General features: G+C 35.8%; 1 protein-coding gene across 1 annotated transcript; it reads left to right on the top strand.

The window, feature by feature from the left end:
- Window positions 1-12,724: 12,724 nt before the first annotated feature.
- Window positions 12,725-44,811, top strand: LOC133331440 (SRSF protein kinase 2-like). Its single transcript, XM_061539832.1, has 8 exons — window positions 12,725-12,885; window positions 21,784-22,005; window positions 22,076-22,527; window positions 29,331-29,546; window positions 29,622-29,701; window positions 38,957-39,046; window positions 39,115-39,385; window positions 44,612-44,811. Exons 1-8 carry the CDS (start codon window positions 12,728-12,730, stop codon window positions 44,809-44,811), a joined length of 1,689 nt encoding a protein of 562 aa, XP_061395816.1. The 5' UTR covers window positions 12,725-12,727.
- The last annotated feature ends 11,864 nt before the right edge of the window (window positions 44,812-56,675 follow it).

Here is a 56,675-nt window from a genome sequence, read left to right as displayed (position 1 = left end):
TTTGTTTGTTGTCAACTTCTCTAACAATTTTTGTTGTTGTCATTGTTATTATGTGGCTTTGTGGCTGAGTCCTTTTGCAGTTTCTGGAAGTTCCCAGAATGTCAGTGTATGTGTGAGGGTGAGTGAGTGGGTGTGCGAGCGTTAGTGTTAGTCATTTAAAAATGTCGTCTGCAAATTAAAGTTTATTTGTTTTCTAAAGTTCTTTGTTGTCGCCCACAAAACGATGACCATCAAAACAAATTGCAATCTAATTTAGTTTAATTGAGAGAGAGAATATTTATTTAATGACTGAATTCGAAAATGGGATATTGTTTTAGATTGCGAAGTGTTTGCTAGATTATAGTGTTGGGTTGTTCCGGAACAGACTAGTTTAAGGGACATATTGCGGTAAAGGAGCAAATGTTACTAGAATCGGTTCTTTAGTTCTCTTTGTTCCAGCCGTTTTTGCTCTCTTTTATCTAGTTCCTTTTTTATACAATCATTTGTCCATCTCTTCCCGTTCATTGACCGAATTGTACCCATGAGAGATTAAACAAAAAGGGAACTATGGAGCAAATGAATCACCTTTTGCGGAGCGAACCTAAAAACATCGAAGCGCTTCAAGAATGAGACGTGTACTAATGGGCGATTAAACAAAAAAGAAACAATGGAACTAATTGAAAGACTTAGTTTGTTTTGCGGAACGAACCGATTCAGTAATCAGATTGCCCAACTCTATATATGGTAGGTTTAATAGATTCATCCTGGATGGTATAAATAACTTTAAATTTTAAAAATTCCCGAATTGTAATATGGTTTTGAGTGGCTTCAAAAATTTTAAATAAATTCAGATCCCCTTCCCTTTCAAAGTTCTCGATGTTGCATTTTCGATAGAATTCTGTAAACCAGTAAGGAAATAGAAAAAGTCATATGGGACCGATTATATGATACCCTACGTCTCCTTGAATATAACAGATTTACAATTTACTGACCTAGCCAATATACATTTCCATTGGGCGCCATAATATATTTGCATTGGAAAATTTAATATTTCTTAGAATGAATGAAGTCAGCTTGGCCTAGGCAACACTTGGGCGCCATCTGACATTTTGGAAAAAATACAAAATCCAACAAGGCATATGGTCGCATGATTAGAGAAAATCGTCCATTCTCACAACATAACCTGCATCACGATACGTCTAACAATGCCGATGTCCGAGAATAGCTGAAACAACTCATGGTTCATTCGACGGTGATATTCACCGTCAACGCATATCAGTCCATGGGTCTTTCGGAGATTTTTTCTCTCATACACTCCAAGAGCTGCCACATCTGCTTGCGTAAGTACCCATGTTTCCGATCCATATAACAGCATACTTAGACCATAGTAGCATCTGTTGGCCAACACTATCCTTCTCTGAATTTCAAAACTGATGCCATTAGTTTTATTTATGGCGGTACCAAGGTATATAAAATCTTTGACTACCTCGAAGCTGTAGTTCTTAATTACCACAATTGGTTCGAGTCTACTGGACGTCTTGCACGTTGATACCATCAGCTTGATCTTCTCGCCATTTACTGCCAGTCTTACTTTGGCAGACTCCTTCTCTATTTGTTCAAAGGTGGCTGTTACTGCTCGCAATGTTCGACCCATTATGTCGATGTCGTCGACGTGGGAGAGTAACATATGCTGTTTGGTGTATAGGGTGCCATTTCTGTTTACCTTTGCCTCTCGTATGACCTTTTCCAGCAGGCCATTGACCATTTGTTTTAGTCATTCACACAGTACTATGGATAGCACTTTATATGCGATGGGGGCGGAGACTTATTTTTTTGTGCACGGGACACAGGATGCTGAGGTTCCAATCATAGGGTATGCATTCCTCTAGCCAAATTGTACAAATTAGATGGTGCATGCTCCTGACCAGCATCTAACCACCTGTCTTGAATAGTTCGGTTTGTAACCCATCGGCACCTGCTGCTTTTTGTCCTTCAGCCGATTAATTGCTACTATGACCTCATCTTGGCTAGATGGTATACACTCTATACAGTCATCTATTATTGGTTCTGGAGGATGTGTCTGCACCAAAACCTTCAGTTTGGTGTTTTACTTGTTGATAAAATTTCCGGACTTCATTCTGACTCCTGTACATCTCGATTTGCTCACGTTTTTCTTCTTCTTCCTTCTTTTTTTCTGAAAATCGCATTACGTGTTGCTACTGTCTGCAGCGTTGATATCTAAAAAATAAATTGTAATTGTATTTCCGCACCTCCAAATATTGTTCCCATTCATTACCGACGCCACTGCTCTCCTATTGGAATAACATTCCTCTTACCTTTGCTGTTATTCGCATTGCAAGTTTTGCATGGCGACTGTTATATTATGTACAAGTGGGAATTACCATCTACAAACATATTTGCGAGCTAGTTTTTTTTTCAAATTTATGTTTGTGTTAAATGCTTGTTCAATTTATTTCCATTTTTATTTATTTATAAATCTCAACTATTTATAACAAAAAAAAAAAAAAAAACGATTCAACATAATAAAAAACAACACGAAAGCTAGAAAGAAACAAAACGACGTGAAAATGAATGATCTATGAGAGCAGCCAATGTGGCAACATAAAATAGAACAACAACAAGAAAAATAGGTGAAAGGTGATGGACAGTGAATAGAAAAGGAAAAAAATAAATTTATGGGTCGCTATTCCATACATAAGAGGTAGACCATGGATACACTAAGTTCAGAAAAATATTTTTTAAAAAATACATAAAAATCATTAAAAAAAACAATCCAGGAAAAATCTTTGAAAATTATTTTAATTTACTCTGTTGATCTAAAAAAAAATTTAAGTGAAAATGTTCTAGTGGTCGTTAAAAACTATACTTATAACATACACCAAAACCGCGAAATTTTACAGCATAATCCAGAACATATGTATATATTCTAGATTAGCATACAACTCAACGTTGAAATGCTATGGTATTTTGCATTCATCGTTACTACTTTACGGTACTCCCAGTATTTGATATTTTGGACATGTTTCAAATTGGATGTAATTAAATACTATATTTTGAATTCTCATGAGTTAAAAATAATCCTCAAAAAATAAAAAAAAAATTAAATACTATATTTTGAATTCTCATGAGTTAAAAATATTCCTCAAAAAATAAAAAAAAAACTTTCCAAGATTTCGGACATGTCATTCAACCGAATTGTATTCACATTGGTTAGAAACAATCTCAGCCGAAAATCAAAATATTGGCTCAATTTTCGAGGTATTCTCTACGTATTTCGAACAACGGGTTTCAACCAAATTGCCTGTAATTTAATATTTCGGATTCGCATTGGATAGAATATCTCCCTACTAAATATTATAATTATTGGCCCACACTTCAGAGTCGATCCCATATAACATTACACCAGCCATCATTATTGATTATTTTCGGGAAGATTGGGAATTTATTCAAACAAATTGGCCCCAGTATTTTTTTAATAGTAAAGCTAGTAAAAGGAAACATTTCAAGATCTCTCTCAGAGTACAAAATTATTTGAAAAGTTCGAGAATTCAAATCTAGTAAATATACCAAAATTAGATGGCAATACTTCAAAATCAACATGACAGCCAATCAGATGTTTTACTAGTTTTGGGTGTTCAAGAACGGGTTTTGAGCCAAAATTTGCAAAACTTGTAAAACTAGTAGATTCTTTTAGGTTCTGGAACGGAACTATTGTTACCATATTCAAGATTTTGGTTTTTGACCTGATCGACTTTAGATACATGTTTTTAATGTTTACATTCTCTGCAAGGTATGAACACATCGGCCGGTTTTTTCTTTTATGTTTATACTTTTTTTAAATACTTGTGGCTTGGATGGTGCTTATCAAAATATTATTCAAATACTTTTAACTTTGATTTTTATTAAAGAATTATATTTTAAAAAAAAAAATCTTCAAACCCCCTAGAAAAATATTCTTTAAATTCTCTAAATGTCCTTGAAACCATATTTTTCAAATATTTTTTTTTTTGTTTGAATATTCTTCAAATACTTGTAGCTCCCGTGGTCCTTGAGGCTCTGAATGTCCTGAAAAGTTTTTCTTTAAATATTAATGCTCTGAAAATATTTTGCAATACAATCTACACCTTAAAGGGCCTGGAAATAATGTTTTTACAAATTTACGCTTCAATGGTCTTTCAAAAATATTCTTTAAAAATTTATGATGTGAAAAATTATTTTTAAAAATTTACCTTAACCTCTGATAGTCCTTGAAAAAGTATTATTATAAAAATTTAGGCTCTGATATTACTGGAAAATTTTTTTTAATCTGCGCCTTTTTGGTCTTTGAAAAAATATTCGTTTAAAAATCAAAGCACTTCTGTTCCTTGAAAAAAAAATATTCTTTTAAAAATCTACGCTCTGATAGTATGTAAAAATATTACTTTAACTAGTAAGGAAAGTAGTAAAGTCAGACGGGGCCGACTATATGATACCCTTCACCACTATGCGTATATTAAACAGATGGGCCATTCACATGAAATTGGATGAACTAAATGTGAAACTTTTAGATCAATCCATAAACATGCCTTTCGTTTGTTACAATAGGACAATATTATGTAAATCGATTTAAAACAAATATCAATCGGGGACCCGTTGAATATTTGGAGCCCAATTAAGTCGAAGTCGGTCGGAAAACAACACATGTTACTCGCCTACGCCGATGACATCGACATAATGGGTCGAACACTGAGAGCGGTAACAGCTACCTTTGAACAAATCCAGAAGGAGTCTGCCAATGTGGGTCTGGCAGTAAACGACAAGAAGACCAAGCTGATGGTATCAACGCGCAAGACGTCCAGTAGACTCGGACCAACTGTGGAACTTGAGAACTACAGCTTCGAGATAGTCAAAGATTTTATATAACTTGGTACCGCCATAAATAAAACGAATGACATCACTTTTGGAATTCGGAGAAGGATAGTGATGGCCAACCGTTGCTACTATGGTCTGAGCAAACAACTCAAAAGCAAGGCCACCTCCCGTCATACCAAACTCACACTCTACAAGACGCTGATACTACCCGTGCTGTTATACGGATCTGAAGCATGGGTACTTGCGCAAGCAGATGGTGCAGCTCTTGGAGTGTTTGAGAGAAAAATTATCCGAAAGATCTATGGGCCGATCTGCGTTGACGGTGAATATCGCCGTCGAATGAATCATGAGTTGTGCCAGCTATTCTCGGACATCGACATTGTTAGACGTATTGAGCTGCAGCGACTACGTTGGCTAGATCATGTTGTGAGAATGGATGAAGATGCCCCAGCCCAGAAGGCATATAAAGACGAACCAGCTGATGGTTCACGCAGAAAGGGAAGGCCACGAATAAGATGGAAAGACCAAGTGGAAGACAACATTGTCGAATATGGTCTTTCAAATTGGGAAAACTGCGCAAAAGACCGACGCGCGTTTGGTGCACCATTTACTTCAAATCGGATGAAAATAGACATAGAAGCTATATACAAATAGGAACCGATTTCAACAAAGCTTGTCGCCGGTTAGGTTAGACTAATGGACGTATTTTGGTGCACTATTTATTTAAAATCGGACAAAAATATATATGAGAGCTATATCTAAATCTGAACCGATTTCAGCAAAACTTGACACATTTTATGTTATACAAACTTTAGTACGTTGTGCAAAATCGGCCTAACTTTGGGTCTTAAATTCGGACAATTTTCAGGGAACTTTACACACATCATTCTAGACTCAATTCAGTACGCTATGTCAAATTTAGTGCAAAATTAAATCGGAAGAAAATATATGGGAGCTATATCTAAATATGAACAGATTTTTGCCAATTTCAATAGGATTCGTCCTTGGGCCAAATTTCATCCAAATCGGATATAAATGCGACCTGTACTTTGTTTACAATTTAACATCTACAGACGGACAGAAGGACGGACGGACTAACGGACATGTATAAATGGACTCAGAAAGTGATTCTATGCATATTCTCAAAAGGAACCATGTGTTTATCTTGTTTCCTTTTGCCTGTTACAAACATATGCACAAAGTCATAATACCAGCACAGTGCGGTGAAGGGTATAAAAATCTACTCTGATAGTCCTTCAAAAAATATTCTTTTAAAAATCTACGATCTGTTGGTCCTTTAAAAAATTATATTTTTTTTAAATGTACGCTCTGATAGTCTTTGAGAAAATATTATTTTTCACATCTACGTTCTGATAGTCCTTGAAAAAAATATTTGAAAAATCTACGCTCTGATAGTTCTTGAAAAAATATTCTTTAATAAAATCTGTGCGCAGATTATACTTGAAAAATTTTTATTTAAAAAAAACTATTCTTTTAAGAATCTGCACTCTTCTGGTCCTTGAAAAAATATTCTTTTAAAAATTAAAATCCACGATCTGATTGATATTCACAAATTCACCACTGTCAATGGTACTTAAAACGACAGATTAGCTGACTGGTGGAACCACTGTAAAAACATGTAATTCCTTGTCATTATCAGAACGAAATATTTTACACTCTATGCAGCATCACTCAACTAAATCTAGTCTATTTCCTATTGGGAATATTGAAACAAAAAACAAATAATCATTTGTAATAGTTTTTTTTTTCAAATATCGTATATTGGCATAACGTTTTTTATTGTATTTTGCAATGCTTTGTTTGTTTATTTTTAATATAATGCCGATTACGAACGAAAACTACCCGACACACAAAAAATGACGCTGTTGAATTAATGACGAATTAAAAACAAAAATACGTTTTTTGGCAAGGAAGTTGAAATGCTCAATGTTGAGTGTGTTGATGTTGGTGTGTGTGCGTTTGGATTTTGTATTTATTTGCTCTCTCTATCTATCTCAATTTTCGGAGGTTGACAAATAAGACGTTGTGTATATTTTATAGATGAAGAGTTCATAAGAGTAAATAGAGATTTTTTTGTAGAAAAAGAAATATATTATGGGAAATGGTATGCAGGGTTGCTAAATGTACTTTCAAGGAACCACATGAGTGGATTTTTAATGATTTTTTTAAGTATTTTGGACAAGTGGGGATTTTTAAAGAAAACTCACTCATTAATATAATAACGTAGATTTTTTTAAAGAAAACTGTTTAAGGACTATCAGAAAGCAGATTTAATTTTTTTGCGAAGGGCTATCAGATCATACATTTTTTCAAACAATATTTTTGTTTCTTAAAACTATATAACCAACGATTTTTTAAAATAATATTTTGTAAAGAACTATATGTGCGTAGATTTTTTAAAAGAATATTTTTCTAAGGTCTAGTAGATCTTGAATTTTTTATTTGACTATTTTTTTAAAGGAGATTTTTTAAGTATTTTTTTTCTAATGACTACCAGAGTGTTGATGTTTTAAGGAATATTTTTCTAATGTCATTTAGAAGGTCGAATGAAGTTTTTATATATTGACGGTCCAAATCGAATAGCTGACTTGTGACAGAACTTTCGTTACATAAGCTTAGAAAATATTTCCAGGCGTGTCGGTTTTTTGCGCAGTTTTTCCAATTGAAAGACCATTTTCGGCGATGTTGTCCTCGTATTCTTGGCCTTACACTTCTGCGTGAACCATCAGCTGTTTCGCTTTTATATGCCTTCTGGACTGGGTCATCTTCATCCATTCTCACAACATGACCTAGCCAACGTAGTCGCTGCAGCTCAATTCGTCTAACAATGTCAATGTCCGAGAATAGCTGGTACAACTCATGGTTCATTTGAACGATCACCGTCAACGCAGATCGGCCCAAAGATCTTTCGGATAATTTTTCTCTCAGACACTCCAAAAGCTGCCTCATCTGCTTGCGTAAGTACCCATGCTTCAGATCCCTATAACAGCACGGGTAATATCAGCGTCTTGTAGAGTGTAAGTTTGGTCTGGCGGGAAAGTGGTATTGCTTTAGAGTTGTTTGCTCAGACCATAGTAACATCGGTTGGCCATCACTATCCTTCTCCGAATTTCAAAACTGATGTCATTCGTTTTGTTTATTGCAGTACCAAGGTATATAAAATCTTTGACTACCTCGAAGCTGTAGTTCTCAAGTTCCACAGTGGGTCCGAGTATACTGAACGTCTTGCGCGTTGATACCATCGGCTTGGTCTTCTCGCCATTTACTGCCAGGCCCACTTTGGCAGACTCCTCTATGTGTTCATTGGTGTCTGTTACCGCAGGCAATGTTCGACCCATTATGTCGATGCCATCGGCGTAGGCGAGTAACATGTGTTGTTTGGTGTACAGAGTGTCATTTCTGTTCACTTTTGCCTCTTGTATGACCTTTTCCAGCAGGATGTTAAAAAGGTCACACGACAAACTATCACCTTATCTGAATCCTCGTTCCGTATTAAAGGGCTCCGAATCCTCGTTCGGTATTAAAGGGCTCCGAGAGGTCCTTTCCGACTTTAACTGCTGATCTGGTGCCTGTTAAAGTTATCCTGCACAGCCGAATTAATTTTGCAGGAATGCCAAACGCAGACATGGCTTTATACACCTCTGAACGGATAGGACTGTCGAATGCTGCTTTATAGTTTAAGAATAGGTGGAATGTGCCGATGTTTTTTTTGTGTTTTTTTTTAGGATTTCGCGCAGAGTGAAAATCTGGTCAATGGTGGATTTGCCAGGTCTGAAGCCACATTGGTATCGTCCAATAATGTCATTGACCATTGGCTTCTGTCGTTCACACAGCACGCTGGATAGCACTTTATATGCGATGGGGGAAGGAGAATTATTCCTCTATAGTTGACACATATCGTCGTGTCTTCTTTTTTGTGCACCGGATACAGGACGCTGAGGTTCCAATCATTGGGCATGCATTCATCTAGCCAAATTGAACTAATCAGCAGATGCATGCTCCTGACAAGCATCTGGCCACCAGTCTTGAATAGTTCGGCTGGTAACCCATCGGCTCCTGCTGCTTTGTTGTTCTTGAGCCGATTAATTGCTTTTATGACCTCATCTTGGCTAGGTTGTATACATTCTATACCATCATCTTTTATTGGTTCTGGGGTATCTTCTTCAACGCCACTATTTTATACCAGAAGCTTTTCAAAATGCTCCTTCCAGATCCTCAACACGCTGTCTGTATCTGTCATCAGGTTTCCTTCTTCATCTCTACAGGAGGATGAGCCTGCACCAAAACCTTCGGTTTGGTATTTTACTAGTTGGTAAAATTTTCGGACTTCATTCTGAGTCCTGTACATCTCGATTTTCTCACGCACACGATTTCTTGCTTTTTCTTCTTTTTTCTGAAAACACGTTTCTCCTCTCTCCTTTTCTCCCGATAATTCTCCATCACGTTACGTGTTGCTACTGTCTGCAGTGTTGTCCCATACGCTGCGTCGCCTCAGCAGCATTACGGCCACGGGTTGATCGTACCACGGGTTTCTTGATGGTGGTTTTTGGTACCCAAGTGTTGGTTTTGCTGCATTTTGTAGGGAGTGGACAATTCTTTGCCTTTGTGCTTCTATATTATTATCGGGACAAGGGGTGCTTTCGTCAAGCAGGTGGGTAAGTTGAGCGGAGTAGGCCTCGGCTACCTGTTATGTTTGCAGCTTTTCGACGACGAGTTTCCGTGTTGTGTTAGATCGCACCTTTACTGCTACATTAAGACGGGTGCGTACCTTGGCTGCCACAACGTAATGGTCCGAATCGATATTCGCTACTCGTATCGATCGAACGTCTAAAACACTGGACGAATGCGTTTCGTCTATCACAACATGATTAATTTGATTTCACGTTGCTTGATCAGGAGAAATCCAGGTGGCCTTGTGTATATCGAGATGCTCGAATCTAGCCCTGCTAACTACCATATATTTTTACTGCCGCGAAGTCAATCAACCTCATGCCGTTGTCGGATGTTTTTTCATGGAGACTGAATTTTCCGACAGTGGGGCCAAAAATATTTTCCCTTCCGATTTTTGCATTAAAATCTCCTAGCAGAATTTTAATGTCATGGCCAGGGCAGCGGTCATATGCTATTTATAGGCTCTCGTAAAATATGTCTTTGGTCTGCTCAGCTTTGTCTTCGGTCGCAGCATGAGCGCAAATAAGACTGATGTAGAAGAACTTCGCTTTTATACGGTTTATAGCAATACGCTCATCTACATGAGTGAATCTGAGACGAGGTCTTTTATTCTCCTATTAACCATAAATCTGCTGCCAAATTCACGTCTCGTTTTATGTCAGCTATAATACAAGGCGTCATCATCGGATTTACTTACGCCAGTCCCTTTCCATTGCATTTACTTTAAGGCAATAATATCGGCTTTGTACTTCTTGAGTACATCCGCCAAGGCGAAAACTGCGCCTGTTCTGTACAACGTGCGCACATTCCAAGTACAGATTCGCAGATCGTGGTCCTTTATATGTTTGCGGGTTCGTCAACTTTGGGGGGGGGCTTGGTTTTCTTTTTCGTTGCTTTTTCATAGTAAGAGGGGTTTTCCGAGTATGGCGCCCGGCGCCTCAACCCATTTTTTTATAGTTCTTATGGGTGAACTCGCGGCACATATCAGCTCACTATTTCGATGGATGATGAAAATAGCTCCCCAGGTGGCACCGCGGGGAGGCCAGTGACCACAATGAAAGAGGGACCATGATAAGCCTGGGATTCGTCATGTTAAAACCAATCAGAGCTGTTGCTTGGTATCTAACATCCCCTACGTCACCCCTATAAAATTATTGAAAAAAATATTAGAAAAAAAGGGTTTCTCTAAATTATCCGCCCTTATAGTCCTTGGAAAATATATTTAAAAAATTATATATAAAACAATACAACCCAAATATGGAAATTTGTTTAATGGTCTCTCCCGAGACCCTTCCATTGCAGTTATTGCATTTCAATTAAACTAATTTCCCTACACAAATTGGAAACCACTTTCCATTTTCTGTATGACCCTGAACGGAAATGACTCATATAAACGAGTATATGAAAACAAAAGTGGATACAACCGACCCCCGATATGACACAATTTTTGATGACATATTTATATGACGAAGTGATTTTGAACTATTTTTTTTTTGTTTTTTGCCTTCGCCACCCAACCAACGATAATTGTTGTGTATGGTGCGTGTGCCCATTTGAGTGTTGGGTGGTGAAGATGGGTGGCAACAATGTGGAGCAGCAGACAGACAGACAGACAGCCCGGCTGGCTGGTTGGCTGTCATACCAAGGAACTTTTTCTTTGTTTTTCTCGGGGAAATTGTTTAGTAATTGATGGGTGGGGGAGAGAGGGCGGAATGGTGGGGAGTGCAAAGAGAGGGGACATTTGAATTCTCTTCTTTTGATTTTGTTGTGAATTGTTATTGCGGTGAGGAGTGTTCGCATACAACTAGTGCGAGTCTAGTACTTTGCCGATACGCTCATATTCGTTCGTTCGCACAAAGAGTGGCAATTTAACGACACAACACACATCGAAGAAAGCTGCGGAAGAGCAGAATTGTCTTGCCGTCCTTATAGGCCACATTCATATTTTCGTATTTTCATAATTTGTTTCTTCTTCGGTGTTGTTTTTTCGAAACGAATCCGAAAAAGAATGGACGCATAGATTTTCGCTAGAAAACAGAACGGGTTATGTAAGCGGTTTAATGGAATTTCAACTCCTCCAAAAATAACGGTAACGGGGTAAAGCCAAAAAGCCAAGCGGACGAAGGCTTGTTATGAAGATCGAATGTTTGCCGGTTAGAAGTTCGCGCTCGTCAGATTGTCACAGTGTGTGTTCGTGTGTGTGTGCGCCAGTTCTGCATGACTTGTAATGACCGTGAAAAATATTTTTGAAAACGAAACGAAGTGAAAAATAAAAAATAACAACAACAAAATTAAAAAATAAAAATAAATTTCTATAAAAAATTTAAGAAAAAAATCCGAAAATAAAAAAAAAAAATATCGAGAAAAAAAATATTTTGAAACGAAATAACGAAATGTTGTGAAATATTGAAATAAAAAACAAAATAAAATTGAAAATAAATTTTTAAATTCAAGTGTATTGAAATATAAAATAATGGATAAATTGGTCTCTCAAGTACAAAGATTGTGGGAACAGTTTCAAAATCCCAAAAACTCACCAGGATTTTGTGAAATATCCCCGGATTTCAAAACGCTACTAATACCGCCTGATACATGTCCCGCCCCAAGGGTGGGTGGCAATTGGAAATATCTACCTCAGCTATTGGAATATTATCAGCTCACCATACACCATCTTATTCTTCTATGGCATCAAATATTACAACTACAACATACCCTGAGGCAGGGTATCGGAATTTATGGCAAATATGCCAATAAATTACAAACCGATCCGATTTTTATGTTTACCCTAAAACTATGTGGCCTTCTAATATTTCTCTTCATAATGCATTGGATCCGCAGAGAGGTGTACAACAAATCCAAACCCAACGAAGAATCAAAGGCCGCCACCGATATTCCCAAGCATGTCAATGGTCATCGTTTGGCACCCCTACGTAACCCATCCTCCTCCTCCTCCTCGAAGGAAATCCTCACACCTCACGATATCATCTGTGAATTTGAATTTAAAACTCCTGCAGAGATACGTGCTGCCGAGGAGGCCAACCAGGACACTCAACTGGAAATGGAAGAGAAAAAACGCCGCAAACGTATCACGAAGAAAAGGAAATGTGTTTCTGCGGGACCCATACTCATACATGTGCGACGTAAACATAAACACAAACATAAAGCTGTAGTGGAGGATGCGGGTATGGGTGAATTTGCGGTGGCAATGTTACCACCCGCCAAAGATCGTGAAATGTATTTACCGCTGCGTTCAAAGCCATTGGCTGTCGTCGATCATGAGTTGGGCATTATTGTCAATCACATTGAGTTGGATGTCGAGGAAACGGAAATGTTGGCTTACATGTGTGTGTATATATTTTATATTTGTATACGATTTTTAACACATTCTTAAAAAAATTATTAAAGCAGAAATGTAAAAACGACATTCACATTTACTTGTCTTGAATCAGGGAAACCATAGCTATCAGCTTATAAATTTTAGAAACAGCTTCAAGGACCATAAGGGCGATTTTTTTAAGAATTTTTTTTTCGAAAACTAAAGAAAGGGTTCCCTCTTTAGGAACCAAAAAATCATGAAGAAGGACCAAACAAGAGTGTTTTTTAATACTTTTTCAAGAATAAAACCTGTGTGGATTTTTAAATAATATTTTTTTTTTTCGAGGACCATAAGAAGCATGGATAAAATATATTTTCCATTCACCAAAACCAGTTGTTAAGGATTTTTTTTGTGAATTTTTTAAATATTCTTTTAAGTGATTATTTATGCTCTTTCGAGTCGAGCTTGATGATCTAAGTTTTGCAATGAAAAGGAAAGCCAGGAGAAGAACCTACGTACCCACCATTATGCGTCGCGTTTCGCCGTTGATTAAGGAGTTTAGGAATCAGTTTGGAGTTTGAATCGATTTCCAGGGTGGTTATTTAAAAAATATTTGTTTGCAGAACAAAAAATGGGAATTTTCAAAAATTATGCTCATGCCCGCCATTTGTAAAAACACTGCTTCGTGAAAAACGCGTTTGATGCTGATGATAATAATTGATGTTGACATAATGAATCAACTATATCTTCAAAAGCTGTTGAGCAGTTCAAATTTTAAATTAAAAAATAAATTAATTAATTTTTGAAATCGAGAATTTGGTCCCCTTAAGTTCATGTTTCTATATAGCATCCACCCATATAAAGGTCAGCCAAATGTTACGATATGTTCAAGGTCCTAGCTCAATATTCAACATGCGTTTCTAGTTTGATATTTGGTTTTCTTTCTTGTAGCCATTTTTACCATTGCAAAGTCCCAACATAAACATAACGAAGCATTTTAGGGATTTTTAATGTCTTCTCCCCTTCAAAAAAAGCATACTCTGGTTAAGTTTGGGCCATTCGAACTTCTTATTCATGTTATTATAAGATCTCAAATATCTAACAGTGGGGCTACCGTTATATGAGGCTATACTAAAACAGAGTTAAAAATTGATATTTTTGGTATTGAGATTTGGAGTACAAAAAACAATCAAATTTGGAAAAACATGTCAAAAATTCTCAAAATACCGACTTGGGTAAATATTAATAATTATACCCTTCACGACGTTGTGGTACAGGGTATTATTATATTATCTTTGTTTATACGTTTGTAACAGGCAAAAGGAAACGAGATCACTTTCTGAGTCGATTCATGCATGTCCATCCGTCCGTCTGTCTGTCCATGTTAAAATGTAAACAAAGTACAAGTCGCATTTATAATCTGATTTGGATGAAATTTGGCACAGTTCATTTATTTGGTCCCATATATATTTCGGTTTAAGGTAAATGGGGCACCAAGCCTAACGTGTGCCAAGTTTTATTAAAATCGGTTCAGATTTAGATATAGCTCCCATATATACTTTCGTCCGATTTCTAGCAAATCGTGCATAAAAGGTTCAAAGTTATGCCAAATGACACAAAATTTTGTACAACGTAGTGAAGTTAGGACAGCCTAAGTAGTGCCAAGTTTTATTGAAATCGATTCAGATTAAGATATAGCTCCCATATATATTTTGGTCCGGCCTAAATATATATAGGCCGATTAGCACACAATTTTGCGCAACCTACTGAAGTTTGTATAGACTAATGTGTGTCAAGTATATATTCGTTCGATTTTAGATAAATGGTGCACCAAAGACGCGAAGTTGAAACGATTTTTTTTTTCGTACAGAAGTTAATATAGTACAAGCTGTGTCAGGTTTTGGTAAAAATGGTTCAGACTTAGATGTATCTCCCATAGGACCCAAAATATGGCCGATATGAACTAAACGTACTGAAATTAGTATAACCTAACTTGTGACAAGTTTCGTTGAAATCAGTTTATATTTGGATATAGCTTCCATATATATTTTCGTCCGATTTTAAGTAAATGGTCCGCCAAACTCCTCATTTTTGTCAGATTGACATGAAATTTTCCGAAATATATATGAAAATTTCCATATATATTTCGGACCGACCGCAGGAGTCCGATTGATATTTGCTTTAAATCGATTTACATAATTTTGTAACAAACGAATGACATGTTTATGGATTGATCTAAGTCGGTTCACACTTAGATAAAGATCGCATATTTTACATAATTCAATTCCATGTTAATGGTCCTTCTGTTTAATATACCCATAGTGGTGAAAGGTATCATATAGACCCCGTCCGACTTTACTACTTTCCGTACTGGTTTATATTAAAATAGTTATCTTGTTTTTTGTTCCGCATTTTGGGCGTATCTCCATATAGTCGTATTCCACCATAGTAGAGGCCTATTTTGTTCTCGAGAGTGTGGAACTCTAAGACGATTTTGCAATCTGTTGTAATCATTCTACCTTCTCAGGATATCGAATTAGAAACTTGAAGGTCGGCTTCAAGAATGAAATATATCGGCCCGCATTTAGGCCTAGCTCCATATAATGATACCTACCCATTGTCGATATTTTTAATATTTAGCGTGAAAGAAGGTATTTTGATGCAAAAATGTTAGATTCGAAATTGTGGTATATAAGTCCTCAATTAGGCGTAGCACCTCATATAATGATAACTCCAAATGTTCGGTAATTCCTACACCATGTCATCAATATTGGTTCTGCTTTAGGTATAGCCTCCAAGGACCTACACATACACATTTTTTCAGAAATGACAATTTTTTGTTTTTTTTTTCTGGTCGCTCAATTATGACCCGAATATCACGACATTTTACACCAAAAAGGGAATCTGGCCAATGAAAAAGCATGATAGTTTTGATGAAGATCAGCCAATATTTAGCGGGTCAAACGGACTCAGAAACAGTGTGAAAATGACAAAATTTGTATTTTGAGGCGTATATATTTACTCCTGAAGGACATAGACCCGAGACCTACACATTTTCATTTCACATAACTATCAGTATACCTATGGTCTAGGGTATCAAAAACTTTATTTTTGTTTTTTATCCTGTCGCTCTAGAGGCTACAACTATGACCCGAACATCAAAACATTTTACACCAGGAAGGGAATCTGGCCAAAGAATAAACATGAAAATTGGACCCAGACTTTTATATGAAAATGACAAAATTTGTTTTCTGGGCGTATATATTTACTCCTAAAGGCTACAACTATGACCCGAACATCAAAACATTTTACACCAGGAAGGGAATCTGGCCAAAGAATAAACATGAAAATTGGACCCAGACTTTTATATGAAAATGACAAAATTTGTTTTCTGGGCGTATATATTTACTCCTAAAGGACATACATAGACCCGAGAAGTTTATAGTATATCCAAGAGGAGTAGTAGACTTTTGGATTGATACCAAATATACGTGCCTATATGTTATGATGTTTTTAGTATTACTACTACCCAATAGATGGCAGAAATGTCACGCGGTTATGGTCAAGGACGACGTCTATTATTTTCGGTGATATTGAGATGAAATTTAGGTGGTGCGATGAACCGAAAACTTTATTTTTTCCGATTTTCTAGTTGCTTAGAGGCCATTATTATAGGCAGAACATTACATATTTTACACAGTGAAGGGGATCTAACCAAATACTTAGAATGGTTGTTTAGATGATGATCGTCAGGTCAATATTCCGAGGGTCAAATCATCCAAAACCTAAAGTGACCAAATTTGTATTTGATAGCGTAAATATTCACCTTGGGAAAAAAGATTTGGAAAATATGCCAGGGTGAGAAAGTGAATCTGTTGACCTATAATCGGCCAAATACTGCCCAGACTCGCGAAATACTGCCCAGACTCAGAATATAGAACCGCAGAAAGTTAAATGTTCATAGTAGTTGTCTAGAGTATCATATGGTCGGCCCGATAACTGGTTTTATTTTATATTCACGGTCTTAACACATATATGTAAATATTTCCACTCTTCAAATTTATTTCAAATATCCATCAAAAATATAAAATCATACTTTCAGTCTGCATCATACTTTCAGTATTGCATTTTGTTTTCACGTCTATATTTAGAAAATAAATTATTCACGAAGTGACATTTTGTTTTTGTTGTTCAAAGTCAATAGCAATCACGCAAATTAATTTTAGATGTTTTTTTGTGTAGAATATTGATTTTTTTCTAACAAAAAAAAAAAAAAAAACGAAGAAGAAGAAGTAATGAATTAAATTCTATAGAATATCAAATATAAAAAAACAATACAAAAAGAAATAAACAGATTATCAGTGGATAGAAGACTTTTGGTCAAAAAGATCATTATACATAAGTCCGTCATTCAATGGTAGCTGCATATTTTCGAAATTCAATTTAATATTCATTTCATTTTTATACTATTATTTATTTAACAAATTTTAAATTTCATATAATATTCAGAAAATATTCTTTGCATTTTTTACTAAAAAACACTACAATTATGTTCCTTTTTTTGACATTAGTGCAGTGAAAACAATAACAGTTATTTTTTATTCTCCGAAACTTATGAGGTCATCTTATTTACTAGGACTTTTCAAAAAAAAAAAAAAAAAAAAAAAAACAGCAACAACAAAAGTGGTTTAGAAGCATGCATGCATGTTGCAGATGGATGTATCATGCACACGCATTTACAAAGTACAAGCAAATCATTTAAAGGACATTTAGCTGGAATTTTATGGCAGGGTAATGCAATTTACAAAAACACGCACACAATAAAGTGTGTGCGTGTTTTTTTGTGTGTCTCAACAAGTGGCTTTTAGAGGCCTTGAAAAATATTTTGAAAATTCAGACAATATGTATTATAAAATCAGGATATGAGTTTTATGGTAATTGGAACTATAGAAAAATACGCTACCTAGATTGCTGAAAAAGTATTTTTTTTAATACACTAATGGTTGTTGAAAAATATTCTTTAAAAACTCCATGCCTTGTGTTGGTCTCTAAAAATATTATTTCAAAAATCCACAAAATTGCCATAGAAAATGTCTTCTTTAAAAAATCCATGATCTGCCTTTGGTAGTTCATTGAAAAAAGAGAAAATATTCTTTGAAATATCCACGCCTTGTGGTCCTAAAAAAATCCAATGTGAAAGTCCACTTCTTTTGGTACATAAAAATTGTGTGATTTATTTTGAAATTTTAACAAAATCCAGATTGTGGTTCTTGAAAAAAATCTATCCCTTTAAAAATCCACAATATTCATTGGTGTCTCCTGGCACTTGATATGATATAATATTTTAAAAGTAGAAAATATTTTGAAGTGTTTGAAGTTTGAGGAGAGCTGGAGTTTTCTTAATTTGTTTGGGAAGATTTTAAATCAATTATTTCTTCAAATGCAAACGGTACCCTTCAGATGGCGCCCAACGTATTTTCCTTCATTACTGTAATTCATAATATTGTAAAAATATGTCCAAAAATCCATAGGCAACCAACATTGAAGAACCGAATACAATGTCTCCTATCGCCTAACAAAATTGTAAAGGGTTATAAATGTCCTAAATTATTTTATACTTTTTCTTTAACGTTAAAAAATACGTTGTCTATTGTAAATTGTCAAGTGGCGCCCAACGTAACATTCTTCACCACAATAATTCATAGTAACGTATAAATATTTCCATGATATTCCAAGGCAATTACATAGGAAACATCGTAGAACACAAAAAATGGCGCCCAACACAAAAAGTAGAGACGTTTAAATGCCTTTTATTAATTAATATTATATATAAAAATAATTTTTCGTTTGGCAACATGTCTTACAATTTTGTTAAAGTAAAACTAATTTGTCCATACACAAATGGCGCCCAACGTAAAGGGGCAAAAGGAAACGAGATAGACACAGGGTTCCTTTTGAGAATATGCGTAGAATCGTAGAATCCGTCTGTCTGTCGATGTTAAATTGTGAACAAAGTACAGGTGGCATTTATAATTCGATTTGGATGAAATTTGGCAAACGTCACTTTTATGGTCCAAGGACAAACCTTATGGAAATTGAAGAAAATCGGTTCAGATCTACATATAGCTTCCATATATATTCTTGTCCGATTTTAAGTAAATTGTGCACCAAAGAACCAAAATTAGGCCGATGGACACCAAAGTTTGCACAGCGTTCTAAATTTGAGTCAGATTGATGTGTGAGAAGTTTTTGTTGAAATCGGTTCAGATTAAGATATAGCTTCTATATATATTTTCGTCCGTTTTTAAGTAAATGGTGCACCAAAGACCCAAAGTTAAATTTTGCACAACGTACTGAATTTAATGTAGTCTAACTTGTGGCAAGTTTCGTAGAGATCGGTTCAGATTTGGATATAATTTCCATATGTACTTTCGTCCGATTTTAAGTAAATGGTGCACCAAACTTCTCATGTTTATCAGATTGACACGTCTCCCAATTGCCTCCCAATAATCAACGGGTGTCCAATTGAGATTTGCTTTAAATCTATTTTCATAGCTTTATATATGTCCAAATGAAAAATTTAGTATAGATTGCAGAATAATATGTTTATGGATTGATCTATGTTGGTTCACATTTAGATAAATATCACATATTTTAGTTCATCTAATTTCATGTTAATTGTCCTTCAATAATGCGACGTCTGTTAGCATGCATTTGTTGTTTATAACAAAAGTGGTGAAGGGTTTCATATAGTCGGCCCCGCCCGACTTTACTACTTTCCTTACTGAGTTTTCATTGCAAAATACACATTTTCTGACGGATCGTTTCGTTAGAGTCATAGCAGATCAGAATAGAATGGTTTAGGATTCCTTCATTATCAATTGGGGCATTTTAAACAGCGCTCGACGTAAAAAATATATTTTGTAATAGTTCATGTAACATGTATTTGTTGGGAGGCATAGTTGATAAACACACAAATGATGCCAAACATAAAAATATTTTTTCTCTGCAAATATTAGTGACAAATCGATTGGTTACTATTTTATAGAAGGCAGAGCCGTTTACCAATTAATCATCAATCATTTTAGAGAGAGTGAAACCATTTTTTTTGTCATTTCAATTGCGATATTTTAAATGGCGCCCAACGTAAAATATATAGTTAGCAATAGATATTCTTCCATAATATATTAAATAACTCTCATAGTATATTTAATACTTTGACAAGTCCATATACTATTTGTTAGGAGACATAGTAAATCAGCACACAAATGGCGGCCAACATAAAAATAGTTTTTTCACTGCAAATATTTGTGACAAATCGAACGGCTACTATTTTTAGGAGGCAGAACACTTTTACAATTAATGAAATAAAGCCTCCTCCAAATTCAATTGGCATCTTTAAAATGGCGCCCAACGTAAAGATATATTTTCCAATTCAGTTATTCTCTCGTGGATCTCATACCATATTTAGCACATTTTGTTTAAATGGCGCCCAACGTAAAGAAATAATATTAATGTTTCTTAAGTACTATACTGTGTCGTCAAAAACACATCATGATATTTTTTAGGTTTTCAACAAATACACCTAATGTATAAATGGCGCCCAATGTGAAAAACTATCACACATAGACCTATAGACTATTTCTGTTTCCCTATGTGGGCTTCTCAGCTCTCGAATGGGACCATGGGAAGAGTATTTTTTTAATCACAAAACAAAAATTAATGACGCCTAATGTAAAATATTGCATTTTCATTTCAAAGGTACTATAACATCCATATGAGAATATGTTGTACGAATCCATAGTTATTTAGGAGGTATAAAAGCTGAAAAAGAAAAACGGCGCCCGAGGTAAAAAATACTTTTTGTTTTACAAATATTTCATAGAGAGATCCAAAGTCTCTAATGGCCAATCAAATGGTGCCAAACAAAAATGTTGGATTTAAAAATATTGTGAAAGATCAGAACTAGCTGTGGATTTTTTTTATAGAAATATTTTCAAGTGTTCCACAGACTTGGTCACCGACTTGCTTGGCATTCCAATGGCGCCCAAAAGAAGTCAACATAATACAGCGCAGAATGGAGAATAATTTTTAAAGGTTTTAATAGTCCCGCAGATCATCATATAAAGAATTTTTTTAAGGTTTGAATAGTTCCGCCGAAAATCATTTAAATGGCGCCCAATGGCAAATATTTTTTTAGGTTTTGAATACTTCCGCAAAAAATCATTTAAATGACGCCCAATGGCAAATATTTTTTAAGGTATGAATAGTTCCGCAGAAAATCATTTAAATGGCGTCCATAGGAAAATGTTTTTTTAAGGAATATCATTAAAATGGCGTCCAATGGCAAATAATTTTGTTAAAGGTTTGGAGTACCGCAGAAAAAAAACACGTATTTTGTTTTTGCTTAGCATTCAAATTACGCCCAAAAAGAGAAAGTCTAAATAACACAGCATTTATATGGCGCCCGATGGCTAATATTTTTTATGGTTTAAAGTCCCGCTGAAAAATCATTTAAATGCACCCAATGAGAAAATTTTTATAAGTTGTGAATAGTCTCACAGAAAATCACTTAAATGGCGCCCAATGGCAAACATTTTTTGTAAGGTTTGAATTATCTTATAGAAAAAAAAAACTTATAAATGACGCCTAATATTGAAGAAGGTTTCTTAAAAAATCCACGCTTTTTGTTGGTCATTGACAGATTTTCTTTAAAAAATCTACGTCATTTCCTTGGTCCTTGTGGCTATTTGAAAAATTATTCTTTAAAAAAATCTTTAAAGTTTTTTTAATATTCCCTAGATTTTCCCTAGATTATTTTTTTCAATTAGTTTTTTTATATAATTTTTTTCTTATTTAAATTATATTCTTTTCTTTTTAAATATTTTTAAATAATGAGTTTTTTCATTTAAATTCCATTACAGATCTGAACCACGTGGTACTTTAAGCACCACCGATGAAATATTTCCCGATTCACCCGACAGCAGTCTATATGGATCGGATGAGGAGCAGGAAGATGCTGCCCAATATTGCCGCGGTGGCTACCATCCGGTGGTTATCGGTGATATATTTGATAATCGGTTTCGAGTTGTACGCAAACTGGGCTGGGGACACTTTTCCACGGTGTGGCTATGTCGAGATCTCAAGTAAGTTTAAAAAATACGAAATATAAACTTTTCCCATAATAATTTCTCCCTACCTCTTGTCTTGTTACAGAGAAGAAAAATACGTCGCCCTAAAAGTGGTGAAAAGTGCTCCCCACTATATTGAGACTGCAGCTGATGAGATACGCCTCTTGGAGGCTATACGTGATGCTGATCCCTTGGATGTGAAACGTGAACGTATTGTACGTTTGCTCAATCATTTTACGGTGCGCGGTGTTAATGGCGTTCACACATGTTTGGTATTCGAGGCATTGGGTTGTAGCCTTTATAAATTGATTGTTAAGAACAATTATCAGGGTTTGGCTTTAGCCCAGGTGCGAAATATTATCAAGCAGGTGCTGGAGGGTTTGGATTATTTGCACAGTAAATGTAATATCATACATACGGACATAAAGCCGGAAAATATTCTACTGGTCATCGATAATGCGGCAGCTATGAATCAACAAATCGATGATGAAATAACCAGTTTGCGGATAAAAGGTGTCGATTTTCCCGATTCGTATAGTAAGTAGTGGCAAAAATTAATTTTTAATATGTTTTTGAAAACGATATAGTACCTGGAATCAGAATCCACGGCCATGTTGCCGTTAGATTAAAAACATATCGTTTTAAAATGTCCACAAAAAGGAACGAAAATCCGATTTTCGGTCTAACATTGCAAATTTAAACGGAATCCGACTAGATTAGTAGCATACAAGTTGACCGAATTGGCCAATTATCGAACCAAATTGAAAATGTCCAAAACGGCAACACTTATCCAATTTTTTTAGGAAATACACGCCATGGGTCGGCCCTTAAAAAATATTCATAAATATTGTGAAAGAAAGAGCAATGTTTTTGAAAAAAATATTTTAGAGAGATCCATGGATCATTTACTTGCAATCTGCGAGATTACCATTTTTAAGCGCCCTATAGATACTTAAAAAAATATTCCTTACAAACTTCCTCTGACTATCCTTGAAAATTTCCTTCCACAGATGGTCCTTCAAAATATATACTTTAAAAAAAAATCCGTTATCCGAGGATCGTATAAAAAATCTACAATCATATGGACCACATAGCGTATACGTAAGATTTAGTTTGAACAGCACACTCATACGGCCTGGCGATATGAATAAACCTTTAAGGCTCAATCTTTATACCCTTCACCGCACTGTAGTATGTATTTGTGCATATGTTTGTTAAACGTAAAAGGAATCGAGATATGGTTCTATCTTTCCCTTTCCTTCCTTTTGAGAATATGCTTAGAATCACTTTCTGAGTCGATTTATGCATGTCCGTCTATCCGTCCATGTATTTTTGTGACCAATGTATAGGTCGCATTTATGATCCGATTTGAATGAAATTTGGCACATGCCACATAGTTGGCCCAAGGACGAACCCTTTTTAAATTGGAGAATATCGATTCAGATTCAGATACAGCTCCATATATAGTATCGTCCCATTTTATGTAAATGGTGCACCAAACTCCCGATATTGGTCCGATTGAGACAACATTTTACACATAGTACAGAATTAGGTTTAGATTAATATATGTCAAGTTTTGTGGAAATCGGTTCAGATTTAGATATAGCTCTCATATATAGTTTCTTCTGTTTTTATGTAAATGGCGAACCTAGGAGCCTATGTTTGTTTTCACGGAATTCTGCAGCGGGTATGGAATTTAGTATAGAATGCTTTGGTTAAGTTTGAAATCGTTTCAGATTTAAATATAGCTCACATAAATACTTTAGTGGCATTTTATGTAAATGGTCCACCATAGTTCCTGTTCTATTTCCACGATATTTGGTTGTTGAAATTGGTTCAGATGTAGACAGAGCTCCCGCATATATTTATATACTCAGACTTATGGGTAATGAGAGTATATACACTTTGATACGGTAAAAATGTGCCTCATCGACCACATCCGTTTCTGACAATTTGGAGTCGATTTACAAATGTATTGTAATGGATGTATCCGATTTCATCCAAACTTTGCACATCATAATATTTCTACTAAACTTAGTTCAAGTTCGAAGATGGCGAATATCGGCCCACTCCTTCTGGTACCTCCCCCCACCAAAATTATTAAAATAGTGCCAAAGATTAATTTTATAATATCATGTGAACGGACTATCAGATTTGAACCAAATTTTGAACAACCTATTATCGTTACCATGCCTAGTACAAAGATGGGACTCATTAGTCGACTCCTTCTGATACCTCGCCCACAAAGGGACAACATTTTCAATATTTATAAACCTATATCAGGCGAATGGAATCCCCGATTTGAAACAAAATTTGAAAAAAACTATTATCATTATCAAGCCTAGATGAAGTCCGAAGATGAGACCCATTGGTCCACTCCTTCTGGAATCTTCCCCAAAAAGGGTCAAAATTTCCAATATTTATAAATCCAATATCAGGCGAATGAAATGGCCGATTTAAACCAAACTTTGCACAACCTATTATCGTTACCAAGCCTAGATGAAGCTCGAAGTTGGGAACCGTCTGGCCTCTCCTCTGATACATCCCCCAAATATATATCTATACTAATAAAGTAAAGTGTTTGACAGACTGACATCAACGCCCAGACGAAACGACTGAAGCTAGATTCTTGAGATTTTGGGTGGGGATCACTCTTGGTCCAAAGGTTACCGATTAGGCTGGGTTTTTGAAAATTCGTACTAGAATGGTACGAAAAGTACTAAATGTGATACCATATGTATTTGGCGAACCGGTAGAGCAAGAACTCTTAAGTTTTAAATGAGGGTCACTGATGGAGTGTAGAATAGATATAGCAAACGATGTTTTGGACATTCGAACATATGTATGCGAAAAGTACTAAAATGTACTAAATTTGGTACAATTTCGTAGCATGTGAATGGATAGAGCTAAAAACTTGAAAATTGGAATGCAAATTAAGGTTGAGAAGTACGGTCGATATGAGGAGAGTTTGGAAAGCGTGTACTCATGTGTACGAAAAATACTATATGGTACTATATTTGGTACAAAATTTTTTGAAGGTACAAATCGAGCTGGAATTCTGAAAATTGAAAATAACATTACCGTCGGAGTGTAGGATTAGGATATGTACGTAGTTTTGGAAAATTCGTACTTATGTGTACGAAAAGTACTAAATCGTACTATAATTGGTACAATTTGGATTTGGATGAACCGATAGAGCTGGAACAATGGAATTTGGAGTTAGGATCACTGTAGGGGTGTAGGATTGAGGTCAGGATTTAGTTTAAGAAATTAATACTTATGTGTACTAAATGATACTAAATTTGGTACAGTTTGAATTTTAGGTGAACCAATAGAGTTAGAATCACTAAATTTGGAGTCAGGATCACTGTTGGGGTGTAAGATTGATATATGTAGGAAGTTTTAGAAATTTGTACTAATGTGCACTAAATTTGGAACAATTTAAAAATTTAAATGTTTATTTAGGATCATTGTGGAGGTGTAGGATTGGGGTATGTAGGAAGTTTTGAAAATTGGTACTACTATGTACTAAATTTGGTACAATTTGAATTGTGGGCGAATCTTGGAGTTAGGATCACTATGGGGGTGAAGATTTGGGTTAAGTAGGAAGTTTTGGAAATTCATACTACTGTGTACTATATTTGGTACAGTTTGGAATCCTGAAACTGGGATTTAGAATCACTGTGGGGGTGTAGGTTTGGTTTAGGTAGGAAGTTTTGGAAATTCCTACTACTTTGTACTAAATTTGGTACAATTTAAATTGTGAGTGAACCAATAGAGTTGGAATCCCGAAATTTGAATTTGGAATCATTGTGGGGGTGTAGGATCGGGGTATGCAGGAATTTTTGTTGGATGGTTGAGGTGGGTACATATGGAAATAATTTTTGCTAAATGGAAGTAAATTTGGTAAAATGTGGATTTGAGTGAACCTTTAGAGCTCGAATCATGAAATTTTGTACTAAATGATACTCAAATTGTATTTATTGTCGATATTTATGTGTGGTTTGCTTACTTTTTTCTGACATATGCAGAATTATATAAACTTGTAAATTTAATTTGAAGGTAAAATAATTACCGATTTGATCAACATTCAATTCGAAACCTCTTTGATAAAAATATATACTTTTTATTAAACGAATAATAAATCCTGTGTGTACCTTCGAAGACCTCCGCAAACCATAGGCTGGGGGTATCTATCTGTCGGCAACACCAACTGACATAATTTTTAATTTTTTTTCGATTTTATGCAAATTGTGCAGATGGAGGAGCCTATGTCTGTTCGTTTTGCATGTAATATTGCATAGCGTATTTGATTGAAATCGATTCAGGTTTAGATATAGATTCCAAATAACGTACCAATAGAGCCAAGAATTGTATTGGATTTTAGATCGATAAATATTTTGGATATCGCACTGTGCTTCATCATACTAAATGGTGGATGCCGCGGTTGCTCAAATACGTCCATTTATATATAGCTCCCATACATATTTTGTTCGATTTCATACAAATGATTGACATTCAATTTTTCAAAATTTTCAGAATAGTATGTGTGTGGGTTGTTTTAATTAAGTTCAAACATCTATGAATTCAGAGAGTCTGATTCCATTTTAATGGTCCTCCAAATATTGTTCATATGAGTGGTGAATGGTATCCTAGAGTCGGCCCCGTCCGACTTTTGAACTTTCCGTACTGGTTTTAGTAGTGTTGGCGGTTTATTTGGGATACCATTTGTATTTTGTTTATGCAAAATTATCTGGAGTAATTCCAGTTTGTTGTGTTTATAATAAAAAATATTTATTATTGGGAAAAGTATGGCATTGTCCACCAAGGGTAATGGAGGGAAGACTATAGTTTTTTAGGTTGAATAGTCCCACAGAGTCATATAAATGGCGCCCAGTGTATTTTTAAAATTGAAGAAGGCTTCCTTGAAAATATATTATTTAAAAAAATCAGCGTCTTGTGGTTGGTCCATGAAAAGTTTATAATTATTATCTACGCCCTGTTTTTTATACCCTCCACCATAGTATAGAGGGTATATTAGTTTTGTTTTTCCGTTTGTAACGCATCGAAATAATCATTTCCGACCCTATAAAGTATATATATTCTTGATCAGCGTAAAATTCTATGACGATCTAAGTATGTCCGTCTGTCTGTTGTAATCACTCTAGCGTCTAAACTAATGGAGATACATCGCCAAAATTTTGCATAGAGTCTTTTGTCTGCTGGCAGGTCAAGTTCGAAGATGGGCTATATCGGTCCACGTTTAGGCATAGCTCCCATATAAGGGTACCCCCAAATTTTCAGTATTTTGGGGTTCTTGAGCGCGTTTTTCAACCAAATTCGCTGAAATTTGGTACATTGGGTTCTTTTTGGATACCAAATTTCTCAACTAAAAATTATAACTTTAGGTCCACTTTTTCTGGTAGCCCTCATATAACGGTACCTCCCAATTTTCAGTTTTGGAGGGGTTTTGACCACATTTTTTCATCGAATTGGCTGTAATTTAGTACTTTGAGTTCTTATTGGGTATCAAATCTCTCCACAAAAAATTATAAATATAGGTCCATTTTTTCGGGTAGCCCTCATATAAGGGTACCCCCAATTTTTGATATTTTGGGGTTCTTGAGCACGTTTTTCACCCTAATTCGCTGAAATTTGGTACTTTGAGTTCTTATTACGCAGCAAATCTCTCCACAAAAAATTATGAGTATAGGTCCAATCTTTCGGATAGCCCCCATAAAAAGGTACCCCCCAATTTTCGGTATTTTGGGGTTCTTGAGCGCGTTTTTCAATCGAATTTGCTGCAATTTGGTATTTTGTAGTCGTATATGGTAACAAATCTCCCTTCCAAAAATTTTTAATATTCGCCCCTTTTTGGGGTAGTCCCCATATAACCCCCTTTTTTATATTAAAATAGTTATCTGATTTGTTCCGCATTTTGAGTTTGGTTCTAAGACTCTGTTGTAATCATTTCACCTGCGGGGGATAGCGAGATAAAAAATTAGAACGTAAGATTCGATAATAAACTATAGCCGCATTTAGACCTAGTCTCTGTGTGGAGGCTCCAGAAAGATTGGACCGATTTTCCCCATCTTCGAATTTGAACTAAGTTCGGAGAAATAATAAGATGGGCAAAGTTTCGATGAAATCTAAATTTTCTGAAACGGATTTGGTCCAAAGAAACATGGGGTCTAGAACGACATGAGGCACATTTTTACCGTGTTAAAGTGTATACACCCTCATTAGCCATAATGTTGAGGGTATAAGAACGTAAAGTTCGATAATAAACTATAGCCGCATTTAGACCTAGTCTCTGTGTGGAGGTTCCAGAAGAATTGGACCGATTTTCCCCATCTTCGAATTTGAACTAAGTTTGGAGAAATAATAAGATGGGCAAAGTTTGGATGAAATCTAAATTTTCTGAAACGGATTTGGTCCAAAGAAACATGGGGTCTAGAACGACATTGATGAATATTTTCACCGTGTTAAAGTGTATACACCCTCATTAGCCATAATGCTGAGGGTATAATTATCCATTATAAATAAATTTCTGAAATTTGTATTAAGATTTACATAATCCGTTTTTAGAAATGTTTGTATAGGTCCACTTTTTGGTATGTTCCCTATATTTTCATTTCTAGTACCTGTCAGTATATATATGGTGGAGGGAATCCAAAGTTCGGCCCGGCCGAACTTAACGCTTTTTCACTTGTTTTAATAATACATCATTCAACTGGCGCCAATTATAAATAATGTTTTTAAGTTTTTAATAGTCCCGCAGATTTGGACAGAAATGGCGCCCAATGGCAAAATAATTGTTTTATGTAATATTATTTAAAAAATCACACCTTGTGTGTGCCCCTAAAAAATATTGCTAATGAAATATACGCTTTTGTTGGTCCTTGAAAAAATATTCTTTAAATAAAAATCCACGCCTTGTAGTTGATCCTCTGACGGTCATTGAAAAAGAATTGTTTAAAAAAATCTTCCCTAAAATTTATTCTTTTAAAAAAAGTCATATTTCGAAGACCTTTAAAATAATATTGCTTTAAAAAATCCGCTCATATTGACATCATTGCGTATACGTAAGATTAAGTATTGGGTCAGAATATTCATACGCCCTGGTGATATAAAAAAACTCCTTGAAATATTCATCGGACATACCATAAATTCTTGATCAGAAGAAAAATCAAAATTCGTTGAAATCACCATAGAGCTCTGCATTATTTATGTGGGCAATATAAAAAGAAAACTTTGGATCGGGAGATTTTTTTTCAAAAAAGAATTTTTTAAAAATTATTGATTTTTCTTATTTTCAATTTCCTTTTTTTTACTTCCAGTAAGTTCAATAGAAAAACAAACGAAAACGCGGGCCAAATGGCCATTACAGAACATCGAAATGAATGCAGCCAATCTAACCAATACAAATACAGCTAATAATTCTGCCTCATCGACACCGCTGCCACCGCCGTTGGGTGTGGCGGGTAATAATTTGAGTGGCGACAAAGAGGATACCTCCTCCATTGCCTCGAAATACTCCAGTCTAATGGGTGATAGTATAGATGGCGGTAGCAGTACTGGAGGAGGAGGTGGAGGTACTGGCGGTGGTATCGGTAATGGCTGTGGCGGAGGCGCCAGTAATGCCAGTAATTCATCGACCACTGGAAATATAAATAATCGTTTTAGAGCTGAAAAGAAAATCACTGCCAAGGTAAGTTGAATGAGAAAGAGAAATTATAAAAATTTGAGGTTAGAAAAATTGCTAATCAAGTAAGTTGTTGAAAATGAGAATATGCAGGAAAAAATGGAGGGGAATGAAATTTGTTTGAATACACTGCAAAAAAATTATTACCAAAAAAATGTCCACACCGAAAATGATAACCAAAAATTCCCCCTTTTTTTTAAATCTTTCAAACATCTTCAAAAAAAAAACTTCTTGTAAAAAATATATTAAAATATTATAAAAAATATTATACCAACACAAGCTTGTTTGTTGTCAGTTTTGTAATGAGTTTTTTTTTTTTAATTTATTTTGTTAATTTTTTATTTTATTTTTATTTTCAATTAATTATTTTTTTTCGATATTTTTTTTCAATATAAATATTTTCTGTAATATTGCACCCTACACTCTGATATTTTTGTATACAAAAAAAAAACCAACAAATACAAAAATTAAAACTGTAAATTTTATATAAAAAAATATATATATAACAACTCCCCACCTCAACTGACCTCTCTCACCCACAATTCACCTATAACGCACAAAACAAAATCTGAATTCGAAAACCCTCCCAAAAGAACGATGAAGTAGAATTGTCGTCCTCCATTGTTGATGATGTCCCGGGAATTGTAATGGAAAATACACCTGAAGATGACATGTTAATGAAATCAAGTATCATTATGGACAATATGAAAAACACTGAAAACTCCTCCCCCATGCCGACGAGTCCCAATGATGAGCACAAATCGGTAGTAACAAACAACCCACCACTACCAAACACCACCACCACCCCAATTAATATAAGTGAACAAATGGCCAATAAACCACCAACTAACCTAAGCACAAGCACAATAGAATCTGCAACAACAACAACAGCCACAATAACCCAACAACAATCCTCAGCAACAACAACTACAACTGCCAATACGGCAGTTCGAGCAACAATGAATGTATCACCAACATCATCATCGATATTAAAGGTAAAGGCAAAAAACTGAACTGAACCAAAAAATGTTGCACTACATTCTAAAGCCATAACCCTCCGCTTCCCCTGTCGTTCTTCCCCGAAGCTCTCTTCACATTATCATCATCAACAACATTGCTGCCTCCCTCACAAACAGCCATTTCATCAACAACAGTCGTTAACAACAATCCTCCCTCCTCCCTAAACTCATCATCTCTTTTGAATATCTCTATCGGTTGGTGGCGTTGGGTCCAAAGACCTGTTAATGTGACCCAGTAACTGACCACTTCACATATTTGTTTGTCACTGTCATCCCACCTACCACCCCTACCCGCATCAAAAGCCATTTTTTGTTTTTTCTTGCCGCCATTATCATCACCACCAACAACCCATTATCATAGCCATTTTCCATGATTATCTCTGCTGTTATACTCTTGTTTCTTTGTCGTCGTCGTAGTTGTTGCTTTTTTATAAATTCTCAATCACGACTAGAACATAGAAAAAAAATACATCTATACACACACATCACTCTCTGGTCTCGGCAAACAAAAAAAAATATAGAAAGAAGAAAATACATCAACAATCATTATTCATTTTTTAGAACAAAACAATAAGAGCTCAAAAAGGACTCACAGTGAATAGTTGTGTATCTGTGTGTGTGAGTGAGTGTAGGTTACACTGTGATGTATTTAAATAGGAACACTTTGTGGACATCATCATCATCATGTTAATAACAAATAAAAATATCGTTAAGTTCGACGAGGTTGAGTGGACTTTACACTATGAGAAAAGAAGCAAGTAAAATTCGGTTGAAAATCATTTCGAAGAAGAGGATTTGCTATTCTATGCCCACAAATTTTTCTCTCAATCACTCCAAGAGCTGCCTCATTTGCTTGTGCTAGTACCCATTGTTCAGATCCATACAACAGTACGGGTAATATCAGCGTCTTATAGGGTGTGAGTTTGTTCTGGCAAGAGTTGGCCTTGTTTTTGAATTGCTTACTCAGACCGTAGTAGCATCTGTTGGCCAACAATATTCTTCTCCGAATTTTAAAACTGATGGCGGTACAAAGGTATATAAAATCTGTGAATACCTCGAATCTGCAGTTTTCAAGTTCCACAATTCGTCCGTGTCTATTGGATGTTGATACCATCAGCTTTTTCTTATCGCCTTTTTTAAGGGGGTGATAAACAGGGAATATGAAAGACGCGGATATTCTCCGTGGAGTGAATGGACTAGCTTCTATATCCTTTGCCTGCAACGACTGGAAACTTTCTTCAAAGTCACCATTAGTGTCACTTACTCCACCACGTCAAGGCTTTTATTATCCAATTCTTCATTATAGCATTTCACCCACAACCTTCACAGGACTATGATTTCGTCCCTCCTCCTTCAATGCCGATTGAAGACTTCCAATTTGCTCTTCGGCTCAATATGTCTATCCGGAAACTCCTTAATTTACGACTTCGGCTTACCGGGCCAATCTCGTTGACCACCATTGTCCGCCGACCTCATTTTCCTATTGACACCATAATCTGCTCTCGATTGTTCGTCATTTTTGGTCTCAGTCTTTCTGCTTTGTTATTATACGTAGCGCATTTCCACGGCAACGCTTTCCATTACCGCCACAATCTTCCTGGCCGGAATCTCCTTAATTACCGGCTTCGGCTTACTGACCAATCATAGTTTGTTCTCGGGTCATCACCATTGTCCGCCGGTTTTTATCTTCCTAGCGACATAAAAACTCCCCACTGGCGGCTCATACTTCTCAGCACGTATTCCCTTATCAACTTGGATCATGTTCACCGGCTTCTACTTTCCAGCCGAACCCTGTTCCATTACAGGTTTCTTCGCATCAACCACACCATTGTACTTTTCAACCTCCAACTCGAATGGTTTTAATTTCTGTGAATTAGAAATATGGGATATTTGCGCTCGTTACTACCATTGGTGACCACTGGCCTGGCCACCTCATCGCGTTCGGCCTCTGCTGTTTGATGTGCCTTCCCGGAAAGTGCCAATTCTTCAGACAGCTTCTCAATTTCCACCTCACTAGATTTCGTGGCGTATTCACTGCCATAATGTCTGCGGTATTGGTGACCACTTGCTTTGTCAAATCGTCATGTTCGGCCTTTGCTGCTTGATGTTCATCCTCCGATGAAGCCACCCTTTCCCAAAGTTTCTTTTTTCTTTTTCCCATGATGATTTTCCTGCTGCCTGAGCTTTCTCTGCAGTCGCCACCAATTCTCTTTTAAGTTCGTGAACTTTTTGTTTCAAATTTGCTACATTTGTCTTTAGTTTATTCATACTTTCATGCTGCCTGGGCTTGCCTTAACCCCCCCGCCATTTTGGATTTCACGAACCACGGGATCGTCTTTCATTTTATAGGGTGCGCTCCTTACTCGGTTTTCCATTATCTATAAACTCACGATGCATTAATAAGGCGATGTATCAAAAAACAAAAACCTTTGTTTTTGTCTCGACCTTATGTCAAATTTTTCCTTATAATATTTTACATGGTTGGCAACATTGCACATCGAATTCAAGTAAAAATTACCAATTTTGACAGTTAATCGAGACATCAGCTGCTCTAAATGGACTACCTATTTATTGTGCCATGCTATAAACTCTACGAACATGTCGATATTTGCTAGTAGAGTTGTTGTCGGTGCCGAGCCTTTGTGCGATTCGTCTTCTCTGGAATAAGACCCTATAGACTCATACTTTTATTCTGTACTCAGAACTGGAGTCCTCTCGCCATATTTGCTCGCCGTCACCGCCTCCTTGCCGCAGTCTCCTTCTGACTCAACGTTTTATTTTTCTTTTTTTAATTTTCTTCTTTGTGAATTTTCCACCAAGCCGAGAGAATTTTCTCGACCTTTAAGAGGACCTCTTATGTAAATTAAATTTCTTATCCTTTAAGTCTTCAAATGCACATTCATTTGCCAGCCATTTGAAACAGGGATAAGTAAATCGACTTTCGTCTAATCGATCGGTCGCTAAAAGTCGAAAATCGATTTTGAACAGGTTAGACAAAGTCGACTTTTTAGTCAAAGCAAAAATCGAAAAGTCGACTTTTGGGCTCAACTAAGTATTCCTAGTTTGAAAATCACCGTATTTTCAAATCTAGAAATGGAGGTGGTTCTCTTAAATCTAAATTCGTTACTTGCACTTTACAACTCATTATCACGAATATAACTAGGGATTTTTTGAATGTTGACCCTGTCATAATCTCGATTATAAAACCTATAGTTTTGAGAAGAACTCTTCTCTCTTTCTAGATCGTTCTCCTGAGAATATGATACCATAACATCTGCCTCTTATGTCTACAGAATAAAGGCTCTGATAATATTTATCTGGTAACAGTTCTAGAGCCTCTAAACCGAAGCCAATCAAGTCGTGTACATTGGTTATTGCACTTGGTTTCCTTGATTTCATTTCAATACTAATTGAAAATCACCGTATTTTCAAATCTAGAAATGGAGGTGGTTCTCTTAAATCTAAATTCGTTACTTGCACTTTACAACTCATTATCACGAATATAACTAGGGATTTTTTGAATGTTGATCCTGTCATAATCTCGATTATAAAACCTATAGTTTTGAGAAGAACTCTTCTCTCTTTCTAGATCGTTCTCCTGAGAATATGATACCATAACATCTGCCTCTTATGTCTACAGAATAAAGACTCTGATAATATTTATCTGGTAACAGTTCTAGATCCTCTAAACCGAAGCCAATCAAGTCGTGTACACTTCTTATATTCATTGGTTATTGCACTTGGTTTCCTTGATTTCATTTCAATACTAATTGAAATATACTTTGAAGAAATCTGAATCAGTGCTGAGTTTCAATTTTCAAGAATTTTGTGGTGGATAATAGCGACATCGCTTTTACCCAGGTTTTCCGATTTACTATTTTTTATGTTCTCCTGTCCATAAACATCTCCGTCTTATTCGGTTAGACCTCGTGTTAGTTTCGTTAATTATTGATTTTAATCCAGTTAAGTATCGTTGTCTAGAAACATTGCATTCTTAAATTTTATACAGTGGTTGGGGTCCTGGCCATTTCCATCTGGGTGTCGCAATTGCCTTTAATTTTTATTATTTCACAGGGATTCGAACACACAACCCATCGGACACTACGCCATCTAGCTTATTATTGGTCTACCGTAGACTGTCCTGCCATCTATCATTTCCAAGTAACAATGCTTCTTTTAATTGTGTGCAGTGGTTGGGTTCCATATTTGGCTTAAGTAGTTGTGCCATATCCCTCTAGGGGGCCATATCTCAATTTTTTGTTATCCTCATGTGTGGTAGCCGAGGTTTGCTTTTAGAATGTCGAACACTATCCACTACACTACTGCACTCGGCTTAATAAATGTTTCTCTATAACGTTTTTGGTTCTATACGTACAAGTATCCTGTCGATCCAGACGTAGGCTTTGGTGAACCCTTTCAATCAATCCGCACACATGTTATTAGGCTATCTATGCCATCTATCGTCGTCTAGAAATAACGTCTTTGAATTTTTAACTCCTAAGACTATAATTTAATATAAAATAGAATACGGACTCAACTCTAGCATTTGTGTCACTGTTTTCCAGTAATATTATAAGTATATGTGGAAAACACTTAGAATTAGCCTTTATATCCATAAAAACAATATCCATTCATTAAGACATAATTATTAATTATTTTCCATTCACAAAACATTCATTAAAAAAACCGCATTAGTAACATCCAAATCATGTAATTAAGCTGACATTAAGTAAATGTATATAACATTAGAATACAAATTTTATTATAAACTAAATAATACCACAACCTTACCACCCCCACCCAACTCACACCAAACAATAATGTAGAATTTTATATGCAATTGTTATTGTTGTTAATTGGTAATTTTATTTAATTTTATGTTGTTCATTTTTTTATTTACTTAGTTTATATTGTTTATGCTATAATTTAATAGTCAATCATTTTAACTAACACACTGACACAAACTCGTAAACATTTTATTTATGCAAAAAGGCTTTTTATGTACATTTGAACACATCAAATACAAATACCATATAACGAAATTAAAATTATTTAAAAATTGAATATACATATCAAAACCCTATGTTTATAACAAAAATAACTATATTGGAATATTACAGGAGTTCTAAAGAATATGGCTCTTCATCAAAGTTCGGAAATAGAAATGCCTTACGAAGGGGTTTATGTTTTTAAAATAGAAGGTTGAAGGTTCTTGTATATAGAAAATCTCTTTAATGACTTTTATCTGCAGGGTGTCTTCTATCTTTATAAAACCCGCCGAAAGTTTTCTGTCTATATCACCAGTAAGCGCTCGATATTACATCCCATAACCTAACTCAAACGAAGGCGGTTTCACTAGTGGTCAATACTAAAATGAAAAAACTGATAATCCATAACCCCGTAATTTTATTAATTCATAAGCCGTTAACAGTTGAACATCGTTCTGTGATGGAAATTCGATGCAACGGGGTTTTTTTTAACTCCGTTCCACTACCGAAACTTTCTTGCAGCCTTTCTACCATCCCTATTGCTTACTACCGGAACATGCGATAGCGTCGCCATTGCCACAAACGTCTAGTAGGATTGGATTTTGGTCGGAAGTGGTTCCACTTGAGTCACCGTTGCTGCCGCTTACACAACACCTGTCGTCAGTATCGTGTTTGCCCCAGGCTTTGTTGCTATACTGTGGGTTTCCTTTACTGAGACCGAAGATTAAGCGGTTTTGTCAAAAAAGATTTCTTTGCAAACCCAGTGAACAATTATCGATAGGGCTGACTTTCTCAATGATAGCCTTTCCACTATCCTTCTAGACTACTACCGGAACATTCTATGTGTTTTTGTCATCAAAGGTTTCTTCTCAGCCAGTTGCTGTATCTCTGTCGATCTCATCCTCTTCATTGCCACAATCGTTCAGTATGATAAGATATTGGTCGGATCAGTTTTCACTTGAGTCACCGATGCAGCCGCTGTGTGCCTTTCGTACTTCCTCCAACCTTTAGAGGACAATATTGACAGAAGCCAATTGCCTTCCCATATCCATCACTTTCTTGCATTTGGAACAATTACCAATAGGTCCGACTTTCGTGTTCTCAATGATAGTCTTTCCACTATCCCTCTTGGTTATTATCGGAATATGCGACACCAAAGGCTAAGTGGTTTTTGTCAACAAAGGTTTCTTCTCAGCCAGTTGCTGTTTCTCCGTGTTCATTACCACAAACGTTAAAGAGAATTGTTTTTTGGTCGGAACAGTTTCCATATGAGTCACCGATGCTGCCGCTGACACAACTCCTGGCTTCAGTCTAGTGTTTTGATGCTATATAGTTGGCTTCATTTACCCTCCTTGGTATAGGTCCTGCAAAAGGTAGTTCCCTGCGGCCTTGTAGGGAAAATAGTCCCATTCGTACATCCTCATGACCTTTAAGTGCTTCATAATCCAGGTGAAATTCTTCTTGCTGATCATGTTGAGACTGAAGGCTAAGTGTTTTTTTTTTTTTTTTGTCAACGATGTTTTCTTCCCAGTCAATTCCTGTTTCTTCTTCATAGCCCAAACGTTGAGGAGGATTGGATCCCGCCGCTGTTTGCCCCATGCTTTACACGAGGTAGGAATTCGGTCGACTGGACAGGTCTAGTGGGGATAATTCCTTTCGTACTACCGACCTTTAGTTGATTCTTGATCCGGGTGAAATTCTTTTCGCTGATCATGTTGAGGTCTTTATCTACTTATCGTTACAGTAGCAAATTGCCCTCCGATACGTCTTTTTATTCATTGCTTCCTTGCATTTGCCACTTCTGGATGCAGGGCCGACAACGAGGATTTCAAAGTGTTTTTGTACTATTGGCTTCATTCCCCTTTATAGTAGGGACACTTAGTCGGGCGCCAAGTCGACTTGTCCATTTTTGCATACTGTTCTAAATCGACTTTTGGCAAATAATGCAAAATCAACTATTTTTTGACAAAATGGGCTTTGTGATAATAAACCAAGTATATATGAAGAAACTCGAAAGTCGACTTCGCGATTTCCCCAAAAATAGACTTCGACTTTAAAGCTTTTTGACTAACTCTCCTGTCCAATTTTTGCTTGTTTAATAGTGAAGCCTCTCATGTTCGATATTAATCAGGCAACCACGAAAATATTTATGTTTGTTGGACATTCAGTAATCGATAAAAGACCTGACAGTCCAATATGATAGTGCGTACTCGCCTCTAGACTTGTGAATACAAAATGTCGATTAATCGAAAGTCGATTTACTTATCCCTACTTTATTGCCGTCTGCCTCGGAAGTAACGGTTTATCGGCTGAAGCCGACGTACTACTAACATTTTCCGCTTTGGAGGAGCCCACATCTACATGGGTATTAAAGACGGTTACATTAGCATCATTATATTCGTCTGTCGTTGGGGTACATTCCTTATGTAGGCTGGGATGCTCTTCTGACTCAGAGTGAAACTGTCGTATTACTCAATGAGTCTAAAGAGGGATTCGAATTGTCGGATTAAATTATCATTTCGCCAAAGACGACACAAGGTCGTAACCTTCAGCAGTTGACGCTCTTTGCGATATTCTTGAATATACGATTTAGAATTTTAAAGAGAAGTCCCTGCCGGGGTTCATATATTGGTGTGTAGCACTTGTGACGTTTGAAACTGAGGGTGTCAAGGCACATCAGCACACCATCAGCAGCCGAAGAATTTGTTTTTGGGTATTTTCTAAAGTTTGAGAATCCATATGTAGGTATTGGTTAAGTGTAGGATCTCAGGTCAACCATGGCAAATTTCGATGAGGCAGTTATGATTCCTTGAACCACTCGAGTTCCTGAATGAACTGGGTCATTCTTAAACTTGATCGAGAGCTATTTCACACAAGTAATCGGTGCAACCGATTACAACGCCATCTTCATTCTAGCATATAAACTAAAATCGTAATAACAACAATTATCATCTGAATGTCTTTTGCACCAAAAAAACGAAATTTGTTTATATTCTTCTTTTATTCTTTTGCATTTTTCTTCTTTATCTTGTTTTCCCAAATTATGTTCATTTTCTTGTTCTCCTTTAATTTTTTTCGTATGTGTAAAATTTTTTATCAAAAAAATCTCACAGCCGCCCACTGAAACCACCACAACCACCATCACTACTACAACTACCACCACAACAACAAGTGGTTCTGATAAACAAGAACAACAACAACTAAATAATCAATTAAATAATATCAATATAACAAATCCAAATACAATTTCTCAGACACAATCCTATACGAATGCCATACAATCGCTGATCAACAATACGAATGTACGAGTGAAAATTGCCGATTTGGGTAATGCATGTTATGAGGTAAGGTTCACACTTTGTGATATTTTTATTGTATGATTTTTATTTATCGATATTCTACTTTGTTGTAGTATCATCATTTCACCGAAGACATCCAGACACGACAATATCGTTCAATTGAAGTCCTTTTGGGTGCCCCCTATAATTACACGGCCGATATCTGGAGTACTGCATGTTTGGCATTTGAACTGGCCACGGGAGATTATCTCTTCGATCCACATGCTGGGGAAACATATTCCAGAGATGAAGACCATCTGGCCCATATTGTAGAGCTGTTGGGCACAATACCACCGTCGGTAATATTTCGCGGCAAACATGGTGTTAAATATTTTACAAGTTATGGTAAGTTGCAATGGACTTTTCATATTGGGTAGATCCCTGGGAAGATAACTTCCTTTTGTAGATATTAAGTGTCTTTTGAAGATTAAATTAATATTAGATTGAGGGTCTACATTCATTAATTGTGCGTCGTGAGACATATCGTAATATAAGGTTAGGGGTCGTCGAAAATGTTGATAAAATCGGAGAAATGATCGAAGTTGACCGGCATGTTAGCCGGTCAACTTCAACTTGGTTTTAAACCATTTACAATTGATCAGAAACAGGCAGAATTGGCCAACAGAAGAGGTGTCGTGTTCTACCAGGACAACGCTAGGCCACACACACACCTACAGTGACTCGCCAGAAACTTTAGGAGCTTGGTTGGGAAGTTTTAATGCATCTGCCATACAGTCCGGACAATATAACCAAAATAAAATTTCTTTAATGATAAAAATTGGTATCTAGGGAGGATTGTGAAAATCGACTACTAGACTACTTTTTGCAAGTAGAGAACAGGACTTCTATGATAAAAAAATTGGTATCTTGGGAGGATTGTGAAAATCGACTACTAGGCAACATTTGGCAAATAGAGAGCAGGACTTCTATGAGAGAGGCATTATGAAGTTACCTTTAAAATGGCAACAAATCATAAAACAAAACGGTGCATATTTCGCCCAGATCGGACATTCCGAGACATGTTAAATAAAGTTCTATAGTTCATATAAAAATAACGGATTTCTTTTTCCCCAACCTTATAGTTTGTCCGATTCAACAATACTTCACCCAAGTCACAATATCAGAACGATTGAGTAACTTAGATCCTGCAAGAAGACAATTGTTCAAAATACTTTGAACATAAACTGAATTTATCATGTCTTTGCCAGTCGTCAACAACCCTAAAGGTGGAAACACATATGAGGATTCAGATCTGTCCTGTTAAGTTGGCTTTGTATTAAATTTCAATTTTTAAGGGAATATCAGAGTCAATCTTGATGTTGGGCGCCGTTTTCCTTTTTTATTTTACAATAAAAAAGACAAGGCTGAAGTCCTCCTTGGTGTTTCCCCCTTAAAATAGTTGTGAAAATTCTCCACTATTCAAATTCTACTACATATTAGAACAAATAATTTAAGGATACAAGTATTGTGGGTTCGAGATTCGACTAAGTCAGATTATTTTAAGTCGTTCTTAAGGAAAAATCCAAAGCGAACTGACAGAAAATAAACATAGATCCTTGCTTAACTAAATTCTCTCTCGTCTACACATGAAACTAACATCAAGGTATTTACATACTTACTTATTTACTTTACCTAGCTGGCTTGTGACAGAACTTTCGTTCCGTAAGCCGAGCTTAAAAAAGATTTCCAGGCGCGTCTGTCTTTTGCGCAGTTTTTTTTTCAATTTAAAAGACATTATTCGCCAATGTTGCCTTCTACTTGATCTTTCCATCTAATTCGTGAGCCATCACCTGGTTCGCTTTTATATGCATTTTAAGCTGTCGCTGCAGCTCGATACGTCTAACAATGCCTATATCCCAGAATAGCTGGTTCATTCGACGCCGATATTCACCATCGACGCTGATCGGCCCATTGATCTTTCGGAGAATTTTTCTCTCAAATACTAAAGAGCTGCCTGTGTAAGTATCCATGCTTCAGATCCATACAACAGTACGGGTAATATCAGCGTCTTGTAGAGTGTGAGTTTGGTCTGGCGGGTAGTGGCCTTGCTTTTGAGTTGTTTACTCAGACCATAGTAGCATCTATTGGCCAACACTATCCTTCTCTGAATTTGAAAGCTGGTGTTATTAGTTTTGTTTATGACGGTACCGAGGTATATAAAATCTTTGATCACCTCGAAGCTGTAGTTTTCAAGTTCCACAGTTGTACCGAGTCTACTGGACGTCTTGGGCATTTATACCATCACCTTGGTCTTCTCGCCATTTACTGCCAGACCCACTTTGGCCGACTCCTTCTCAATTAGTTCAAAGGTGGCTATTACAGCTCGCAATGTTCGACCCATTATGTCGATGTCATCGGCGTTGGCGAATAACATGTGTTGTTTGGTGTACAGAGTGCCATTTCTGTTCGATTTTGCCTCTCGTATGACCTTTTCCAGCAGGATTTTAAACAGGTCACACCACAAACTGTCACCTTATGTGACAGTAATGAAGGGCTCCGATAGGTCCTTTCCAACTTTAATTGCAAACATTGGACCAGTTAAAGTTATCCTGCATAGCCGTATTAAACTTTGCAGGAATGCCGAATGCAGACATGACTTTAAATACCTCTCAGCGGATTAGCTTTATAGTCAACGACTAGGGGGAATGTGTCGATGTGTTTTTCGTGGATCTTCTCTAGGATGTGGCGCAGAGTGAAAGTCTGGTCAATAGTGAATTTGCCAGGTCTGAAGCCACATTGATATGGCCCAGTAATGTCATTGTCCATAGGCTTCAGTCGTTAACACTAAGGATACGTAGACAAGCGCAAAAGTCGACTTTTAGACTTTTCGATTTTTGAATCTAATCGACTTTTGATTTTTTATATGAATTATTGTGAACAGATAAAGTAAAGTTCCGGAAAGTGCAATTTTTGAGCAATTTGAGCTTTGTGATATAAAACCTAATATTTATGAAGAAAATCGTAAGTCGATCTTGAAAAGTCGACTTTACGATTTTCTCTTAAATCAAAAGTCGACTTCGACTTTTAGACTTTTCAATACAAAAAGTCGATTAATCGATTAGTCGAAAGTCGATTTACTTATTCCTAGTTCACACAGTATGCCAGATACCACATTATATGCTATGGGAAGGAGACTTATTCCTCTATAGTTGGCACACATCGTCTTGTCTCCTTTTTTGTGCACGGTACACAGAATGCTGAGTTTCCAATCATTGGGCATGCATTCCTCTAGCCAAATTGTACTAATAAGCTGGCGCATGCTCCTGACCCGCATCTATCCACCAGTCTTGAATAGTTCGGCTGGTAATCCATCGTCACCTGCTGATTTATTTTTTTTTTCAGACGATTAATTGCTATTCTGACCTCATCTTGACTAGGTGGTATACAGTCTATACCGTCATCTCCAATTGGCTCTGGGGTAACTTCTTCACCGCGACTATTTGATACCAGAAGCTTTTCAAAATGCTCCTTACAAATCCTCAGCACGATATTTGCATCTGTCACCAGGTTTCCTTCTTCTTCTCTACAGGAGGTTGTGCCTGCGCCAAAGCCTTCGCTTTGGTATTTTACTCGTTGGTAAAATTTTCGGACTTCATTCTGACTCCTGTACATCTCGTTTTGCTCATGTTCACGTCTTTCTTGTTATTTCTTCTTTTTTTCTGAAAAGACGTTTCTCCTCTCTCCTTTTCTCCCGATAATTCTCTCTCGCATTGCCAGTTGCTACTATTTGCAGGGTTGCCCTATACGATGCCTTTTTCATATAAGTAGCATTACGACACTCCTGATCGTACCATGGGTTTCTTGATGGTGGTTTTTGTTTTTGTTGATTTTGCTGCAGTTTGTAGGAAGTGGACAATTCGTTGCCATTGTGCTTCTATACTATTATCGTGACAAGAAGTGCTTTCGTCAAGCAGGAGAGTAGGCCTCTGCTACCTGTTGTATTTGCAGTTTTTCAACGTAGAGTTTCCGTGCTACATTAGATCATACCTTGGCTGCTACATGAAGACGGGTGCGATCCTTGGCTGCCACAAGGTAATGGTCCGAATCGATATTCGCCCCTCGTAATAGGCCTCTGCTACTTGTTGTGTTTGCAGTTTTTCGACGTAGAGTCTCGGTGCTACATTAGATCACATCTTTGCTGCTACATGAAGACGGGTGCGAACCTTGGCTGCCACAAGGTAATGGCCCAAATCGATATTCGCCCCTCGTATCGATCGATTTCTCGTTTCTTGATCAGGAGAAATCAGGGCGGCCTTGTGTATATAGATATGCTTGAATCTGGTTGTGCTAACTACACTGTTTTTTTGCTGCAGCGAAGTAAATCAACCTCATGCCGTTGTCGGATGTTTCTTCATGGAGGCTGAATTTTCCGACGGTGGGATCAAAAATATTTTCCCTTCCGATTTTTGCATTAAAATCTCCTAGCAGCGGTCATATGCAGTTCCTAGGCACTCATGTTTGTCTTCCGTCGGAGCATGGGCGCAAATAAGACAGATGTAGAAGGACTCTGTTTTTATATGGATTATAGCTATTCGCTCATCTACTGGAGTGAATCTGGAGACGAGGTCTTTTATTCTCCTATTAACCATAAATCCGCAGCCAAATTTACGTCTCGTTTCATGGCAGCTATCCGCAGCCAAATTTACGTCTCGTTTCATGGCAGCTATAATGAAGGGCGTAATCATCTGATTTACTTAGGCCAGTCCATTTCCATCGCATTTACTGTAAGGCAATAATAATGGCTTTGTGCTTCGTGAGTACATCCGCCAAAGCGAAGAGTGGGCCTGTTCTGTACAACCTGCGCACATTCTAAGTGCAGATTCGCAGATCGTGGTCCTTTATAGGTTTACGGGGGTCGTCAAGATTGGGGGTTTGGTTTGTTTTGTTGTTTTTTTTCATAATAGGAGAGCTTTCCCGAGTGTGGGCAACTCACCCGACTCCTCAACCCATTTTTTATAGTTCTTATGGGTGAACTCGCGGCACATATCAGCTCACTATTTCAATGGATAATGAAAGTAGCTGCCCCAGGTGACACGTCGAGGGACCAAGATAAGCCTAGGCTTCGGCATGTTAAAGCCAATCAGGGACGTTGCTTGGTATTTATCATCCCCTATGCCACCCTTTAGGTATTTTTGAATGTCCAGCTCACGTCGAGTGAATGAAAATATCAACCCGGACGATTTTTTCATGGAACATTGGAGCATTTCCCACCCGAATTGAATGTTATATAGCGTTACGGAATATTTGCGGTCAAAAACTCCGTCCCTGGAAAGTTCAATGTTTTGACAATACCCCATATAAAAATATACTGTCTAATGTTCGATATTTAGTTGATCTTAGCGGAATTTTCTTTCCTGAGTGTCTGTAATTTGAAATTTTATTTTCTTGACTAATAAAAAAGGTCCTGGCAGGTCTTCGACAAATATAATATTTTATAATGCCCACCTGATCATTGTTAAGGGCATACAATTGTTCGGCCCTGTCGAACTTAATGGCGTTACTTGTCATAATTTATTTTAAAATTTTATTCCACAACTAATTCTATTTCTTCTTTCATTCCCCTCCTCGCAGGAAGTCTACGAAATATCACAAAACTAAAACCATGGAGTCTGATAAATGTTCTAATTGAAAAATACGATTGGGATCCGATTGAAGCGAAAAAATTCTCCGATTTCCTGTTGCCAATGTTGGAATATAATCCCGTCATTCGGGCATCGGCAGCTGAATGTTTAAATCATCCATGGCTGGAGGAGAAAGAAGAATTTGTTTGAAGGATATTGCAGCAACAAGAACAACAACAAGAACAAAAAGAGTATTACAATTCGAAACACTCATACATACATACATATATAACGCAACACAAGACACACACACACACGATAACAAACATACATATATTTGTTAATGATACTCCCTCGTACAGACTTAATTAACTCTTGAAAAAAAAATAATTACAACAACTTACAAAAAAACAACAACAATTCATTATTATATATAAACATATAAACAAAGTTACATACATACAATGATAATACTGCGGAGAAGAGAGTGTAAACGATGATTACAATGGGAGAAAATTCGTGAATAAAATCTTTGAGGATTTTGAAAATAAAATTTGTATTCGAATGCCCTGGTATGCTATGGCCAATGGCATAGGGAATTTGGGAAGGTCATGGATGATGCGGAAATGAAATATGAAATCTATAATTTTATTTTGGTTTCAAAATCCTAAAAATACTCTAATATTAAAATTTTGTGTCAAAGGTGCCTAAAGGTATACTTCACAAAAAAGATTTAAAGACAATTATTTTTTTATACCCTCCACTAATTATGGAGGGTATATTAGTTTTTTTTCTCCGTTTGTAACGCATCGAAATAATCATTTCCGACCCTATAAAGTATATATATTCTTGATCAGCGTAAAATTCTATGACGATTTAAGCATGTCCGTCTGCCTGTCTGTTGTAATCACTCTAGCGTCTAAACCATTAGAGATAGATCGCCGAAATTTTGTATAGAGTTTTGTCTGCAGGCAGGTCAAGTTCGAAGATGGGATATATCGGTCCACGTTTAGGCATAGCTCCCATATAAGGGTACCCCCCAATTTTTGGTATTTTGAGATTCTTGATCTCGGTTTTCAACGGAATTCGCTGAAATTTGGTACTTGGAGTTCTTATTGAGTAGCAAATCTCACCACCAAAAATTATATAAAAATTATTTTTTCGAATAGCCCCCATATAAGCGTACCCCAAATTTTCGGTATTTTGGGGATCTTGAGCGCGTTTTTCAACCGAATTCGCTGGAATTTGGTACATTGGGTTCTTATTTGGTGCCAAATATCTCACTAAAAATTATAAACATAGGTCCACTTTATCCGATAGCCCCCATATAAGGATACCCCCCAATTTTCGGTATTTTGGGGTTCTTGAGCGTGTTTTTCAACCGAATTTGCTGTAATTTGGTATTTTGTAGTCGTATATGGTAACAAATCTCTCTACCAAAAATAATCAATATTCCCCCCATTTTAAGGGTAGTCACCATATAACCCCCTTTTTATATTAAAATATTTAGCTAATTTGTTTCGTGTGTTGGGGTTATCCCCATATAGCTTTATTCCCCCATAGAAAGTGGATATTCCGTAGACGAAATTTTCAGTTCATACCCTGCATGGTAAAACGATTAAGTCGATTTAGCCATATGTTGTAATCATTTTTTCTATCGGAGGATATCGACATAAAAAAAGTAGAACGTGAGGTTTGAGAAGGAACTGTTTCAACCCGCATTTAGGCCCAGGTCCTATATAAAATATCCTACATATTTAATATTTATCGTGATGCACGGTATTGGGATTCAACACTAAATTATTAGCTTGGAACTTGAGCTATATCGGCCGTTAATTAGGCATAACCTCTTATATAATGAAAACACCAAGTATTCGCTAATTCCTACACAATGTTGTCAATATTGGTCCCGCTTTAGTATGTCTCATATAAATTTGCCCTCTTAATTGGAGTATTTTCAGGATTTTATACACACCCTACTATGTCAACATTTTGGGGCTTTGAAATTTTAGGAAAACCCCCCCATTGAAATTGCTGACATTTCTAGTTGGTTTACTACAATCGATTGGTAGAATTGTAGTTATATGTATGTTCCCTATATTTTCATTTCAAAAAATGTTCAGTATTTCTATGGTGGAGAGTATCCAAAGTTCGCCTCGGCCGAACTTAACGCTTTTTCACTTGTTAATATTTCGAATGCCTAATGTTCCGCAAGGTATTTTTTTTCCTAAAATACTAGTTCGAATGTATAATATTCTGCAAAGATATTATTATGTACTTATGTCCTCTAGAAAATGAATTTGGAAAGGCGACCTCTCTACGGAATTGTTATTTAGAATAAATGTCCCGAAGGTTATTCCGAAGCATTATCTTATTTTTAAAATTTTCAAGATGATTTTTCAGTTCTGCGAATAGTCCTCATTGTAATCGATAACATCTCCTCGATTTGATATTAAATACAAACACACACACACCCATAAATACATCCATTAACATTTGATAGCTTTGAATGAATACGAATAGTTCGTTTTTTTTATTGATGACAAAACAAGAGAACAAAAACAAAACTTAATAATACGTTTACGATTAATAAACAAATAAATCAAATATTATAATTAATAAGAAAAAATAATATAATTAAAAATATTAAAAAAAACATTACATGAACTACATTGAAACTATCCCTATATTTATACATTTATATAATAGTTAAGTACATGCATACATACAAACAAACAAACAAAATCATACATACATATATACGTGGTTGGCGCATTAAACGTGATTATTTATAATAATAATAATAATAATTTTTATTATTGTAGTAGTTTACATGAAAAAAACAGAAACAAATAATATTTAAAAAACGAAAAGATAAATTATTAAAAAATATGTGTTGACAGAATTTTTGGTATATTAAAAAAATTAATTTATTTCAATTATTTAAAAGAAATTTGTATTAATTTATTTTGTTTTATCTTAATAATAAAAAAAGACTTTTGCAAGTGATAGTGTAAAGAGAATGTAGATTGTTTTTATTTATTTTCTAATTTGTATTTAAAATTTCATTTAAGAAATATTGTTTTATTAAAAAAATTTAGGATTTGTTGTGAAAAGAAGAATTGGATTATAAAAAAAACGAATAAAAATTATATGAAAATTATATTGGATTATTTTATTTATTAATTTTGTCTTTGACTTTAGAATTTTTGCAATTACACTGTGCAACACAAAAATTATAATTACCGGGAAAAATAATTGATTACTTTTATACCTCATAAAAATATTGGTTTTAGACCCCACGTTTCTTTAGACCAATTCCTGAAAATTTCATGCGAACGGACTATTCGATTTGAACCAAATTTGATATTATCTTTACAAGGCCTAGATTAAGCCCGATGATGGGACCCATTGGCCCACTTCTGCAATATTTAAAAATCCAATTTTAGCCTATTACAAGGTCTGATTTGATCCAAACATCCTAACATTTCCTTCAAACATAGTACACAAAGTAATTTCGATGATGGAAAATAGTTCTACAACTGGTACCTCCCCCAAATAGAGGTCAAAATTGATAATTATATATAATATATATGATAATTATATATATATATATATAATATAAATATGTATATATAATATACGAGGGCAGTTTTAGCCCAGCACAAAAAAAACGCGGAACCTTTTTTTGGGGATTTACTAGAAGAAGTCGACCGATAAGTCTCCCAAAAATATACAGGCATTATTAAAATATTAGGTTAAGCAAAGTTTGGTTTACGAGGGCAGTTCGGAAAGTTCTTAGCCTAGCACAAAAAGCGCGGTATAAACAGAAAAGTGTTAAGTGTTTTGGAAACTCTGTTATGAACACATGTTAAATTTTGTTTCGATCTGGCAACTCCTTCATATAGAAACAGGTGTTCAAAAAAGACGCATCCCCAATTCTTTGCAGTGGAAAAATTAGAAATGCGTGATTTTATTGTACAAAAAATTGCGGATGCCTCTTGTTTGAACACCTGTTTCTTAATACAAATACAATGTCTGATTTGATCCAAACTTTGCACATTGTAATATTTTTCCAAACCTATATTAAATCCTAAGATGGGGTCAACCTTTACCGGTACCTCTCCAAAGATGGTTAACTCTTCGATAAAAATTTACTAAATTTACTTAGCTCGCTTATAGCAGAACGGGTTTTCCATAAGCAGTGCTTAAAACCGATTTCAAGGCGCGTCGGACTTGTGCGCATCTCATCCAATTTGAAAGACCATTTTCCGTTATCTTCTACTTGATCTTTACATCGGATTCCTGGTCTTCCCCTTCTGCGTGAACCGTCATTAGGCTCGCTTTTATATTCGTTTTTATCTGGGGTAGTCGCTGCAACTCAATACAATGTCAGAGAATATATGGTATAGCTCATGGTTCATCCGACGGCGATATTCACTGTCGACGCAGTTCGACCCAAAGATCTTTCAGAGAATTTTTCCCTCAAACACTCCAAGAGCTGCCTAGTCTGCTTGCGCAAGTACTCATGCTTCAGATCCATACAACAGCACGGGTAATGTCAGCGTCTTGTAGAGTGTGAGTTTGGTATATCGAGAGGTGGCCTTGCTTTTGAGTTGCTTACTCAGACCATAGTAGCATCTGTTGGCCAACACTATTCTACTTCAGATTTCAAAGCTGATGTTCAAAGGTGGCTGTTACCGCTCTCAATGTTCGATGTCATCGGCGTAAGTGAGTAACATGTGTTGTTTGGTGTACAGCAGGATGTTAAAAAGGTCAGACGACAAACTGTCACCTTGTCTGAATCCTCGTTCGGTATTAAAGGGCTCCGAGAGGTCCTTTCCGGCTTTAACTGCTGATATTGTGCCAGTTAAAGTTATCCTTTATAGTCGACGAATAGGTGGAATGTGTCGATGTGTTTTTCGTGGGTTTTTTTCCAGGATTTGGCGCAGAATGAAAATCTGGTCAATGGTGGATTTGCCAGGTCTGAAGCCGCATTGGTATGGTTCAATAATGTCATTGACCATTGGCTTCAGTCGTACACACAGCACGCTGGATATCACTTTATAGTCTTGTCTCCTTTTTTGTGCAGGATGCTGAGGTTCCAATCATCGGGCATGCATTCCTCTAGCCAAATTGTACAAATCGGCTGGTGCATGCTAATGACCAGTATCTGACCACCGGTCTTGAATAGTTCGGCTGACAATCCATCGGCACCTGCTGCTTTATTTTTGGCTAGGTGGTATACACTCTATACTGTCTTATTTGTTCTGGGTCAGCGATGCACACGGTGAGAGGATGGCAATTTGTAAATGTATGTGTGAGACCAGCACATAAAGTTAAAGCGGGTCACACACGTCAAACATGAGCGTTCCATCGGTGAGAATGAAATTAAAATGATCGGTCTTTTTTGCATCGTCACTATCTCTGTCCATCTTCATTCTTTAAAAAACAAATTCGAAATGAAGTTCTGTTGATTCGTTTTTGGCCTATAGTTTCACGCCGATCAAACGTACATGTTTAACGTGTGTGGGCCGCTCAGGGACGTACGCAGGGGGGGAGCACGGGGGGACCGCCCCCCCCCCCACGAAATGAATTTTTTCCACTGTAAATTTATGTTTACAACCGCGAATTTATGTTTACAATCCTGTGTACGTTGCTGGGGCCGCTTATGCGTGGCCGCAAAATGATGCGCACTACCACGATGCAATAATAAGGTGATGTATCAAAACAAATACCTTTGTTTTTGTCTCGATTATCTGTCAAAATTTTCCTTATAATATTTCAAATGGTTGGCAACATTGCGCATCGAATTCAAATAGAAATTACGCACCTTGACAGTTAATCGAGACATCAGCTGCGCTAAATGGACTACCTATTCATTGTGCCATGCGCACAACCATAGACATGCTTACTTGTTGAAGTCTCAACAACGACTAAAAAAATGAGCGTAAGAATCCGTGTGAGTTAAGCTAACCGCTAGAGTGCAAGGGTGTGCATTCCAGTTCTGGGTTCACCGCCGCTATTTGATACCAGAAGCTTTTCAAAATTTTCCTTCCAGATCCCCAGCACACTATCTGTATTTGAAACCAGATTTCCATCTTCATCTCTACAGGAGGATGTGCTTGCTAAAATTTCCAGACTTCATTCTGACTCCTGTACATTTCGATTTGCTCACGCTCACGTTTTTTGTTGTTGTTTCTACTTTTTTCGGGATATACGATTCTCCCTCCTTTTCTCCCGATAATTTTCCATCGCATTACATGTTGCTACTGTCTGCAGGGTTGCCCTATACACTGCGTTTTTGCCTTAGTAGCATTACGACACTTCTGATCGTAGCACGGGTTTCTTGATGGTGTTTTTTGGTACCAAAGTGTTGCTTTTGGTGCAGTTGCAATTCTTTGCCATTGTGCTTCTATATTACTATCAGGACAAGAAGTGCTTTCGTCAAGCAGGTGGGTAAGTTGAGCGGAGTAGGCCTCTGCTACCTGTTGTGTTTGCAGCTTTTCGACGTCGAGTTTCCGTGTTACATTAGATCGCACCTTTGCTGCTACATTAAGACGAGTGCGATCCTTGACTGCCACAAGGTAATGGTCCGAGTAGATATTCGCTCCTCGTATCGATCGAATGTCTAAAACACTGGACGAATGCCTCCCATATATCACAATATGTTCAATTTGATTTCTCGTTGCTTGATCAGAAGAAATCCAGGTGGCCTTGTGTATATCGATATGCTTGAATCTGGCGCTGCTATCTACTATGTTTTTTGCTTGCGCGAAGTCAATAAACCTCATTTCGTAGTCTAATGTTTCTTCATGGAGGGTGAATTTTCCGATAATGGGACCAAAAATATGTTCCCTTCCGATTTTTGTATTTAAATCTCCTAGCAGAATTTTAATGTCATGGCCAGGGCAGCGGTCATATGCAGTTTCTAGGCACTCGTAAAAAATGTCTTTGGTCTGTTCATCTTTGTCTTCCGTCGGAGCATGGGCATGGGAGCATGAAGTTACTTTGAAAACATTTAGATTTTGAGTTTCGTGACACTGTTTCAGAATCTTCTATTAGTCGAAAGCGTCAAAGTTTTACGAATTCGAATACTGATTAATTAATATAACAGCATTGCAAAATTGCAACAAGTTTTTAAATTTCGTTATTTTTTCAGAGTAATGTCAAATTAAATTCTTTCAATTCTTTACTTTAGTAAACTCTAACTTATGCCAACATTTCTTATGTTTCATTTATTAATTTAACAATAAATACAAAAATACAAAGGACATCTACATAAAGAAACACTTAATAAATAAAAAAAATAATACAAACCAATACTGTTAAAATAAACCTATCTGACTGATTTAATATAAAAATAAATATAATTTGAATCCACAAGTTATATATAAAAAAAGCAAATTCAATATTATAATATTAGTAATAAATAAAAATAATAATATTAACATAAAATAATAATTTAAACATAAAAATAATAATATATCACATACAAGGTATTACTATAAAAAATAATTCTTCTAAATAAATGAAAAAATATTAGAAGATAAGAAAAAAAACATAATTTTTTGTAGAATGTGTTAATCAGAAAAGCACCCACTCCTGAAGAAAATTAATAAAATTAAGAACATATACAACATAAATAAAATTAAAAAACAAATTAATAAATTTACAATAAACCAAATTTAAAATAAATTATTTTTCCAAACATTTAAACAAAATAATGTGTATCTATTTAGTTATATTTTTTATTTAATGTTTGTGTTTAGAGTTTCAGTGGAATTAATTATTTAATATTTCAAAAATATTATATTAAAAAATTTTTATTTAAATTAAAATTGATATATAATTTGTATTGTATTCTGTCCATACGGCCTACTTTTCTCAATTCCTAAAATGTTTTATTTAAAAAATATATAAAAAAAAATCGGAAACTATGGTTGCCATCCGTAATCGACCCATTAATGATTACGGATGGCAACCATAGTTTAGTTGCGTTGCCAGTTGCCAAATTTGCATTATGGATGGCAACTGTTGTCAACTTCAGTTGCTTCAAATAGAATTTTTCGGCAACCATTTATTTCTGGTTGCTGTTTATAATAACTGAACTTTGTAGGCTTCCCATAATGGTTAATATTACTACAAAAGAACAATTTTAAGGTCCTTATTACCCGGATGGAAGCTCACCCAAATGTAGCACGCGGCGTGCGGACTTTTGGTCAAACCACAGCCACTAGCGATGATGTGTGGAAGGTCGTTTCAGAAGACCTTAACTACTATGGACCACCAACACGCATTCCAAATGAATAGCAGAAAGTGGCGAACATCTTCTTTTGGGTCCATGACATGTACGTGTGTATCATCAATACATCTGACTACACCCTGGAACTTAGTTTTCGAATAAAAAAAAAAATATTCCCTTTTTTTCTCCTCCGTTAATTTGGATACAATCAAAATTTCACACAGTTTTTCCTCTATTAGCCGGATAACTTCGGCGAAAACCACCGACATTGTCGGTTGAGCCATGCCAAGGTTGAAGTCATTGCTATGGGACTTTTGAAAACTTCCCTCCACAAAAAACATCAGAGCTGCACACATTTGACCGCCAGGCTTTTCGGAAATCAGGGTTTAAGGCTTGAACTATGTACACAACGGAATTTTTTGGTAGTCGAAAATACGCCTTCAGCTAATATGAGCAGTTGATTGAACATTTCTCTAAACGTCAGCATCTACTCACAGAACTGATGGTAGTTCTAATAGATTTTTCTCTTAAATGCCTTCTAATAAATGACACACCTTGAACTTAATTTCCATCATCAAAAATAGTTCCACAGAACTTATCATCACATATAATTATTTTTCCTGAAATATTTTATTCATTTTTTTTGTTTAAAATATTTCTAGTTGTAGAAATGTCAAAACAGTATTATCGACAGCAACTGAGAAAAGTTGATATCCATAATGTTAAGTTTTATTTCAATTGCGTTGCCAGTTGAACTGGCAACTGGAGTTTGGTTGCTTTCCATAATCGACCCATTAATTTTAAAGAAAAATTAATTAAAAAAGCATTTAAATTCAATATCAAAATTTAAAATGTAAAATTGTATAATGCCTAAATTCAGTCCCTACGACTACTATTCCCAATTCCTTAAACGTTTTATTTAAAAAATATAAAAATCAAAAAAATCACTGAAATTAAATTTAAATTTTAAAGAATACATTTTAATTTATTTAAAATAAATAAATATATAATAAGTTGTTTACACTATTCTAGTATTTTTTTATTTATAATATAAAAAAACTATTACCATTTTTTTATTTTATTAAAAATTGTATGTAAATTTTTCAATTATTTAATCTTTAAACGTATAAGTTTCAATCAAAGTTTATATTTATTTACATTTTAGTTATATTTTGCACTGAAAAATATTTGAAAATTAAAATAATTAAAAACCACAAACATTTAAATAATCATTAAAATAATCAAATAAAGTGACCAAAAAATATAAAATAATGAAAAACAGAATTCTAAAACGAAATGGAAACTTAGAGTTGCCACTAAACTTAAAAAAATACATTAACTATTAATAACATTTCCTTCATAGCATCCTAAAAACCAAAAACCAACATCCGAAGAACAAAAAAAAAAAAAATGCGACCACTCACAGGATAAAGAAAAACTTTAAATTTGAAATAAAATATAACAACAACAAAACGTAAAAAAAGAAATTATGAATTACAATTTTACATGCAATTTCATAATCCACATCTTATCTTATTATAGGAAAAAAATATTATTATAGCAACTAATAAAATACAAACAAACAAAATAAAAAATAAAACAACAACAACAAACCGAACTATAATAAAAATACATTTTATAAAAGATACAACATATATATTAACGTGTTTTATTTCGATATTGTGAGTTGGAAGTTTCTCAGAAGAAGAACAAGAAATTTTAATATAGAGGTTCAGACAATTAAATAATTTTTTTCAGCCGCAATAGGCGTGGATTTTTTAATCATTTTTTCGTGGACTCTAATAGGCGTGGATTTGTTAAATAATTTTTTTCGTGGACTATAATAGGCGTGGATTTGTTAAATAATTTTTTTCGTGGACCATAATAGGCGTGGATTTGTTAAGTAATTTTTTTCGTGGACTATAATAGGCGTGGATTTGTTAAATAATTTTTTTCGTGGACTATAATAGGCGTGGATTTGTTAAATAATTTTTTTCGTGGACTATAATAGGCGTGGATTTGTTAAATAATTTTTTTCGTGGACTATAATAGGCGTGGATTTGTTAAATAATTTTTTTCGTGGACTATAATAGGCGTGGATTTGTTAAATAATTTTTTTCGTGGACTATAATAGGCGTGGATTTGTTAAATAATTTTTTTCGTGGACTATAATAGGCGTGGATTTGTTAAATAATTTTTTTCGTGGACTATAATAGGCGTGGATTTGTTAAATAATTTTTTTCGTGGACTATAATAGGCGTGGATTTGTTAAATATTTTTTTTCGTGGACTATAATAGGCGTGGATTTGTTAAATAATTTTTTTCGTGGACTATAATAGGCGTGGATTTGTTAAATAATTTTTTTCGTGGACTATAATAGGCGTGGATTTGTTAAATAATTTTTTTCGTGGACTATAATAGGCGTGGATTTGTTAAATAATTTTTTTCGTGGACTATAATAGGCGTGGATTTGTTAAATAATTTTTTTCGTGGACTATAATAGGCGTGGATTTGTTAAATAATTTTTTTCGTGGACTATAATAGGCGTGGATTTGTTAAATAATTTTTTTCGTGGACTATAATAGGCGTGGATTTGTTAAATAATTTTTTTCGTGGACTATAATAGGCGTGGATTTGTTAAATAATTTTTTTCGTGGACTATAATAGGCGTGGATTTGTTAAATAATTTTTTTCGTGGACTATAATAGGCGTGGATTTGTTAAATAATTTTTTTCGTGGACTATAATAGGCGTGGATTTGTTAAATAATTTTTTTCGTGGACTTTTGGATTTGTTAAATAATTTTTTTCGTGGACTATAATAGGCGTGGATTTGTTAAATAATTTTTTTCGTGGACTATAATAGGCGTGGATTTGTTAAATAATTTTTTTCGTGGACTATAATAGGCGTGGATTTGTTAAATAATTTTTTTCGTGGACTATAATAGGCGTGGATTTGTTAAATAATTTTTTTCGTGGACTATAATAGGCGTGGATTTGTTAAATAATTTTTTTCGTGGACTATAATAGGCGTGGATTTGTTAAATAATTTTTTTCGTGGACTATAATATGCGTGGAAAACCCCTCTTACTATGAAAAAGCAACGAAAAGAAAACCAAACGGAATGTGCGCACGTTGTACAGAACAGTTGCGCAGTTTTCGCCTTGGCGGATGTACTCAAAAAGTACAAAGCCGATATTATTGCCTTACAGGAAATGCGATGGAAAGGGAGTGGCGTAAGTAAATCAGATGTTTACGCCATGTATGATAGCCGCCATGAAACGTGACGTGACGTTTGGCTGCGGATTTATGATTAATAGGAGAATAAAAGATCTCGTCTCCAGATTCACTCCAGTAGATGAGCGAATTGCTATAATCCGTATAAAAGCGAAGCCCTTCTATATCAGTCTTATTTGCGCCCATGCTCCGACGGAAGACAAAGATGAGCAGACCAAAGACATTTTTTTACGAGCGCCTAGAAACTGCATATGACCGCTGCCCTGACCAGGACATTAAAATTCTTCTAGGAGATTTTAATGCTAAAATCGGAAGGGAAAATATTTTTGGTCCCACTGTCGGAAAATTCAGCCTCCACGAAGAAACATCCGACAACGGCATGAGGTTGATTAACCTCGCGTCAGCAAAAAACATGGAAGTTAGCAGCACCAGATTCAAGCATCTCGATATACACAAGGCCACGTGGATTTCTCCTGATCAAGCAACGAGAAATCAAATTGACCATGTTGTGATAGACGGAAGGCATTCGTCCAGTGTTTTAGATGTTCGATCGATACGAGGAGCGAATATCGATTCGGACCATTACCGTGTGGC

The sequence above is a fragment of the Musca vetustissima genome, unplaced genomic scaffold, assembly GCF_032173495.1.
Source record: "Musca vetustissima isolate MV318-11 ecotype Yass unplaced genomic scaffold, APGP_CSIRO_Mvet_v1 utg5322, whole genome shotgun sequence".
NCBI classification, from domain to species: domain Eukaryota; kingdom Metazoa; phylum Arthropoda; class Insecta; order Diptera; family Muscidae; genus Musca; species Musca vetustissima.
The sequence above is the reverse complement of the archived record's forward strand: the minus strand, read 5'-3'. Positions and strand labels throughout refer to the sequence as shown.

Excerpts from the sequence above, each read along its gene's own strand:
- LOC133331440 (XM_061539832.1), top strand. The coding sequence starts at position 12,728 with ATGGGTGAATTTGCGGTGGCAATGTTACCACCCGCCAAAGATCGTGAA. Across the intron at positions 22,006-22,075 it reads TGGCTATGTCGAGATCTCAA|AGAAGAAAAATACGTCGCCC; the intron begins GTAAGTTTAAAA and ends GTCTTGTTACAG. Across the intron at positions 39,047-39,114 it reads TGGGTAATGCATGTTATGAG|TATCATCATTTCACCGAAGA; the intron begins GTAAGGTTCACA and ends ACTTTGTTGTAG.